The sequence below is a fragment of the Telopea speciosissima genome, chromosome 7 (assembly GCF_018873765.1).
Source record: "Telopea speciosissima isolate NSW1024214 ecotype Mountain lineage chromosome 7, Tspe_v1, whole genome shotgun sequence".
In the NCBI taxonomy this organism is placed as follows: Eukaryota; Viridiplantae; Streptophyta; class Magnoliopsida; order Proteales; family Proteaceae; genus Telopea; species Telopea speciosissima.
Genome location: NC_057922.1, coordinates 54,758,510 through 54,830,598, shown reverse-complemented (window position 1 = coordinate 54,830,598; position 72,089 = coordinate 54,758,510). Strand labels below are relative to the sequence as shown.

At 40.3% G+C, this 72,089-nt stretch overlaps 2 protein-coding genes across 2 annotated transcripts; one reads left to right on the top strand and one right to left on the bottom strand.

The window, feature by feature from the left end:
* Positions 1-17,802: 17,802 nt before the first annotated feature.
* LOC122668702 (uncharacterized mitochondrial protein AtMg00860-like) lies at positions 17,803-18,360 on the bottom strand. The gene has a single exon (XM_043865237.1). It carries the CDS (start codon positions 18,358-18,360, stop codon positions 17,803-17,805), a length of 558 nt encoding a protein of 185 aa, XP_043721172.1.
* Positions 18,361-37,592: 19,232 nt separating this feature from the next.
* Positions 37,593-65,073, top strand: LOC122668701 (cation/H(+) antiporter 15-like). Its single transcript, XM_043865236.1, has 6 exons — positions 37,593-37,688; positions 48,132-49,133; positions 51,926-52,229; positions 52,371-53,240; positions 56,736-56,817; positions 64,623-65,073. The coding sequence occupies exons 1-6, from the start codon at positions 37,593-37,595 to the stop codon at positions 65,071-65,073; spliced, it is 2,805 nt and encodes a 934-aa protein (XP_043721171.1).
* Positions 65,074-72,089: the final 7,016 nt, after the last annotated feature.

The following is a 72,089-nucleotide window of genomic DNA, read 5'->3' as shown; positions in this document are numbered from 1 at the left end:
ACTAGACTAGCTTCGTAAGTAGACAACCAATCCATGCCTAAGATCACGTCGAAGTCTCTCATGTTCAACTCAATCAGACGAGCAACAGGTTCCTTACCATCAATCCATACAGGGCAAGGTTCATAAAGTGCATCAAGTTCTACGGCACTGCCCGTTGGTGTACTGACCATAAGATTCTGGGAAAGTCGTTTCGAGCTGACTCCTAGTCTTTTAGCAAACATAGGAGATACAAAAGAATGCGTTGCCCCTGAATCAAACAATACATAAGCAGGTTGTGAACATATAGAAAACATACCTGTGATCACAATAGGGTCAGCTTGGGCTTCATCATTAGTAAGTGCATAGACTTGCCCCTGAGGTCGGTTGCTGGTTGGAGGCAGAGCAGGACGACTAGCGGGTCGTGACTGAGGTGCTTTGGAAGGTGCTGCAGTTGAAGTACCTCCCCGCTTGGGGTATGGGCATTCTCTAGAAATATGACCACTGCCCAGACAGTTGAAACATTGGACTATCTGTGCCTCATAGTGAGGATTTGCAGGTAGCTTAGGAGCCTGAGCTGCACCTTGCCTATAGTACTGAGTCGGGGCTGAAGTGGAGTAAGATCCTCTATGAAACTTGCTAGGCCCCCTATAGTTTGAGGAAGTCATAGGCCTCTTGCTGGCCTGGATTGCTCTATAATTCTCTCTTTGTCTATCTTCTACCACCTTGGCAGCTTAAACCACCCGAGCGTACGAGGGATACTCATGCAATACCACAGACATACTAATACCGGGCCTTAAACCCTTCTCGAACAGTCGAGCCTTGACAGTGTTGGGCTTCATGTGAACGGGAGCAAAGTAGGAGAGCTCCTTGAACAATTGCTGGAATTCGAGGACCGACTTAGACCCCTGAATCAAACTTGTAAACTCAGCCTGCTTCTTGTCGCGAAAGCTCTTGGAGAAGTAATTTTCAAGGAAGGTCTCCTTGAACAGTTCCCAGGTGGGGTTGGGATGTAGTAGTCTAAAGTTTTCTTTCTCAGACCGCCACCAAGAGTCAGCCTCACCTTTGAGCTGATAGACCGCACATCTGATTTTGTCCTCATCAATGCACTGAAGCACCTCAAAAATCCTTTCCAAATCCCTTATCTAGTGAGCTGGATACATGGAATCATCCGCCATTTTGTTGAAGGTAGGAGGGCGATGTTTCATAAATTTCTCGGATAGTCTTGAGGAATCCGCCCAAGCTGGTACCGCCACTTGGGGTGCAGCTGGTGCAGGAGGTGGTAATGGTGCCATAGGGTTTCCGGCAGCAGCAGTGGCCGAGGGTAGTGTTCCCGATGCAGCGGCAGCTGCAAGTGCTGGAGGTGGTACATGTACAGGAGGGGACACTTGCTGCCTTTCCCTATCCGCAACCAGGACTTGAAGTTGGGCATTCATATTGTGCATAATGTCACTTGTCTCTTGTTGCATGGCTCGCATAAGGTTCCCCAATAGCGCGGCCACATCCGCACTGTTTTGAATTGGCAGAGGATCTGGTAAATTAGTACCCGAGCCTTCCGCGGCCTCGTCAAGGGAAATGAACGATTCTCAGTTGAGCGGTTATCTTCCATGTTGCGTACCTTCAAGATTGACAATTTATCAAACACAACATCAAGATTTAAAGGAAAGACAAGGAGAAATCAATCCAAAGTCTTTCTCAAAGATGTGTAAGATAGTCAATAAACATGGGGAATTACACACAGAGGAGGGTGGAAAACAGTGGAAAAAGACTGGTTGCAAAACCGGTCCAAAAGCACCTTTTTAGCCCGAGTGGACTCTGGACTGGACTCTGGTCTAGGTCCACTCCGGGACCAGCGAGAAACAGCAAGTAAGCGGACTCACAAGGCGGACTCAGGCTGGGTCCACCCCTGGGTCCAGCGAGAAACAGCAGGTGTGTGGACTCGCAGGGCGGACTCAGGCTAGGTCCACTCCTGGGTCCAGTGCGAACCAGCAGGTATGTGGACTCACAGGGTGGACTCAGGTTGGGTCCACTCCTGGGTCTAGCGAAAAAAAACAACTTAAAACTAAAAGACTGTGGGTCTTAAAACCCACTCGCCTCTTCACCTTCTCCATCTTTGCGCGAAGAAGAGGACCAAGCCTCTGCTCCCTTGCTTCCACTCCTTTTCCTTGGCGATTTTGGGTGCTCAATCTTGCGGATTTCATCCCCAAATAAAGCCCAGGTAAGGTTCTTCCTCTCCAAACTCGTTTTCTTCAAATTTTCCCTTCAAACTCAACCCTAGGTTGCTCTGTTTCGTTTTTTCCTTGAAGAAACTAGAAATAGGGGTTCCTAAGGTATGAAACCTTACTTCAATCGCACAAAACAAGTGTGCAAACCACTCAACTTGTTCCCATTACCCCCCATTCTAACTTTTTGGGTGAAAAACGAATTGTTCCTTACCCCCAAATCAATTTTCTTGCTGTAATTTTAGGGAAATCGTGAAGGGGTTTGCCCAACACATTAGAACCTCCAACTTGCCCCTAAATAGGTGTTTAAAAACACTACCCAAGTCATGGGATTCCACATCCCAAAGATTGTTTGGCTAAGAACAGATTTTCCCTCTTTTCCCTTTACATTTGTGTTGAAATTTCTTTGGGTTGAAATTACCTTTACTGTCAAGCCTTGGATAAGAATAATTTTTCCATGTTTCATACTATTTAAAATGCTATTCTCTTGGACTGAATGGAATGACATCGTCCTCATACATCCATATGCAGTCATGCTAAAAATCATGGTGTCTTGTTGATATTGGTGCATATAGAACAATGTAGGAAGGGAAAAAAAATTGTTGTTCTAGTTATGCAATGCCTATCAATACTTTCCCACATTTATGTATAACCAATTGCTTCTCTCTTTTTTTTTTTTTAGAATTAATTTTTTTCTTTAATTGCTAAGAGTTCCCACAACTGGAGATAGGGTTGAACCCCTATCATGCTGTATTTTATAAAGAACAAGGGAGGGATCATTGAGTCTCAACTCAAAAAGGTTATTCACCTTAAGCTTATACTTTTATAAACCCCCCCTAATAACTTCCCATTTAGAACCTGTGTTGTATTTCTTTTTGGTTAGGTTTCTTACAAGGATTACATCCTATTCCTTCCCATATTGTTCCCCTCTTATTTACTTCCTTCTCTCATTTGTTTTTGTAGGTACCCTTACAATGGTGGGAAACACGCATCGGGCAGGAAAAGTTCCTATGGCCTACGATGCCAATCGCTTCAAATCAGTTGAGGCGCATGACATATATCGGGAGCATTTTGCAAAGAGGTCCATAGTCGAAGGTCGGGACTTCATAGTGGATGACCTCACCACTTTCAAAGTTGGTCCCCGCTTTAAGGCCTTGGGATGGACATCTATGTTGACACCTCCCCAACATCACTAGCCAGAGCTTGTGAGGCAGTTCTACTCCAACCTCAGCTCTATTTGCAACGGGCCTACCTCCTTCACCACCACCGAGTTGGCAAGAATACTAGGGATACCTGCCAAAGGGGAGAGAAAGTTTTATGTCTCGTTGACAGGTGGGCATGGTTCCCTTGACCCAGAGCACGTCAAGGAGATCTACAAGACTCTCACAAAAGGAAAATCCACCAAGAAGACAAGCGAGACCAAGTACGGGTGATCACAGTGGGTCCTAAGCCGCATAGTCCAAGCCAATCTGATACCTAAGGGAGGGCATCCCACTCAGCCATCTTTTGGGGTCTCTTATGTGGCTTATGCCGTCTACAAGGGCATTCCCTTTTGTCTCCCTTTTGCCATCATTTGCAACATGGGCCATGTGCGTGCCAAACCCGAGGTCAACTTGAGCTTGCCATATGGGAGGCTACTTACCACCATTTTCCTGCATTTTGGCGTAGACTTAACTGGGGAGGTGGCGAAGGAACCAATTGAGGTACCTTTTGGTTCTCATGCCCTTGGGAGGATGAAGATCCGGACTGACATCCCAACTGATGAGGAGACACCAGATACAACAAAGGATCTTGAGGAGGATCCCCCACATCAGCAAGGTACCGACTTTGCATCATCATCTTCTGCACCGTTTGTTGGTTCCGACACGGACAGGATCATTGCTGCCATAGCACAGTTGGGCACAAACATGGCCCAATGCTTCACTAAGATTAGGGGAGAATTGAATAAACACCATGCACGCTTCGACATCCTAGAAGAGAAAGTGAAGGACTTGGACACCTACGTCCATGAACATCTTTATGAAGAAGACAGTGAAGAAGACAATATGGAGAGCTAGGCTCAAGATCTGAGGATACAGTAGTTATGACTTGACTGTTTTCTGTTTCTTCCCTTTTCTTTTTCTTTTTTTTTTTTTTTTTTTGGAACAGTTCACATAGACTTTAACCATGGTTGTAATTGGTGGTCTAGCATCAGTAGTAACTCCAGCACAGCTGATCCTAATTGTAATTTTGTTTTGGATTCCCACCAGGGTGAATGTACAGTCAGCTGAAGTAATGAAATAAATCTATCTTTCCCTCATTGTCGCCTTATCTTGTCTTTTATCAACCTTACCGGCTTCCACACCTAGCTAGTCTTCTCCTTAAGTCTTTACACAACATTTTATTCTCTTGGAAGCTTTTATATCATTATCTCTATTTGTGTGGAGTAAATCAGGTTTCCGCAAGACAGTGACTCAATGCAGAGCATTGCGCTCTGATACCACGCTTTCATGCCCCCCATCCCAAAAGGGAAAAAAAATATAATAAAAGGGGGTATGACTAGGATGACATGTGTCACCCCTCACTGCCAGGATTTCGATTTGCAGTGTATTGAGTCACAGTTAGGACTAATATAATCATCACAAATATACTAGTAAACGAAAACAGAGAAATATTACATTTCCAAGGTAAAACAGAGCTGCGGAAGCGTTTAAGTAATAGTTACATAATGTTCATCTGCCTAGTGTTAGGTTATACAGTAATCCAGTAATACTTCAAATGACCATTACATAACTATCAAAATATAGTCTGTACAATGCATGGTGTAAGACCCAAAAGAAACAGAAGTAAGTCTCGAAATCAGAATGCCCCATAGGCATAGTCATCACATGGACACCCATCGCCGTGTTCCTCTGTCAACGGCTCTGGGTCCTCCACACCCATAGAATCATACTCAGACGAGTGAACGTCTAGGTTTGCCACAAATCCATCATCTGCAGCCATATCTGAAAGGTGTACACAAAGGGGGTAAGTTCCACTGAGCCCAGTGAGGGGATGGGGAGCATGCAAGCAATAACATATAGTCCATGATGCATGAATTATTATCCAATTATCCACCTAGCAAGCACATCTACGTCACTAGGTACTTGCTACTGCAACAACTCGGGTAACATCGCGGATCACTTATCTTATCACCGAGATGAGACCTCAATTGTTACAAGGGAGCTCGCGCTGGTAGAAGCCACTCGCCACCCAGAGGCAAACCCCGATAACCAATGGTCATCCCTGACCTGGCCTCGAATCACTCCTTAGGCACACAGGGAGCCTTGATTACCCAACACCTAAACCTCTGTTGGTAAGGGTCGTAGCAAGGGGATCAAATACCCTAACCGCAATAATACTATATGAGGCTATCGTATCGAGAGCTATTCCGGGCACATTGACGTCCCATACCATCTAGTACCCGGGTACCAGCACGACACGGCACATGAATAGCAAGGATTAACAATTCAAGGGGATCTGATGCCAGCATACCCGACACCGTATCCCAACCAAGCATTTTAAATAGATCTACATAAACCACATCACCAACATATCCACAATCATAGTTATAAATATGCAATTTATGAAAGATGCATGATAATTGGCATTCAAATCATACACAATGTATATAAACACTCCCAAAATCAAGTCAAATCCCAACCCCACTCACCTATTCATTCACGATCCGTTACTAAGGTTTGTTGTCGTTCAACGTAATGTAAGTCCCACCGTACGAGTAATATTGCCTAGAGAAGCGTAACAAAGTGAGTTAGGTGAGGTAAGAGGGGTCTCGAAGTCTAGGCTTTAAGTAAAACAATAGAGTTTAGGTGGACTCTTGAGTGGAGGCACAGTGCCTGGGTCCACCCTGGGTAAAATACTCTAAAACCCAAGACTGGACTCTTGGGTGGATCCTGGCCTGAGTCCATCTGCAGGCAAAGAAGGGGTGGACTCTGGTTGTGGTTTCTGGTCTGAGTCCACCACAGGGTCTAGCTACAGGCAGAGAAGGGGTGGACTCTTATGGTGGTTTCTGGTTTGAGTCCACCATAGGGTCCACCACCCTGCTGAAACTGAAATTCATCACATGCAAGCTCCCGAACTCGATTTCTCTTGGGTTTCAACCCACAAGGACTAGGGGAAAAAGTCTATAAGCCACCTAGGGTCATAATACCCTACCCTGATCATAGGGTTGTTGGGTTCAAAGGGTAATTTCATCAAAACGTCAAATCTAGGGTTTCTCCACCAAGAACCCTAGATCCAGAAATTAAGATCCAGAAAAGGGAAGAGAAAAGACTCAAGGCTAGCTTCAAGCCTCCAAGTAGGGAGGATACTAACCCAAAAGCATCCTTAGGTTCCAAATGGAACCTTAGGTTAAAAAACCCCCAACTCAAATGGTTTCATCTCCAAACCCAAAAAGAATTAAAGAAGAGAGGAAGAGAGAGAGAGATATAATCAAGGACCTACCTTGTCCAGCAATAACTCCTAGGGTAGAGTGGTTGCACAAACCCTAGAATCTTCGATGCCTTCCTTCTCTTTCCTTCTTCTTCTCCTTCTCTTTTCCTCTATTTTCCTTTCTCTCCTCACCTCCACGGTTTTGCTAGGTTAGATGAGTTATGACCACTTAATGGTCATAACCCCAAGTGTAGTGGCTAGTTAGTGGGTGCTTAGTGACCTTGTGAGTGGATATTTAGATTAACAATAGTGGCTTAGTGAGTGGATAGTTAGGTTAATCCACATACTCCAAAACCCTCAATTAGCACCAAGTGTTCCTGCAAGTTCTGCTTTCTGCAATGGCTGCAGTATACTGTACATAATCCCCCCCTCACGTGTAATACACATGGACATAACAGAGATGATGTAAGTGATAGGGCAAAAACATAATATTCCAGAATTTTCCAAAAGGTGTCAAGGGTAATGGAAAGAGAAGAAATGGCAATTTAGAGAATACCATAAACTTCTAAGGTGGTTATGGGTATATGCCAAAGGTATGGTTTGGGAGGTGGTGAAGTGAAAAGAAGCAGTGGGATAATGAACCATGGACAAAGCAACACAGTAATTTACATCCTTCTTTCAATCGATCAAACTAATTCCAAAACACCAATCTCCAACGATCAGATCTGAATTATAAAAAAAACAGGTCTAATTTGTAGAAGGAGAAGGTACCATTCTGCAAAAACTTGATCGATTTCACACAAGGAAGTACTAGTGTGCAAAATTCCAAACTATAAACTCCCACATGCTAAATAGAACTGACAAAGATATTTGGACAGCAATGGATGTAAGAATCTTCAACAAAAAACTTGGATCAGATATGAGTTTGGGAACAATGCTAGGATCAAGCTCTCAAAGTGAGCCGGATATGAACCAGAAAAGCTTCACATAACTGAATAGGTTCGTAGTTGCAACTAATAACCTCGGAACACACTGTTGTAATCCCAAATAAGCTGATCTCCAGGGTAGTAGATTCGGGTCTTCAATAATGAAAGAAATTCGATCTCCAATAGTAGGATACTCAGTCTCAATAATAGGGCAACAGTAGTCCACATAAAGGCAGCAGTAACATGTCAACCAGTCATGCTCAATAGAACCAGCAAATATAGTAGTAAAGCTCAATAGAACCAGCAAATATAAGATAAAGAACCCGATAGATCCATAGGTAGTTGAAGCAGCCAGCCACATAGGAACAACTAAAAAAATAGGTTGATAATTGGAGAAACCGAACCATAAGAATGAACCTGAATGTTTTCCAAAAAGAACTGATGAAAGATGTTGAAATATGGGTTGAAAACTCCTCTGATGGTTATAAAACTCTCCTAAAAAAATCAGCAAGAGAGGACTGCCCTAACCCTTATATCGATTATAGTCAGGGTTTTGTAAAAAACCCTGAAAGTGAAGATCGATTGTAGGGAAGGGGGCTTCAACAAAAGTGATGATGACTTGTCAAAGGTGATGTTTTTTGGTAATAGATGCTGACCACAACTGCGGGAATGGATCTCCAGTTCGAATAACCAATCTCCTTGGTGATTGAGACTTGATCTTCAAGTGGGAGAAACACCAAAAATTGTAGAAAAAATAGGGCAGCAGCTATCTTGTGTAATATAACTTCTTCAAGCCATGAATAGTTGAAGTAGAATGTCCCTCTTGATGGTAGAAACACCTCCAAAAAACTCCAACAGCAGCAATCAACCCTAACCCTAAAATCGATATGTATCAGGGTTTTGTAAAACCCTGAAAAGGAGGATCGATTGGGGTTAGGGATCTTCAAACACTTGGAAAGAGGTTAATACTGAGGTCAAGTGGTCCTTGTAGTTGGAGTAATCATCCCTCAAAAAATCAGCAAAAACTGAAACCTGTAACCCTAATTTCTATTTGAGTCAGGGTTTTAACAGGTATCCAAAAATAGCAGGCTGTGAAGGTTTTGCTGTAAAAACAAATCCAGTCATCAGAAAGTGTCCAAACTTAGGTCGATTAAGGCTTGTAGTAGTAGGGAATCACCTTCAAAACATCAGCTGCATCTGAAAAAGGAAACCCTAAAATCAATTGGAGTCTTTCAAAACTCTGACAAGGTGAGATCGATTTGGGTATGGAGGCTGGAAAAGTTTATAAAAGATGAAGAGGAAAAAGAAAGTGAAGGAAGACTAAGGAATATGGTAGAAGAGTGCTGGAAAAAGATGCACAGGAGGCTCCAACAATGGAGGATCAGTCTACATTATGTAGAAATCAGGTCTCCAAAAAATTCTGGACAGCTCCTATATCACAGGTATGGCTCCAGCAGATTTCGAACAGAATTGTTTTAGTAAAAAAAGGTAGAAAGGGAGGGGGGCAGCAACTAAATCATTGATATGCTGTGTTTACCTCATTAGTGCTGCCCCTTTACAAGGTTGAGAGGAAGAAGAACAGAAGAAGGAGAAGCCGAGAAAGGGAGAAGAAGGGAGAAGTCGATTGAAGAGATGGATTAGGGTTTTCTTTCTCTTTTTCTAACCTAGATCAGTCTAGCTTTGATACCATGTTGGTTGAACCGTGGGTCAGAGAGAGGGAATAAAATAATGGAATGACTTGTATTAATGATAGAAAGGCCCCTCTATTTATAATAGAGGGGAAGTTACAAATAGTCTAAGCTAGGCGATGTGGGACTAAAACCCACAGCCGACTTACACTTAATAACATAAAAACTGCCCCAAAAGGTCTAGAATACCCCCACGGTATTCTGGAGTACATATTCCAACACTTCAACAACTGCATTGGAGCTATAGATGGTTCGCATATCCCTGCATGGGTATCAGTTGACTAACATCAAAGATTTCGTGATAGGAAGGGGAATATATCACAGAATATCTTAGCTGCCTGTGACTTCGACATGAGGTATATATATATACTTTTAGGATGGGAAGGTTCTGCATCAGATTCTCGAATACTAGATGATGCCATCCATAAGGAAGGAGAAGAAAAGATAGTTGTACCTCGAGGTAAGTACTATCTTGTTGATGCTGGGTTTGCTAACCAAGTGGGCTTCTTAAGACCATACCGCAATGTTCGTTATCATTTGAAAGAGTGGCGTAACTCCGAACATGCACCAGCTAATGCGAAGGAATTATTTAACTTGAGGCATTCTAAATTGAGAAATGTAATTGAATGTTCATTCTCTCTATTGAAGTCCAGATTCAAGATACTGAAAAATCAACCAGAATACCCTTTCAAGACCCAATCCTAGATTGTGATAGCATGTGTTTTGCTACACAATCATATTCTCACTAAAAATACTGTTGAAGAAGAGGAGTGGCTTGCACAAGAAGAACTGGAAAATTCAGCCTATAATGAGAATGGGAATCCTGAACAAATGGCAATTGATGATGAGGTTGATGAAGATTACAATAATGTTGACATGAATCAATTCCGAGACGAGATGGTAGGTAAAATGTGGGATGAGTGGGTCGAAGGTTACAGTGAGGAGGAAGAAGATGAAGAAGAAGAAGAATCCGATTAGATTTTATTTATGTGCTTTGTAAACATTTGGGTTGTTATGTAATTTGATGGTACAATGGGTTTGTTGAAACAATTGGTTTGTTATGTAATTTAATGGTACAATGGGTTTGATATGTAATTTTATGGTACAATGGGCATGTGGTTCTTATGTCATTACATTGTATGTGGTACCTTGTTTCGTTTGTGGTATGTGCTTCTCATTTATGGTACAATTTTATGTATGTGGGCATGTGGTTCTCGTGACCAGTATTATGTGTAGTTCTTTTGTTATTTACTTTTATTTATGGCCAAACTAAATCATACATGTTTGGCTGGAATAGGACTGGGTGGAATGGTAAGTACAGCTTTCTAACAGATGTTAGTAGAAGGCTGGCTGGTGAATTGTTGTAAAATTAAGAATTTGTTTTCAAAATAACTTGTTACTTTGTGATCAAAATTCAAAGATGTTTTTGAGATGAAATCTTGTTCATCTCAGTTGGTCAATTTAATTTCTCTAATGTTTATTGATTTTTGTGATCATTTTCATTATGAAGTTATGATATTATGCTATGGTTTTATCAATGGTTAAACTTGAAGATCTGAAAATACCAGATCTTGACAGTAGGTTAGATAATTATCAGTTCTCTTCGAGGTTTTGAGTAGCAGTGGTGGAGAAAATACTCTCCAGGATGAGAAACAGCAGCTCTGCAGGTCTCTCTCACTGCCTCTGCTTAAAGTTTAGATGAGGGAGAACACTTCAGCAGCTGTACTTTATTTTTATTTTTTAATTTTGAATTTTCTTGGTTTGGTGTCCATCTTTGATCATGCTTTGCCCTCATTATGTTGAATTCCTTTTTTCTGAGTCAGTAACAAAATCTCCATTTTGGGACCATTTGTTTCCATGTATGGATGGAAAAGGAAATCTTCTGTTGTTTGCTTTGATGTAAAAATTGGTGAAAGGTTGCTTCTGGGTGTGTCTAGATCATAGAACTTAACTGGTTTACAAGCTTAGTTGTGCTACATGGAATGAGAGAGAAATAGAACATTTTATGTATCCATTTAATACCCCAAAATCTGGCAGGGATCTAATGGATGGATTTCCCTTAGTGGCAGATCTTGACTCTGCCAAAATAAGCCCTAAAATAGGGTTGCTGCCAGGTATGTGATGAAGGGGATCTACTGTAAGTTAATCTTCAATGATAAAACACTTAAGCAGGAACTTGAACTGGATCAAAAGTAAACCCTGTACACTAGGTAAAGGTCTTGGACTGGATCAAAAGAACACCAAATAAACTAACTGAAATGAACTTTAATCATTAAGCCAATAGTCTTGGCAGTTTTATCATAGCACAGATTAGTATTTACAAGTTTCTTTGATTTTGCTATGCTACAGTTCTGGAATTTCTCAGTTTCTTGTTAATTTCTGTTTGATTTTAATTCTGACCACAGAATTTACAATCAGATATTAATCTGGACCTACCTGTGGTATTGACATCTGAGTCTCAGTTCAGAATACAGAATCCTATCATTACTAGGATTTCTGATTTATCATTTGTCAAGGTTGTTACCTAATAACCGATTTCTGTTTTGATCTGTGTTTCAGTCCCTAAGAACAGGATCTTGTTCCATTCTTAGATTTGGTTTTCCAATCTGTCATTGCTTAACCTGATTATATTTGTTTACTGTTTGAATCTTTTGAATTATTTGCTGATATCGGTTCTTAGTTTGGGAAATCCTAATTTCAAGTAGGACTCTTCTGAAACTTGAGATCAGATCCTTTGATGAAGTTCAAACTTGAGAAATAGAACATTCTATGTATCCATTGCATGTGTTTATGTTGAAGAAGTTGAAATCTTGAACATACCTGTTTCAGAAATGAAAGAAGATTAAATTGACAAAAATACAGGGAGCCAGGCACAACCCATTTCACCTTTTCTTCTTCAAAACTTCTTCTGCACCTTTCATCAAATAGGTAAAACCTATCCCAACTCACCACCCCCAGCCAGGGGTAGAAAGAGAGAGAGGGTAAGGGATGAAGTGATGGTGGAGGATTTATAGAGCTCCAAAGGAGGATTTCTTTATGGAGCCCAACAGGAGGATTTCTTTCTTTATTGTTCTGTTACCTTTGTTGTTCTGTTTGAAAATCCCTTTGTTGTTCTGTTTGAAAATCCTCTTCTTTTTCTTTTCATTCTCTTTTCCTTCTTGCAGCTCCTCTTCTACTTCCTTTTATGCTGTCCCATTTATTTGGTTTATAGAATGGTTATTCCTGCTCACGTATAAAATATTAAAATCTGTACCTGTTCAAGTGTTAATGTACAAGTATATACAAGTATAAACATGTTGAGATAACTTCTTTACTTTCTGAGTGATTGTTTCCATTAGCATTTAAGCAGTGGGGCTTTAATCATTAATTTAATGAGTGGTGGCTCAGTTTAAAGCTTCAAATAAAAACCCCACAGAGACGCAGTACCTTCCTTTCCTTCTCTTGCTTCTTAGGTATCTTCCTTCTCATGAGGATCACCATCATCATATCCCTTTTTAAATTTCTCTGAACTGATAAACCAACTCGGAAAGCTTAGTTAGATCTGAAAAAAGAAATAGAGAATTTCAACCCTCAGAAAAAAAAAAAAAAAGGGGTTCTATTCTCAGATCTAGTTTTGCAGGGTTTGGTTGACTAGTGGAGGGCTGTATGGCTGTGAATTTTAAGAATAATTGGTTGAATGGGTTATTTGGTAGATGGAGTCTAGTATTCTTCTCTTGCTTCTTATTAATGTTCATGTATAAAATATTAAAATCTGTACCTGTTCAAGTGTTAATGTACAAGTATAAACTTGTTGAGATACAAACTATGCTACTCCTAGTATGTACTTCTTATTAGTTATTTCTCTCTGTGGTGACTTTAGATCAAATTGCTGTACTGTTTTTTAATCCAATTTCATTTGTAGACTTCCATGCAAGGAATAATGTCTCCATCACTTCCTTTTATGCTGTCCCATTTACTTCTTATTAGTTATTTCATTTGTAGATTTCCTAGGTATGGGTCTGAATGTCTCCATCACTTCCTTTTGTGCTGTCCCATTTACTTCTTATTAGTTTTCACTAGGCCATTATCATCTTATATATATTTTGGTTTCCAGATTGATGGACTCCGAAACCCCCTCTCAGTCTAAGACAAGAGACATTGCAACATGGCCTAGTGAAATTTCACACTTTTTCCTAGAGTGTCTCTTACAGCAACATAGACATGGGAGAAGTGGAGACAATGGTCTCAAGAGAGAGTAATGGCAAGCAATCTCACTTAAGATAAAAGATCGCTATAAAGCAACCTATGAATGGGAGCAATGCAAAAACCACTACAGGATATGGAAAGCTAGACTGAAAGCATTGTCTGACTTACAAAACAATTTTGGATTAGGTTGGAATGCGATAGAGATGAGATTTGATGCACCACAACATGTTTGGGCTAAGTTTAAGGTACAATTGTCTTATTTCATATGAATAATCCAATAATTTAATTTAGAAAATACCATTTTAGTCATTCTTGTTTCTCTTGTTCTTGGTTATAGAAAAAGGAGCAAAAATATTGGAGAGAGCATCAAGTACTTCCCATTTACTTAGAAGTTGCAGTGTGGTTAGGCAACGAAATTGCAAATGGGAATGCTTCAACAACCCCAACACAGGCTGCTGCTGCAGTTGTTGGACTCGATAACTTAGTCCTTAGTGATGATGGGAAGAGTCAAAATGAAGAAACTACAACTCACACTCCTGTTGGAAGTTCCAGTCGTAGACGTGGTAGACCTCAATCAACTAGCACAAGTAGGCCACAAAAGAAAAAAAAGCAAGGGGCTGATAAAATTGCAAGTCCTTTAAAAGCTATCACTACAGCCATCACGAATATGGTGGAGAATGAGTCACAGATAGCTTTTGGAGACAAAGTTTGTGTTGCAATTGATGCAATCCCAAGCATTGACTTCCACAAACAAGCCCTTATCAAGTCTTTTTTTCTGGAAAGGAAAAACTTAGCCATCGTCATCTTACGAGCAAAGGAGGAAGATAGGCTGAAATTGTTGGACTTGTATATGTCAGCAACTGGGGAAACCAATTAAGGTTGATGTTGTGGTTGGGTTCTATGGTTTTATGTGGTGGGGTTCTATGATTTTTATTTTGGACGTGTTGAACAATGTTTGGGTTTTTTTTATGGCTTGCTTAGTTTGCAAGAACATTTCATGGTTTCAAAACTTGTTGCTTGTGTGTAATATTTTAGTTTATTTTTGAGACATCTTTTGTAATGTTTTTGTAGATTAGTATTTGATTGATCTACAAGAGAACATTGACATATTAGTAATGGTTGCTTCTAATGCTTTTGGTTAATATTTGTTTGTTATACTGTTAGTAATGGTTTAGTAATGGTTACATCTACATTGACAAATTCTTATTATGTGTTCATTTTTGGATTTGGATAGATGGATAACAATGTGGCTAGGTGTGAAATTTGTGGTGCTAAATGCATCATAATGACATCAACTACTAAGCGTAATCCAGGAAGAATGTTCTACAAGTGTCAACTAAACAATGATTTTTTTTTGTGGAAGGATCACTTTAGAATGTGTGATTGTGGAGAAGGACAATGCAAAGTGCGAAGATGTACTAGTGGACCAGCAATAGGGAGTGATTTTTGGCGTTGTCCCCATTCCACCTCAGTATGAATCAACATTCATTTTTTTTTTCCTTTTTTAGATTATTTTTCTTTTGATAAAGAATTTCCTTTAAAATCATTTTTTAATCAATAATTGGAATTTTGTTTATTTTCAGGTACACAATTGTGGTTGTGGGATGTTTAAAATAATAGAAAAGGGAGAACCTTCGTCTCCTAACAACAAATGTAGAAATACCAAAAAAATTCAAACCACAATCACACAATCACCACTTGCGGACACAAAATACATACAAGGTTACCTCAGGGGAACAATCAATGCTTCTCAAGGTCAAGCAAGGATGTTGGAGCAACATACAAGGGAGTTGGAGGACGTCCTTGATGCTGTCAAAAAACTTGACCTTAACAAGTGATGATGTCTAGGAGGGAATAGGATGTCATAATAGTATAACAACTTTTTGAATCTATATTTAATTCATGACAATGACAACTGTTAGATAAGAACTCTATTAACTCCTATTTTAATTCAAGTTTAAACATTAGTTGTATGCAAAATTCTTCATAATTGTTTCATTTTTTAGCCATAGAGTAGCCAATGTGATGATAGGATCTATCTGAACCAAATAGTTTTTCATACAGATTCAATCTGAATCCAACTGACAAAATCAGGGAAACCAAACAGTTTTTCAAATTGGGCTCTTGGATCCACTTGGGCCCGTGGCCCAAACTTAATTCTAAAGAAGAGTCCTAGAGCCCAATTAGTATTTATATATATAATAATGATCATGCATAAGTGTGAATTATTCAGATAGTGGCTTACTCCCATTCGTCATGAAGTGGGAATGGGTAATAACAGTGCGGGCCCTGCGGATTCTCGAAATGAGGGAATTCCTAGAATACACCATCATAGACGATTTTCCCCCTTTCTTTATCTATGAATCTATCCTCGACAACTTTCCTTGTGTCACGATCTTGTGAGATGGCTTGAGTATCATGGCCCACAACTCACGAGCGTAATACGCTCCCCCTCCTACACACGAGGTTCAACCGGACTGTATTGTTAGACCGGGTTTTAAACCGGGTTATTGGGCTCGGGTTTAACATTCCCCACACTTTATAAGAATTTCATCCTCGAAATTACGACATACCTATCATGTAGAAAAGATGGGGATGTGTTGCTCGAATTTCACTCTCGCGCTCCCAAGATGCCTCTTCATCAGAGTGGTTTCTCCATCATACCTTAAGAGACGACACGATTGCGGAGATTGTGCTCATTCCTCTCAAGAATCTTCACAGGCTCCTCGACATAAGTCATATCTTCCGCAAGTTCAGTTGGCTCTTGAGCCAAAACATGACTGGAATTGGCAATGTACTTTCTCAACATCGAGACGTGGAATACATCATGGATACCAGCTAATGAGGGGGGTAATGCCAGTCTGTACGCTACCGGTCCAATCCTCGCCAGGATTTCATACGGTCCAATGTACCTAGGACTCAACTTTCCTTTCTTACCAAACCGCAACACGCCTTTCGTTGGTGATACTCGAAGAAACACTTTGTCACCCACGGTAAACTCGAGGTCTTTTCGTTTCAAATTAGCATAGCTTTTCTACCTTGATTGGGCCGCCTCTATTCGGTCTCTAATCAAGTCTATCTTTTCACATGTGGCCTGTATCAATTCGGGCCCTAATATCCTTTGCTCACAACCTCGTCCCAGTACAATGGTGTCCTACACTTTCTGCCATACTGTGCTTCGAACGGTGCCATACCAATAGTAGCCTAGTAACTGTTGTTGTAAGCAAATTTAATGAGTGAAATATGCTCGTCCCAGCTGCCTTTCAAATCAATGGCACATGCCCTGAGTATGTCTTCTAGTATCTGTATGGTCCTCTCTGACTGACCATCGGTCTATGGGTGGAAGGACGTACTAAAGTTCAACAGTGTACCCATAGCCTTCTGGAAACCACCCCAAAATCTGGATGTGAACCTGTGATCATGATCGGAAATAATGCTTACTGGAACCCCATGCAAGCGAACAACATTATCCATGCACAGCTTTGCCAGCTTGTCCATTGGATAGGTTACCTTAATCGGAATGAAGTGTGTGGTCTTGGTGAGCCGATCAACAATCACCCATATGGCATCAACACCCCTAGGTATTCGGGGCAATCCGGTGACAACGTCCATGGTGATAAGCTCCCACTTCCATTCTAGAATAGAAAGTGACTGCAGCAACCCGTAAGGCCGGTGTCTCTCCGCTTTGACCTGTTGACAAGTAAAACACTTCTCTACAAATGTTGCCACATCAGCCTTCATCCCGATCCACCAATAATGCATCTTTAAGTCTTTGTACATCTTGGTGCTATTGGGGTGTACTGAGTACGGTGAACAATGAGCCTCTGTCATTATATCTTTTCTCAATTGATCATTGTTGGGTACACAGTCTACTTCTGAATCGGAGGGTACCATCCTCAGTCAATGTGAAGTCTGAATCTTGCTGCCTCTCTTCTCGAATACCATCTATCAATTTTTGTAACTCTGCATCAGTAGGTTGGGTTGCTTTGATCTTCTCTACCAATGAGGGTTGTACTGTTAGGGCGGCAAGTAACATAGTAGCATCATCAATCAACACTTCCAACTCCATCCTTCTGGCTTCCTCTATAAGCCGCTCATTGGCTGTCAAGGCTGCCAAGGAAAGGGTTTGTGATTTTCTACTAAGTGCATCTGCTACCATATTAGTTTTGCCTGGATGGTATTGAATGGTGCAATCATAGTCTTTCATCAGCCCCAATCATCTTCTTTGCCTCATATTCCACTTCTGAGTAAAGAAGTACTTCAAGCTCTTGTGATCGCTGAAGATTTCGCTTTTCTCTCCATACAAGTAATGACGCCAAATCTTGAGTGCAAAAACTACCGCCGCCAACTCAAGATCGTGAGTGGGGTAGTTCTTCTCGTTAGTCTTTCAAATGCCTAGAAACATTCTACTACCTTGCCATTTTGCATCAAAACACAACCAAGCCCTGATCTAGAGGCATCACTGTACACTGTCATACCACCAGTACCCGATGGGAGTGTCAAAACTGGGGCAGTGACCAGTTTGTGTTTCAGCTCTTGAAAGCTCCTTTTACACTCTCTTGACCATTCAAACTTCACTCCCTTCCAAGTCAACTTAGTCATTGGTGCTGATATGCAAGAAAAGTTCTTAGTGAACCTTCGGTAATACCCTGCAAGCCCTAGGAAACTCCAAATTTCGCCAACATTCTTTGGTGGTTCCCATTCTAGTACAGCCTTCACCTTACCAGGGTCCACTTCAATTCCTTTCTTTGAAACTATATGTCCCAGAAATGCTACCTGTGGAAGCCAAAACTCGCACTTACTAAATTTGGCATAAAACTTCTTTTCTCCCAATCTTTGCAGTACCATTCTCAGGTGTTGGGAGTGTTCCTCTGTATTCTTGGAATAAATCAAGATGTCATCAATGAAGACAATGACAAACTTGTCCAATACATCTTGAAATACTCGGTTCATCAATTCCATAATGCAGCTGGGGCATTGGTTAACCCAAACGACATCACCAAGAACTCGTAATGTCCACATTGAGATCTGAACGCTGTCTTGCTGATGTCCTTCTCCCTGATCTTGAGTTGGTGGTAACCAGATCTCAAATCAATCTTGGAAAACACCTTTGCACCTTGCAACTGGTCAAACAAGTCATCTATCCTTGGTAGTGGGTACCGATTCTTGATGGTTAGTTTATTAAGCTCTCGGTAATCAATGCACATTTGCATACTACCATCCTTCTTAACAAAGAGGACCAGTGCCCCCCAAGGGGACACGTTGGGTTGGATAAAACCCTTCTTCAACAAATCTTGTAACTGGGCTTGTAGTTCTTTCAACTCTGTGGGGGCCATTCTATATGGGGCTTTTGAGACTGATGCTGCCCCTGGGATTAGATCTATCACAAACTCTGTTTCCCGATCGAGAGGTAACTCTGTTAAGTCCTCTAGGAACACAGCCGGATACTCCTTCACTACAGCAATATCAGTCAAGGGTTTAATCTTGGCTTCCGTGTCCATAACCGAGGCAAGGTAACCTTGACAGCCCATCAATCTTCTTGCTTGGTGAGCGGAGATAATCAACTTCTTATGTCTCTTCTGGTCTCCCACAAAAGTAAATTTCCTCCCTCCCTTAGGCTTGAAGACAATCTGCCTCTTGGCACATACTACATTGGCTTGGTAATCCGCTAGCCAATCCATTCTGAGAATAACATCGAAGTCGGTCATGTCGAGTTCCATGAGGCGGGCTGTCGTCTTCCGACCACATACTTCCACCGTATAGGGCTCATAAACCATGTCCAGTTTCACTACACTGCCTGTAGGTGTACTAACTGCTAGTCCCTGAGTTAGGTTCTTTGGGTAAATGTGCATCTCCTTCACAAAAGCAGGGGACACGAACGAATGGGATGCCCCCGAGTCAAACAATACATGTGCAGGTGAATTAGAGATTGTTAAGGTCCCTGACACATGATACAAATAAATCTCGTGGTATGCATGCATGGATAAATGAAAGGACAAGTAAAAACTATTATTGATGAGGTAGCTGTCATACCAGTCACCACTCCTGGTGCGCTCTCCTCCTCTTCCTTGGTGACAGCATACACCTGCCCGGGCAACCTGTTACCTATGTAAGGCTGAATGGCAAGGCTGATAAGATGGGGCATAGGTGGTCGAGATGGAGGATGTGATGACTCCGGCTTCTTGCCCGGGCAAGATTTGGAAAAGTGCCCGTACTAGTTGCAGTTGTAACAATGGGCTCCGGGTACGGATGGTTGAGATGCAGCTGACGACTGTGCAGGCTTGGTGGGCTGAGGTGCCTTAGGCCTCCTATACTGAAATGGTGCAGGGTTGACATAATAAGGCCGAGGATATTGGCTAGGCCCCTGAGTGCTCTGTGAAGATGCAGGCCGCTTTCCGGTACTGGACTGCGGATGAGAAGTTTCATTCTGTTGGTCCTCGACGGACTTTGCCATTTAAACCACTTTGGCGTACCGTTGAAGGTGATGAGTCAACGCTATGGCCCCAACAGTGTTTCTCAGGCCTCTCTCAAATCTGCTCACCTTTCCATGGTCATCTCTAAGATAAGGAGGTGCGAAGTGGTGTAACTCCTCATATTTCTGTTGGTACTCTAGTACCAACTTTGACCCCTGAACGAGTGACACAAACTCTGCTTCCTTCTTTTCCCGGAAGTTCCTGGGGAAATAGTTCTCATAGAAGGCGGTCTTGAATTGGTCGCAAGTGAGGTTGGGATGAAGAACCATGAGATTGGGCTGAGTACTCTTCCACCAAGCCTCGGCATCGCCCTCTAGTTGAAAACCGACACAAGTTATCCTTTGTTTGTTCGTGCAACCCAGGAAATCAAAAATCTTTTCCACTTGTTGGACCCACTTAGTGGGGAGGAGCAAATCACCAGTGAGTCCGGCGAAGTGCGAGGTTTGAGCTTTTAAAATCGCTCAACATTTGGAATTATCGGGTTCATAAATGGTAGAGCCTGCTGCCCAACAGGAGGTGGGTAGTACACCAAGGGAGGTGGTATAGCGACCCCTGCATGGACTATTGGTGATGGAGAAGCAGCTCTGACTTGAGGCGCTTGACCGACAGTGGCAGCCTAAAACTGGGTCCCAATTTGGGCCAAGAGATGCTCTTGACGCTGCTCCGATTGTATCATCATGGTCTCTATATATTGCCTTTGTTCCTCCTGAAAGCCTCTAAGAATGTCACCCACGAGTGTGGTGACCTCATGAACTGACACCCCCGGCCGTGGAGGAGGAGGAATGGAAGTGCCTGAAGTTCCGGTGGCCTGGCCGACAGCTTGAGGTAGAGGAGGGGGTGGATCGGCCGGGTCGTGGTTTGCAACTATCTCATTATTTGGCGCAGCAGGATCCCCGGCTTGTTGTTGCCGAGTTTGAACCATCTCGAATCCCTAAGACGTGAAAATAAAATTTGACATTATTAGAACAATACATGTAATCAATTGAAACTGGCACATTACTCGTATTCAATTGTGCATGAGTAAAACACTAGGGCATGCATACATGTCATGGTACAAGGTGGATGGGTCCCACAAGTTATAACTAAGGGAAATAAAAGTCTACTATATTTATTTTATTCTTACTTTATGTTATTATTATTATACTTATATATTTTATTTTATTTTATAAACGCACACTTTTCTTATTTTTTTTTTTTACCCCGACCGGCAGAAACCTCATAGCCAGGACCGGCAGGATGGTTCCCAGGTGGTTTTGCCGGTCACATGTGCCGATCATTCTCGGGAATTTTCACTGGCAAAAAAAAAAATCTCAGGGACCAACAGTTGCTTCTGCCTGTCCTGCTAGGTCTGGCGGGTTTTTGATTAAAACCCATACGGGTTCTATTTCCGTCATTTCAAAAACATCCTTATCTGAGAGAGCTCTTCACCCACGACTAGAGGAGGTTCTACCTTGCCATTCTAAGCAACTCCAAGGCCCTGGCAACGCTGCTCCATCGTCCAAACTCATATTCATGTAGGTTTTTGCCGAAACCCACAACTCTCATGTTTTTTAGTTGCTCGGGTTGCACGAGAACCTGGGTTCCTCTCCTTCCCCCTTGTATCTATGGGCTGTGATTATTTATAGGCCCCTAATCTCTTTGGTTTTGTACTTGTTTTAATTCTCTGCCCACGATTCACACATCACAACCCACAAAGCAAGCATCTCATCACTAAAATCCCTAGATTTCAGCTTGGTGTTCTTGAGTTAAATGGTAGTTCCCTGTCCTCCACTCCATACACATTGCAACATATCACTTACAAATCCCTAATTTCATTTATTACTCATTGTTTCCTACAGTGGCATAAGAAAATTTAAAATTTGGTTTTGTTCCCATCTAGATCTTTAACCTAGGGTTTTTAGAATGGGGCTTTTCGATGGTTCGTTGAGAATGCTTGGTGGACAGCTATTAATCTCAAGATTTCTCACAGATTATACTTCATAGTCATTGTGTGTTGTGTTTATTGTAATTCTTGTGCAAGGTCTCTTCCCTTTTGATCTCAAAAACACTAACCATGGATTATGTATGTGGGGTGTTTGTGTAATTGCCTATATGAGTTTTTCCCTTGCATAGGCTAACTCTAGCAAGCTTGGTTACTGTACCCAATTTGATTTACATATATGCCTTAGTAGAACCTTAGGTGGGTTGATGATTGTCCAATACTTCACTTTAAGTACAACCCAATTGGAACAAATGTAAGTTTTCTATTTAATTAGCCTCGATTTATGCTGTCCCATGGTTAAATCAGATAAGGTTTTCTTAGCATTTGTTCTAATGCCTACACATATATGCATACATATTTTATTTTGTTTGTGCAGTTCATGTCCCTTGTTGTACGTAGCTTAATGGGCTTGTAGTTTAGGATTCTAGGGGTTAACTCTATTGTATTTCAATAATCTTAAGCAAAATTTACTGTTATTACATTGTTATTTCCATTTGTTTAATCCCCCTATACTTGTCCTAATTTTTTTTTTTATTCATGCTTCCCGTTTACGATGTGCAGGTCATTACCATGCTGCCAAGAGCAACAAGGAATAGAGCTCAAGGCCAAGGCAAAGGTCAAGGGGAAGATCAAGGTGGGGACAGAGGTAGGGGTAGGGGTAGGCAGCCTCCAAATTTCAATCATGTTATGTTCCGTACAGCAAAACACGCAGCCCATCGGGCCCTCCTCGCGGAAAAGCCAATCCTTCAGGAGAGGAAAACTGATGAGGATGAGCTTTGTTCCTTCAAGATCGCGCAAAGGTTTGCAATCTAGGGTTGGACCAGCATGCTCCACCCTCATGAAGCGGTGTACCCACATTTGGTTAGACAATTTTATAGCAACCTCATTGCCGAGGAGCATGGTAGAAGAGGACTTCGGATATCCAGTCGGGTCAAGGGTCAAGATTTCTCTTTTGATGCGGTGGAGTTGGCAGCCATCATTGTTATTCCCAATGAGGGGGAGATCCGGTACTTTTTCGGTAAAACCAACCCGCTAAAGTACATGATTGCAAAAGAGAATTCGGAAGCGCTTGAGGAGAGATGGTACCAGCCAAGCTTTGTTAATTTCAAAGTTTCACCCCACTTTCAAAGTATTGGCTTGACTGGCGTAGAAGAATCTTATTCCTATAGCTGGTCATCTATATTAGGCCTCCTTGATACATTCTTACATTGCTCTATGCCTATATGAGGAGCGGCCACTCAACCTCTCAACATCATTATACGCAACATGGCCCAAAAAGGTTACAAGTCCAAAGAGAGTGATTTGCCTTATGGAAAGCTATTGACATGAGTCTTCCTACATATTGGCATTGAATTCGACGAGGAGGATGTGTCTGAGATGGGAGACTCGTTGTTTGATCTTACTTCCATCTGGAAGATGCGCATACGGGGAAATGAAGGTAACGGGGATAAGCCAGACCTCACAGTTAGACGAATCGGGAGGAACTATGGCAACGATGAGAGTGAGGAGGAAGTGAGGAGGAGGTGGGTGAAGAGGGTAACGAGGAGGAAGGACTACCGGTTGGGAATGTTGAGCAGTCTCAGGGGAGTCAGCACACTCGAGAGCCTTCTCCCCTAGCTAGGCGCCATGGCGGACGTTCTCGACGTGCCGGTGGGTACGATGCCGAGGCCTCATCTTCAGGAGCAGTAGAGCCTAGTTTGGGATTCATTGCAGCTCAGTTTACCACATTGACTGAGGTTGCGCAGAGCAACACCGCCGACATCAGAGAGCTGCAGAGCCTATACAGGGCCATCCATGATAGGGTAGTTCGTGTGGAATGTTGTTCGGGGCGCCCTGATTCCCCTGGCACACCTCTACCTCCAGCAGAGTAGTGATGACATGTTAAGAGTAGTTCCCCATTTTGTTGCCTATATGGCTTTTGCATCGGGAACACCGTACTTACGACTTTTTTGTAACCCCAAGGGTTCAGTATGTAATTCCCCTTTTGGCATGTTTTAGTTTAATCATGTACTGTGGGAACTCCCTGTTGGTTTATTATGTCTATATAGCAACTTTGAACACAAATTAAATTTTCGTTCTCTAATTTGTGTTTCTACATCTTGTGTGTTAAAGGGAGCTTTATGTTGAATCCCTAGTATAGAGTAAATCAGGTCGTGTACACCTTGAGTTAGTCTTGAGGTAGAACATCACGCTCTGATACCAAGGTGTTACACCCCCATCCTTGAACCACGGAAAATACAATCGGAGCATACAAATACGCTCCCCAACCACCAGAATCACTGATGCAGGATCAAAGACTAACTCATTCACAACGACAAATATAATGGATAAAAAGGAAAGTATTACTATAAATGCCATCAGAGTTGGCAAAACTACTTTGTAACATATAGTTAATAGAGTTTAATGACATCAATACGACCTTTCCCATTAGGACCTATGAATTATACCAGTGGTTCATACAATACATCTCTCATGACAGGAAAGCAAAATAATACACTAAAAACCAAAAAGTAAAAGTGTCCAAGTGTATCAAAAGATGGCAACACGACCATAATAATTGTTCCCTCGGGGAACACACCTTGCAAAAGCACTTTGGTCCATGCTCCATAATGTTCGGAGTCTACCAATCTTCATATCCAACAGCGGGAGCCTCGTACTCCGCGTCAACCTGCTCGAATGTACTTGCATCATGTAAAAATATGTTTCCTCAAGGAGTGAGCTCCACTGAGCCCAATGAGTGGCTAAGCCACACCAGCAAGCACAAATAGTAATGAATGAGGTTGACCGCAAACCGCACATGATGGACGGATACCAAGGTGTCCCATACTACCGAGGTAGACCGTACATCACTTACAATTTGCAATCATGCTACATGAATGTATGATGATGTATACTTTCATTGTTATCCACCTAACAACACAACTGAGTCAGGTATAGTACTATAGCAACACCTTAGGTAGCATCCCCGACATCGGTACCATAAATGGATGGTATACTGGCGATGATAAATCCGGGTTACGCTGGAAGCCTACTGTACCGGTCTCCACCAAGAGATGTACACAAATCCCCGAGTCAAACCCCGTTCTAGCATTCGGCCCGAATGACGGTCGGTGCCCAAACTTCCAGGTGAGTTGTACCTCGAATAACGGTCGAGACTCAGGATTTTACCGACACCTAAACCTCTGTCGGTAAGGGTCATAGTATTGGGTATACATTTATCCTAATTCATCTATTGTATGAGTAAGGTACGCACATGCATAAGCCAGAGGCCAAGTCCATAGATACCGAAATACGGTCGATCGGCTATCCTCTCTCCCCTCTAGCCTATACATACACATACAAGTACTGGATGTGATTACCAAAAGCGATTGGTCGGTCGGTCACCACCCCGTTTCCACCTAATGCAGTGGACAACTCTAATGCAATTATAAGTACGGCAATCCCAAGCCTAGCACCCACAGGCACTTGGATCCCGTTTCCAAAACCTAACTCTACATGCCATGAGTTCAATCCACAGTATGGGAGTCCCAGGCCTAGCGCCAACCAGCACCCGCATCCCATAACAAAATCTGATACCATCCGCATCACAGTGCCATAAGTAATAGTAATATTGCAAGACAAGAATGTAAAGTCCTATCAACATCTATATACGTATATCATCCTATACCTTAACGACAATCATATAATATAGCAAACATGCATAAATGGCATTCACAAGACATGACACACAAACAAACCATAAATTAAGACGATTGCTTAACTCACTCACCTTGGTTTTCGAACTAACTTTCAATATCAAGTTCTTCGAATTGGTATTCAATACCAAGTACTCCATCCCACACATTAGTACGCCCTCGAGCTGGGTGAGTCAACCTAAAGAGGGTGTACAATGTGTGGTGAGGTTAGTGTTTTAGGGTCAGAGAGGTGGGCCCCAAAAGAGGTCATATAGGGCTGACACAGTGCCACCGGCATGAGTTCCTGCCTGTCACTCCTGCCTGTCCTTGACAGTAGCTGACAGGCAGATGTGTTTGTTACCGACAGGCAGATGCATCTACCTGTCACTCGTGCCTGTCCTGCTGTAAACACCAATCCGAGATTGGTTTGGATTTCCAAGGTCTTGGGCCAAAGTGGGGTATATCTAGGGTTCTTTAGGGACTTTTTGGTCATGAGCATTACCCCATAAGAGAGGTTAGGGCTCCAACCCATGATGGGTCATGATTCAACGGTTCTTCTATGGCTTTGGCATCAAGGTCTTGAAGAGCCCAATAAGAAGACCATTAGAGTTGTGGGAAGACAACCTAGGGCTCTCAATGTGTTCCAACTCAAGATTCATGAGTATCATTCCCCTTTTGGTAGAGAGGCCCCCAAACCGCAAGTTCCAAATCTAGGGTTTATCCATCCTTGTTGTCATAAATCCCCTATCTATTAATGGTTCCACTCTAAGGTTGGTGAGACCATTAATGGTAGGAGATTCATAACAAAAACCCACATTAAATGGGTGAACAAGAGAGAGGAAGTGATAGGATTGAGAGAGAGAGAGAGAATGCTCACCAAGGATGGATGATGTTAGCTTGAGCTCCACCACCTCCTCCTCCCTAATCTACTTCTTCACTTTCTCTTTCCTCCTCCTCCTCTCTTGCTCTCACTATTTCTCTATTCTATTTCTTTCCTTTGTGTTTGCAAATGAGAGGGAGAGAGAGGGTATTAGGTTAAGTTGCTTTAGTCCTTAAGGCTTGTTTGGGTAGATCTAAGTCTCTAGGTCCATTAGATAGGACATGTTTGGATGGTACAAGCCCAAGGTTTAGTTTAAGTCATTGAACCCTTGGATCCACTTGGGCCCATGGCCCAAAGTTAATTCTAAAGAAGAGTCCTAGTGCCCAATTAGTATTTATATATATAATACTAATCGTGCATAGGCGTGAATTATTCGGATAGTGACTTACCCATTCATCATGAAGTGGGCATGGGCAATAACGGTGAGGGCCCTGCAAATTCTCGAAATGAGGGAATTCCAAGAATACACCATCATAAACGAATTTCTCCCTTTCTCTGTCGATGAATCTATCCTCGACGACTTTCCTTGTGTCACGATCGACAATCTTATGAGATGGCTTGAGTATCATGGCCCACAACTCACGAGTGTAAGACGCTCCCCCTCTTACACATGAGGTTCAACCAGACCGAATTGTTAGACCAAGTTTTAAACCGGGTTATTGGGCACGGGTTTAACACTATGTGATATTAATATTTACATAGAGTTTGTTGTTTTGACTTTACACTCCATATATACAGGTATCTAAGATATCCCAAAAGATTATATACATCAGGTTCTATAAACACAAAAAGAAGTAACAAAGGATCCAGCCTAATCCATTAGGCCCGCCTACGAAAAGGCACACAGATCACAGACGCAAGACCCGTCATGCTCCTCGGGTTCTTGTTATGCGAACTCATCACCACCATCGTCCACGTACTCATATACAGGTAGTCCATCACCTGCACAATCATCTAAAATGGTTTTCCAAGAGTGTGAGCTCCACTGAGCCCAATGAGACGGGAAACACACAAACATTCAAATGATGCATGTAACATTTCATTAGTTAAATTATGCACCTAACAAACAAGCTAAATCACTAAGTTCAAGCTACAGTACTGACTCGGGAAGCATCTTGGGTCACTTCTTCTTTATCACTGCCATACTCCCCTAGCCAATACCATAAGGAACCCACTTCCACGCTTGGCACCCAGTACCAAACCTTCAGGTAGACCTCGATAATCATGCACATCCCAATCCTGGTATACTCCCCTACTCCAACCATCGAGTGCCTGATTATCCAACACCTGAACCCCCTTCTGGTAAGGGTTGTAGCTTGGGGTTTCCAACCTAACCATGCATTTCTAAATGATGACATGTTATATCCAAGAGTGCATCGTGTTCCATATACACGTCCACTCAAGGACACAAGGTTTCACATGCATACATCAATACATAATCCATTTCATAACAATTATCCACAATATATGAATCCACAATCAATCATTCTTAACAGAAATAATCCATAAGAAATTAGTAGCTATTATCATGTATTTTCAACAACATCAACACATGCATAGTACTAACAACTTCCTAAATAACATGCATGAAACTTAGAACTAGCAATAGGTTACAAGATCCTTAAACAAGAAATCAAAACCAATGTCATACATGGTGCATTCAAGAGAAGTACATACAGATAACATCATCACATGAAAACACAAGAATCAAACCAAAACCCCCAACTCACCTTAAGCCTTGAAATGAGCCAAGTAAGGAAGAAAGCTTTCCCAACACAAAGAGGAGAAAACAAGGTACTAGAAAGGCCCTAGAATAAATTACAGAGGGTTAGAAAAAGGTATACAGGGCATGCATTCAAACCCAGCCCAAACTGGGCCAAAAATAGTACTCAGCAGGGATCCGGATCTTCTGGCCCTGCCAAGTCTAGTCAACCGGCCCTAACACTCCGGGTCCTTGATAGAACCCAGAATTGCAGGATTTTGGCTGAGTTTGGTCTCCAAACTCAATGTAATCTGCCCAAGGGTTTGGGGAAGATGATGTACACATGTTTTAGGTTAATTAGGTCCAATTGCATGTATATCAAAGGATTACACATGCAATGGCATACCAAAATAGAAATTGTAAGAATAGGAGAGGAATTGGGCAATTGAGTTAGAAGAACTCAAGAATAATCGTGAACAGAGCCTTATTGATGTTTAAATCAGAATTAAAGGAAATTGAAAGGGTTTAGAGTTTACCTAATGAAGGATGAACTCAATTGAAGAGGGAATTGGTAGCAATTGAAGAGGAAATTGGTAGCATGCACTAAATCAAAGGGGGTCTCCAAGCAAATTCACTCCAAGGTCCTTCTTCCAAAACCGATTTCAGTCCAAGCTTTTGATAAATGAATTCTCAAAACAATGTATTACTTATATATCATAGCCCTTAGGGCTTGTTTGGTTAAGGGCATTTAAAGAATGGGTTTTTGGAAAGTGATTTTGGCTTATAAGTGGATTCCGATGCCGAAATCGAAATGTTAGGTCTCGGGTGTAATTGGGATTGTACCGATATATGACACAGGGTCTTTAATGAATTTAGAACGTGCAGGGCCCGCGGGGTAAAACTAAATATTGGGCTGGCACGGCCAGTCTATAGTGGCAATCCGATAAACACGGCTGATCGGCTCAGATTACGAATGATAAGAATTTGGCTTTAATAACTAGAGAAGATTTGTACCTAATGGTCAGAATTTGAATTAGGCTCGATTTAGAGGCGGATTTCACAAATATGCTTGATGAACATGGAAGACTATAGTGCCCTTAGTTGTCAGGATACTAATTCTCTAACTTGTGCCGAATCTGAGAAAAATAAGCTGTTTAATTCTTCAATGGCCACATCCTCGAAAATGGCTACCAAGGTTACTCCTTCATCTCACATTGTAGAAGTACATCATGTGCAAGATGCGACTTCCATTTCAATAATAGCTCAAGTAAAAAGTTTTTAAAATCAAGAGAATGACAGTGTCACACGATTCACACCTAATGCAACACAGAAAGATTGAAAAAGTCTTTCCACCTCTTACTGCAGATACGATGAAACAAGTGCTCCATCAAGTACCATGCCTCTAAAAGACTGTTTAGATCTGAATAAATGGCTTCCTACTGAAGTAATTTACCAAACCATTTGGTGAACTTCATCATTCTCCTCTTGCTATGCTATAGTGTGTTGTATTAATGCATAAAATCTATGGGAAAATAAGATCGAGGCAGGTCATGATTCAATATATTTTCCTTCCCACATGTGCACATTGTAATTAACATCGTGCATTTCTAGGTAAACTGTCTTCAGGTCGATGTTGTCCTGCAAAACAAGAATCTTGTTTATTGTGTGTCTTCAAGGTATTGCTTATAAAGGAAAATGGAGTTCATTTTTAAGTTGCAGTTTTGTTATCTGACCATCATTTTTACTATAATGTATAACTGGCTAGTTCTCAACTTTACCACTGCTGTTACTTCTGTTTTTTTCCCTCTCTTTTTCAGTCAGAACTTTTTTTGTTAAATCCTTTCTTTCACTCAGCACAAATTGTTTTCGATTATATTTTAGTGGCTTGTGACTACAGGAAAAGGTGATAAAAGTGAAGGAGAACAGCTATTACAGAAATATGTAGTGAGATTTTCAAGATACTTCACATGTGAATTGCAGGAATATGTAATTCACTGATAAAATGCTGCAAATCTTTAGAACCACAATGTCATGATATCTGGTGTCTGATTAGTTTATTTTGTATAATGGTCAGTTGAACTAGTTATCCTTTTCCATGTTTCCAAACACTTTATGAGTCATGGAAAGGGTTATGGTTTTGTTGGGTAAGCCACATATACATTGTATAAAGTGGCAGTCTCAGTAATTTAGGAAGTTGTTAAGCATAAATATTCTGCAATAGAATTAGAAACAAGATACAAGTAAGCCAACAAAGGGCATGGTCTTAGGAGGAGGAAATAAAAACATACATACATGCTTGAATAGAATTCGCGGACTTGTATACTGGCATAAGAGAAGGATTGATGTAACCCCAAAGAAGGATTCCAAGTTCATCTCTGTATGCACTGTTTTGCTTTCAGCTAGACTTTTTTTTTTAATCTGATCATCAGATGCCACTTATCATTTTCAAATTGTTGATGTAGAACTCAGCACCAAATTTGAAGATGTTGGAAGTGGAAGCTAAAGGAAGCCATGCCGTTTGTGGGGGTCTGTTAATTTGATGATAACACAAGGAGTACTCTTAAGTTATGCACATAAAGCAATACTTTCTTATTGAGTATGAATATCTTTGAAGTGTAAAAAACTTCAATATGAGCAAATTATGTCTTAATATCAAAATTATTTCTTTTTAAATTAATTTCTACAAGATATTCAGTTTGTAGATTCCAAAAATAAAGTACATAACTGTTCTTCAACCCCCCCCCCCTCCCCCAACAAAAAATATCGAACTGATAATGAACTACTTTGAAACAGCATACAAAGATGAGACTGTCAATCAATATAATGTGACCAATCTGAAGGAAAATTACTGAACATCAACTAGTTAGTAGAATCTAACACAATCTAATATGGCAGACGGATATATTATAAGACCAACTCGCAATACCTACTTTTTAGGTTAAACCACCCAAAACACTCGCAACACACACCCGGATGAACCTGGACTAAAATGATTACTGGCATGAGAGACATTCTTGATTTATGTTAGAAGATAATCCAATTTATACATGCTACTAATCCTTCCAAGAGTGACTTAAAATGACATGTCAAATGGCAACTTGATACAAGTCCAGTGCCAACCTTTCTAATATTTTTGGAAGGAAAGGATTAGATTGTATATTATGACAAAAGAGAGAATTGCGGCCACATAGAACTCTGACCGGAGAAATCCATGTTTAGAAACAGTGCCAAACTATACTTTTAGGCTCCTAAATGGAGATGCCCAAACAATCTACTAAATTATTTGGGATGAAGGAAAGGATTAAATTGTATTTTATGACAAAAGAGAGAGAAGGAGAGAAAGAGATTACAGCCAAATAGAACTCCAACCAGAGAAATCCCTGGTTAGAAACAGTGACAAACTATACTTTAGACTCCTAAATGGAGATGCCCAAACAATCTAGGTAGGCTACCCCCTCCCCCTTCCTTTGGAATCAAATCAATGTAGGAAACCAAAATAATTTAGGCAGATAGATGCATTGTCTGGCATTCCAGAACCAATAGATTTGTCCAATTGACAAACCAATTGAATCAACTCCACTAGACAAAATTTTCAGGAAAATATAACTGATGGAAAGATCAAACCCCGAAAAATAATTGATTCATAATCACATATCCAAGATTTTTAGAACAAATAATAGATGCAAGAAACAAACCCAAACGTTTCACCATGCAAGCCAGCTTAGCAAACCCTTAATAGTTAATAGGTACAACCAGGCTAGAATTTTCAGCCCATAAGCATATATCCTAAATGAGACTAATCCAAAAGCAACTTCAGATCTCTAATTTAATAGTTTAACAAAAGTATTAACTATTAGGATCTGCACAACTCTACAGGCCTGCACCCAAAAAAAAAGGGGCAAAAATTAACTCATGTTTGCCCTTTTTTTCCTATAGTATACCTTGGTTCAAAATTCATGCTTCCCATGCTTTTTCCTCTTCAGTTGGACAGAATCTCATAGTCTTGCAAATCCACTATTAGAAACAGAGAAAGCTATCTTTCTAACACCAATAACAAAATGAAATTCTAAAAACTTCTCCTTCACACTCCATTTTGAACTGCTTATAGAATGCTTAGTTCCAGCAACATCTTTGCTTCTCAGGCTTTTTCCTCAGTTAGATAGAATCTCATAAAGCTGTCTTTGTAACACCGATGACACCTAAATTCAACAAATTTCTCACTTGCTAGTCAGTCATCTCCTGTCTTTCAGATCCCAGTCGCCCGCTCATTTATTTTCCACTTTCAAGCTTCTTCTGCTCCATTCCAGCAACAGGAAGATCCTTCTTTCTTCAACTATGGGAAATTTTAAAGCCCTAGATTACCTACCTCTATTCATACTAATGTTCTTCTACCTTGAGGAAGCCTCAGAGAGAATACAAGATATAACAACCCCAAATCCAAGTCAAGAAATTCTTTTCCCTTTCTCTTATGTTCTTCTACCTTGAGGAAGCCTCAGAGAGAATACAAGATATAACAACCCCAAATCCAAGTCAAGAAATTCTTTTCCCTTTCTCTTATCTCTCAGGTTTTTCGCCATTCTACTTTTAAGGAAGGAGATCAAAAATTCATTTCAACTCTTTGATAGTATACCTATTGTATTCGTCTCCACATTATTATTGAGTGAATTACCTAAAAGCTTGCCACCGGCCCAGCTCCACCTGAGGTCATATATACCCTGGACTGGCCATTACACACTTCTGTCAGGCTTGGGGTTGGTCCGGTGAACCAATCCCAGTGCCCCCCAAGATTCATTCAGTGACTTACTGGTGCTTTATGACCTTAGAGATTATATCAGCTTTAGCTTGACTTGGTAACTGTCGCGAGGCTATTTCCTTCACTCTGCAGCAGTGCAGTGCAAGGGTAGGGTCATATCTTCGTTGTCACAAACCTATCTTTCTCCTTTTTGCCCCCCTTCCCTGTGCAATGCAAAGGAAGGGCTACACCTTGCTTTTTGTCCATCTTTATTCAATACCACTAAAAGGTTATGCACAAAACCAAGAGAAAAACATTGCTCTGGCCATTGCATTTTTGGGACTCAAATCCCACTCTCAACCCAATGCAGCATGTCTGCAGTGTGTCTGTCCTTAAGTAGCTACAGCCCAACAACAGTACAATAGTAGCAATAGAAAGAGAAGCCTTACCTTACCCACTGCTAAGGAGAATAGATATCTGATGGGAATCTCAAACCATAATTTGTGTCATCCAAACTATGAATTAACAGGGTACAAGTGACCCGTGCATAGACTATTTGCGCTTCCAACTTCCCATAAGAGCAGAGAGGGAAAAGGAAAAGCAACTCAAATACTTTTCATTTGTTTATCAAACAAACTAATTATCCTAATCCAACTCTATATAAAATTTTTTTGCAACTCCTGAAAAAAGTTGACTCCTTTCCTAGACAAATAAACATAATAACTCAAAATGAACTCTTTATCAAAAGTTCCAGATATAGAAATTCTGGCACAGACTGACATCCTGTTGCTAAATTGGCCATAACTTCCCCCAATTAAGCCCGGAAATGGAAGATTATAGTCTTCTTATAAAGGTAATCGAATAAGCTCTCAAATGGCACCAATATTGCACAAAATAAACAAGTTTTGACCTTGCATAAATTGTCTGCAAGAAAAGTTATGGAAATACCCATAAAACAACATAAACCCCCCTCCCCACTAAAAAAAACCGCACACCAGTCTTCTTGAGTTAATATGGACTTCCAAAAGTAGAAATTCCCTTAACTGAAGCTAAATTTAGTTCAGGTTCAACTCCGTCCAAGACTAACTGCTTGCCATCTATGCGGTTCTACATCACCTATGTCAACTACAGCATCTGGCACACCAAACCTTCACCAACCTCGCAGTTGGTTACCCTAAAAGCACAGTTTTTTTCATGGACCACACCACCAATGACCAAACTACATTGCTGGCTCCGCAAGTTCAACATGCACAGCTGATGCTACACAAGAGCCAGTTGCAAGGGTTGACAGTAATCCACTAAGATTTTTTTCTTGTGTAACAGAAGGCTTTTTTTCTTTTTCAGGAACACAATAACTCACTTGGTGTCTTACCACATTCTAAAAGACGCAATTTTGTCCATGTATACCAACTCTGAGAATTCAGTGAGGTAGAAGGGAAAACAAGTATCAAAGAGAACAAAACTTAAAAAAAAAAAAAAAAAAAAGAATCTGATGCACGCTTTGGTTGTCAACTACTGCATGTGCAATGAGATAAAGCATTGTGTTAGTAATGTTGAAGTTCTGCATCAATGACTAGAAACTAAATAGGAACACCAGTACAGTAGTAGTGTTTTCACAGAAAAGTGCATGTGCATGCCTAAAAGCTTTCAGGTCAAGGGTAAAAAGGAATACCAAGACCTTCACTGATGAGTGATGATTCTTTGGTGGTTGGTGTGGTGTCAAGGCTAGTAAACTTATATTAATCTTCTTTTCTTACTATCAACTTGGAAGTTCATATATTTACTAATGGCAGCAAAACAACATAAAAGCCTGCAAACGGTGATCTTAAAGCATTCAAATTTAAGCTAACGGGTGCTGTTCAATATTGTATCTTTTCGGCGTCAAACCATGATAAATACAAGAGAGATTCAAATTAGTGCAGCTGGTCACTTCAACAGTTAGAAACAGTAGCATCTTTCTGTAATCATATCAGAAAAATTTAATACCACATGGAAGAGTCACACTATTTGCTTATACTCTAACTAGGATGAAAAAACTGTGAATTGGAAGATATCAAAACGAGCGAGTTAACATGGTACAACACAAGGAGGTTCTCCAATTGTTGCAATCAAGCAACCAATACATACAGCTAGGCCAACTTAATAATTGCGCTAAAATTTCATATTCTAGAATCTATCTAAAATGGAAAAATTAACCAGAATTTGTACAAAACCTTGTCATTCACTCTAAGTAACCTGAAAACAATGGTTTTCATTCTATCTTTAAAATGAATTGCCAACCAAACAGCAAAAAATGGCCTCATTTGATAAAGAATGCCAGGGGAAGAGGTGGGGAGGGATCAGAAAACCCCCAGAAGACTTCCTGTACTGCAATAGCTACTGACCCATTAACAGTAGTCGTTGGTGGTGGAGTAGGAGCAGTAGCTACTGCTGAACACCAAATCTTCAAGTGTTTCAGGTGCTTGTTGGATCCAATTGAGAGGACCCACATCCATTTCAAAGCAGTTGGTGCTTCCATCAGACGCATTCATCACTGTTAAACTCCCATTGATGATCTCTTCCTCACTGTGGGTAGGATACGAGTAGTATCTCAGAGGCAGGGGCATGATTTGATGATCAGAACACTGTACTTCCCCTATTTCAAACCCCTTCCTCTGCTTCCCGTTTAGAAGATCAATCTGAACATTCACTGCCAAAATCTTTGAATCAATCTCGTTCTTCAATTCCTGCAACTGTTCCATAGAAAACCCATCAAGGGAGTCTCCTCCCTGAAGCCAGATTTTGGGTTTCTTTGTAGCTTGGCCCTTCTCTATGCTCTGAGTCTCCTTTTGATCTTCCTTCAAACACATATTAGAAATGTGTTTCCTTCGTTTCCTATGATCCGTGCTAGTGTATCGTTGTATAAGACGCAAAATTTCATCCTGATTCTCTGGCCAAATATGGGAACATTGGTCATTCCCAGGTTGAGATTCAGGTACAATGACCATAAACCCCTCAATACCACAGAGGGTCGTGAGCTCACGCAGCTTCTTCTTCAAACCCTCTGTTCTCTTTAGAAAGGAAACTTTTTGCCGCTTCTCACAAGCTAAAACCAGATTCTCCTTCTTCTTAGAACCCTCTGCTGAGTGCTTCATCGTCACTCCTCTGTTTCTACCACATGAACAGAGAAATCGAAAACCAAACTCGAAAACCCACGAAGTATCCCAGCTGGAGATTGCAAACCCAGAAATTTGAAATAGGGGAAGTAAAGTGTTCTTACCTGCTCCTGTTGCCCTCTTCTTATTAGCTTTTGATCGAAGGATATGACCGTTGTAGATTCTCCAAGATAGATGCAATAATCAAAATTTCAAGATTGAGATCAGAAGACGCGTAAAATCGAAGGAATATGACCGTTATATTCTTGCCGCGTCAGCGCGGGTGCGGGAAAACAAGTTTGGGTTATGTTATTGACACTTGCAAATCCAAAAATTACAAAACCTACTCCTTTACGTTACACTTTCTTAAAATTGAAATTAATTAATTATTCTTCTAAAAAAAAAAAAAATAGACTCCATGTGGGATTTTTATCGTCTCAAGTATATTTTCCACAAGTATACGTCAAGTGCATAGTTTGATGAGCGACACGTGGTAAAAATGAATCGAAAGGTTGAAATTGAAAAACGAAATTCACTTCTCCTCAACATTAATACCCGATGGATAGTTTCTCTCTCCTCTTTGGATCTTTCCCTCACATCGATCGCCTCTCATTCTCTTGTCGGAGAAATCGTCGGAGACGACAATCAGAAGACGTCTCTATCTGCAGATTACTAAAACCTTGTGAAGATTGGCGTGGAGGAGAACCAGCTGAACACAGATCTGCTTTTACTAAAGAAAGAATAAAGATCACTAAAGAAGAGGCGATCAACGTGTTTCTACAAAAAGTATTTCTGCAATTGTTTTCCTCTCTCCCCAAGAGCGTTTTCCTCTCTCCCCAAGAGCGTTTATGCTCCAAGGTCATAAAAACAAAGAAGTTCACGATACTATGAAAATGAAGAACCATTCTGAAATTAAAGAAAAAATATAAAAAAATTGCGATTTGCACTCACAAAACAGAGGATTATTAGATAAACGGGAAATCATAAGGCAAACCCACGAAGATCCTTTTATTTGATGATGCCGACGAAGACAAAGCCATACAATAACAAAGATATGGGAATGGGAATGGGAATGGCTTTGCAAGCATTGCTTCTTGCCCATTTCCCTAACAGAAGCAAAAGACCCAAATTGAAATGACATACATCGCTACCGCACTCTGCATTACTAACATCAATTTCTTAAGAACAAATCTAAATGGGTACTTCAGCCCAACGCCTTTCCCCTTTATTCAAACACTGGAACCACCGATTTGGAATTTGCAATTAGATTGCTAGAACAAGACCCGGAACGTCTTAGGAAGCTTGCACTTAAACGACGAAGACGACGATGCTGAAGAAGGAGAAGCAGATGATAGTGACGATTGGTTTGAGTTTTCAATGAATCGAGTAACAGTGAGGGATGAATTGAAGTACTCTTTGACTTGGGTGATTATCCCATCGGTAGTTACCGTCCAAGAGTGAACCCACGAAACTGAATGATTCTGATCGGTGCCTTCACCGAGGACCGTAGAGACAATAACAGTGAAGGTAAGAGGAGCGAAAATGAAAGCTGGTCTGAAGAAGCTTCAGTGAGTAATCGCATCATATGCTGGTGAGAAGGAGGATAGAGATGGCTTCTGGTTGCCGTCTCCGGCGGCTTCTCCAGAAAGCGAATGAGAGGCATGCGAGGGAAAGATCCAAAGAGGAGAGAGAGACTATCCATCGGGTATTAGGGTTGAGGTTCACTTTTGCCACGTGTCGTTCATCAGGCTATGCACTTGACGTGCACTTGTGAAAAGTGTACTTGAGACGATAAAAATTTCTATTTGTGTTGTTCATATAAAACCCTGACTCATGGTGGGTGGAGCGATTTGGATATTGGATTTGACCAGATTGTTAAAAAATGGAATCGGTATCCTAATCCATCAGAGCCGATTCTGATCCAGATCAGATTGGAATCGAGCCGATCCAGTTGTTTCTAAGCTATTTGGATGTGAAAATTGGATTAGCTTTGGAATCGGGATTTGGCTTAAGAATCAGTCCGATTCAAGTTGAAAAATGAAGAAATGACTAGGAATAGGGCTAAGCCGGTTCCGATTCAAGCATTAATGATTAGGATCGGTGGAAATTGGGATCTGTGTCAGTCGATTCCAATATGAATTGATCTATTCACCGATCCAATTCCCGATTCTTGAAACCATGGGTTTGACCCAACTTTCTTGCCATCCCTAGTTGGCTAGTTGGATGCATCTCATGGATTTAGGAATCATCTACTAATCTATATCATTATTAGTGTCGGTGGTAACCGATACTACCACCAACAAACAATATTGGTTTGGATACCGTGCCCTAAAACCCTAACGCCCTAAGGCTATGGGAATGAGCACGGACTATTGTGCTATTACTTGTACCTCTTATTAATATAGACATCGCAGGATTTATTTCCATGATACTATTGTTTGAGTGTTTCTCAAAAAACATAATACAATTGTTTTAGTGTCATTTAGAATGACATCAAATGATATTTCTTGTTAAGTGGATAACATTAGAGCTTTTTGTAATTGGATTTTAAAAAGGGCCATTACTCAGTGTTGGTCACGCTTACACTAAAAACTTCATAATATGGACTGCTCTTCTTGTCAGCTTCCTGAATTTCCAAGATATTATTGACATGGTCATTCATGTTCGAAAGCTTTATTTCATGCCTCACCTTTAACTAACCAAATAAATAAGGCGGGTAATCTGGATTGCATCCCTCAAACTTACACAAAATTGCTAATCTCAGAGATGATGCAAGTCTCATGAGTATTGAGCATTACAAGCCAATCATCAATTTTATAAAAAAAAATATATATATATATTTATATATTTTTATTATTATTTTTTGCCATTCCCTTATTTTCAAGTGTTCCCAAATGCTAAATGATTCCATTTGTTATCTTGGCAGTGGTTTGTGAATGCGTTATTCACATGTTTATGTGAGTTTATCTAATGGGATTTTCTTTCAGACATTCCTAAGGTGTCAATTAATTTGTAATTTTATTTTTGTCTTCTTAGTATAATACTTTTTTTTCCAATGGGGATAAATACTGTCGTTTCGCACAAGTACACGAAAAATATGCAAAACAATCATAGTTTTGATAATGACATAATAATAATAAATTACTTTCAAATTATTTTTGAAAACTCTTTTATTCGTAACTTAAAGAACATGTGAGAATAAGACAAAGAGAAATTAAAAGGTGTCAAGTTCTAAATACACCTATAGAGGTGTCATTTAAAAGGTCCATTATCTAAATCCTACTTATAATATCAAACCCAATTGCCACATTGTAGAAAAGTAATTAGGAAACTCTGCGACAAAATTGGGCTATAGGGTACATGGATATCACGCGTAAAATGACACCATTTTGTGCACCTTATCAATGAGCTCGACTATGTCATTTGCTTAGAAACCCTCTCCCTAACTGTTATTATTATTTTTTTTTTATGGTAAGAAGAACCCTAACAGTTATGATAAACTAAGGAAAATAAAGCTTACACCACCCTTATATAGATTCTTTTATACCCTTTTCACATAATAAACAATAGGACCCACAATGATACTGTTTTGACTATTCTAACCATGAGAGGCCGCACGTTGGAATCTGCATTCTGGCATTGTATGCTTCTTTTTTCACTAGCTATTAATAGGTTGCATGATTGATGTTAATTGCTAAAACTTCAAGACCCATGACTTGCTACTCTTCCCCAAAGAAGGTTGAATTTGGCCTTCTATAGATGGGGTATAGTTCTCACTAATAACCTAACTAATAGGAAAATTAATGACAATACCATCATTGTGCAAGAACTATTTCACTGGGTTTTTTCTCTCACGTTGTATCATAGTTAGTTAAAACAGGAACAACAAAAAAACTTTGTTTGGGATGGCACATTTAAAGAAATTAAACAAGACGGTCAAATATTTCAAAAACGGCTTATAAACGAAAACAGATGGCATGTGTTTTAAACTTTTATAATTTTCAAGTAGGGGCCCAAAAAAGGGAAATATATTCACAGAAATTGAAAAATTATTACATAAATATATGCATCAATACTATTTATTAAGCTAAAAGACCAATGTAATTAATCCGTAGGATTTTATACCAAGTTTGGCTGACATATATGCATAAAGCCAACATGAAAACTTATTGGACATATGGACTTTGGAAAATTTTCTCCTCCAGTTCCCTGTCCGACCCAGATCCCTAGTGCCTCTAATAAGGAGGGGGGGTTGGACCCCACGCGGGCAGAGTGTTCGGGTAGGTGTAGGGTGGTCATTGTGCCCCCCCCCCCTTTTTTAGGGGCACTGAGGAACTGGAGGGGATAAAGATCCTATGGACTTCTGGCCCATCGAAGATGTGGAGAAAATGACGATTAGTGCTCCAAGGGTGACCTCACACCATATAATGGACTTAGGATGTTACACCTGAAAAGTAAATGTACAAAACCACGACCACTGAAAACTTGACCAACTAATGGTTACTAGCTGTTGGCCTTCGAACATGTCCATTTACTTAAACGAAGAAAGTGATTGGCCAGTGGGAATATGGGATATTGGGCTTAGATTGTTGTAATCTCTTATCTGGCATGGTATCTTGAGTAAGGGTGTCAAAATTAAATCGAAACTGTTTACAAAAATTGTGAAACTGTTTAATAAATGGTTCAGTTTTGGTTTTAAAATTGAGACCATTTAGTTAAACAGTTTAAATTGAATTGTTTAAACTAAAAAAGATATTAGTACTATGTAATGGCAATAATTAAGTATTAATGGTAATAATAATGGTACAATTAAACAATTATTTAAAGAAAACATATAAGAATTCAATTCTTAGTTCCATTTCTTTTTTTCTTTTTTTTTTTTTGGTAAGAGAAATTTTATTAAGGATAACGTGAGAAACTCATGGCTGAGATGAACAAATATCTCGTAACCATGGATCGGAAATAGGCCAAACCATCGTATACGTCATTATAGGGCCCTTCTTGCTAGGGAGTTAGTCAAGCTATTAATCTCCCTAGGAACATAAGTGAAAATACAACTAGCAAAATAGTTTGACAGATGCTTGATATCCTCCAAAATAGATAGCAAATATGGAGGGGAAGTAGCAACTCCGTTTTACAGGTAAGAAACCATATCTTTGCAATTTGACTCAAGAAACACCTTCTCAAATCTTCAAATAGTGCATGTAAAAGAGAACCATGAATGGCCATGGCCTCACCTACTGCCACAATAGAGAACTTCTCCGAAATTGAAAAAGCAAGGAGATGAGTATCTTTAAAATCCCGACAAATCAATCCCAAATCGCCGGTTGATGTATTTGGGATCAGACTTGCATCACAATTTATCTTTATTGTACCTTGTTCCGAAGCAATCCATCTAGTAATACTCAATGGATGGGAAGGCTGAGAAGAATGTTGTAAAGTCGGTGGTGAGAAGGAATCCATAAACTCCATGAATGCTTTGTTTGAGGTATCAATAACTTCTCCAGGTAACCAACTTTTGCAACAAAAAACCTGATCAATATTTCTTGCCTTCCACAACGTCCAACAAATGAAAGAGGCATGGCAAGAGAAATCCCGTCGAATCCTCTTATCATGAGAAACAGGAACTCCAACCACTACTCCACCGCCATAGAGTTGGTTCATCATCTGTTGGTAGAGACAACCCTAAGGAGCACCCAAACCATGTTGCACAAGCAAAACCACAGCCCAATAGTATATGAGAGATCTTTTCATGCTTCCTACAACGCATATAACCCCGATCTACATTAACATTCCGTTTACAAAGGGTATCAACAGTTGCCACTCCATCAATGAATTAAAAGACATGTAATAGAAAGTGGTTGTTTGAATTATAAAAAGTTTTAAAACCTTATTAAACCAATTAAATTGAAACCATTTATTCAACATGTGATACCGTTTATTAACCGGTTCGATTTAAGTTTCACATCAAAAAATTTGCACCGTTTCGTTTAACACCCTTGAGTATTTAAATGGAACAAACAGGAAGAATAAAAGGCATGTCGGTTGGTCTTTTTCAAAGCCTCAACTCTAAAGTCTAAAGTAAAAAATTAAAAATTAAAAAAATAAAAATAAAATAAAAAAAAGAGAAATGTTCTCTATGTAGATGTAAGGGCCACACCCAGACACATGGGGGCAGAAATGACCGCCCCCAATGCACCTGGGCACAGACTGTCATTGGCTGCTGTGTGTGGCGTGGCCGCTGCGTTCCATGCAAAGAACACTTTCACTTGTGCTCTTTGTCCTCTCCAATCTTCTCTAGATAATGATATAACAAACATCATTTTATTTTCTTTGCTAGAAGACAGCAAACTTTTGATCTTTCATGCATGAACATACAGAATAAACAAAACAGAGAAAAAAAAAAATTAACAAAAAGAATAGCTTTTATTTTTTTATTAAAGAATGAAATTAAGTTAAACTGTTGCATGATCTGTTTGTTAACAATAATAATAGGCCATGGTAGCATGATCTGCTAGGTAATCCCTCAGTTCAGACACATTAATTTACCTCTAAGAGAAGTGCTGGCTTCTTACATGATCAGTAGAAGAGAGGTGTCCTTTAAATGTGTTGGTTTCTGGAATTAATATTTGAGGTCTAAGGAGGGGGTCTTACATGAGAAAGAAGAGAGCCAAATACAGGCAAGGATAAGTTGCCAACGAATTGCGATCATGCAACGACACTGCCACACCCATCATCTATTAATTAATTGGATGAATACAGACGGCGGCAAATCATCCTTGGCTGCACTCCACTCTCCACCTCTTCATATGCAAGGCCTTTGGACCCATGATCACCATTGACCACAACTATTACTGAAGACCCCCTACCACCCCAAGTCTCTAATGATCCATCTTATTTCAGTGTTTCATATCATGATTGATGCATCATATATGTATATAAAGGCAATTAAGAAGGTCAGTAAGTCATGCCTTGGACGATAAATGCATGAGGGATGCTCATATTCTTAGCATTAGTATGATAAACTGAATTGGGTTCCATCACAAGTTCCAAATGAAGCAACTGACTTTCATGTCATCCAAAGGAAATGACTTTCTTTTCTTTGAACCACAAAATCAGCCAGAGTGAGAATAGATATGGGCATGGAGATTAGATGCTATTAGGGATGTAAATGGATAATTGAAATTCGAATCCGAATCCGTATCCGTATCCGTTTAGAGGCATCCGTATTCAATTAGTGTTAAATCCGTGCCCAAAACCCGGTTTGAAACGCGATCTGACCACCGGTCTGGTTTAAACCTTTTGTGTAGAACCAAGAGTGGAGTACGCTCGTGAACTGTGGGTCATAATACTCAAGCCATCACACGAGATTATCGACCGCGAAACAGGGGAAGTCCTCGAGGAAAGATCCACCGTCGAGAAAGGGGGAAAATCGTCCACGAAAGCATATTCTTGGAATTCCCTTATGATAGGGATCCGCGGGGCCGCACTTGAATCGCCCTTATCCACTTGGCGATGATTGGGAGTAAGTCACTATCCGAATAATTCAGCCTATGCATGACCATTAATAAGCATAAGAACTAGAATGGGCTTGGGCTTATGAGCTTAGTCTCTTTCTAATTGTAACTAGAACTTAGGACATGGGCCTGGGCCATGGGCCCAAGTGGATCCAATGGCCCAATGACTTAAACTAGACCTTGGGCTTATACCTAACCAAACAAGCTCCTAAACAAATGGACCTAAGGACTTGAGACTAACCAAACAAGACCTAATGCCTAGATGGGTTATTAAAGACCCAAAACTACTATTCACCTCACATTTCAATCCTAAATCGTGGAGAGGAGAGGAGAAAAAGAAAGAAGAAGAAAGAGAAGAAGAAAGAAGAAGAAGAAAGAAGGAGAAAGAAGAAGAGGAAGAAGGAAGGAGAAGGGGGAAGTATGGTGGAGCACAAGCTATCATCATCAACCATTGGTGAGTCTCTTTCTCTCTCTCTCTCTCTCTCTCTCTCTCCATCTCTCTTTCCCTAATTCTATTACCTAGGGTTTGAATTGGTTGAGCACACCTTGAGTGCTCCATCTACTCAATTAGAAGAGCCATTAATGGCAAATCCTTGATGTTTAACTATGAAGCACCTAACCCTACCTTAAACCCATTCACCCTTCTCCATTTATGAACCCTAAGTTGGGGATTTACCTCCATTTATGGGTTTTACCAACCCTCATGGAAGACCGTAGATGTGTGGGTTTGAGGGATGTTAAATAACATTGATTAAAGACCCTTTCAAAACCCCAATACCCAAACCCATGAGTTTTCTTTTCATATGTATTTTAATGGAGGAAAACCTAATCGATCATGGGGTTTACAAATCCATGTTGGGTGTGTGTTATGGCACCTTGGTTGGAGTTGTTCTCATGGCCAAAGAGACCCCTAAAAAACCCCAAAGAATACCCCATTTTAGCCCAAGACTTTGGGGCTGCAAAACCATTCTCGGAATGGCATGAAAACTAGATCTGCCGGTGGGAAGTCCGAGAGGGACAGCACATGGACAGCACATGCAAGTGCCAGTCCCGAGAAAGATCTGCGGTGGGAGGTCCGAGAGGGACAGGCACATGGACGGCACATGCAAGTGCGTCCCCGAGAACCTAGATCTGCCGGTGGGAAAGTCCGAGAGGGACAGGCACATGGACAGCACATGGACAGCACATGATATAGCCTTGCGTATGTGCCGGTCCCCTATTTTAGCCTTGTTTGATAACTTATGGGGCCCAACTCTTCTAGCCCTAAGGCACTAATCTCTCCCCACGTTGTACACTCTCTTTAGGTTGGCCTGACCCGGCTCGGGCGTATTAGTACGTGGCGTGTACTTGGCATCGAACGCCGATTTGAAGAGCTCCGATCGACGATTGACTCGAGAATCGGTGAGTGAGTTAAGCAAACGCCTTAATTTATGGAATGTTTGTGTGTCGTGTCTTGCGAATGTCATTCATGCATGTGTACTATAATATATAATTATTAGTAAGATATAGGACGATATAAATGTTTAGATGTTGATAGGACTTTACATTCTTGTCTTGCGATATTATTTATTTTACGCACTATGGTGCGAATGGTGTTGGATTTAGTTATGGGACTCGGGTGCCGGTTGGTGCTGGACCCGAGGATTCCATAATATGGACTCACTCATGGCATGTAGATCTAGGGCTTCGAAAGCGGGATCCAAGTGCCGGTGGGTGCTGGGCTTGAGATTGCCGTACTTGAAATTGCATTAGAGTTGTCCATTGCATTAGGTGGAAACGGGATGGTGACCGACCGACCGCCTTCGGTATTCACATCTCGTACTTGTATACGCACGTATGGGCTAGAGGGGCGAGAGGATAGCCGTGACCGTATTTCGGTATCTATGGACTCGGCCTCGGCCTATGCACATGCGTACCTCACTCATACAATAGGTGAATACTGGCTAGGATAAATGTTTACCCAAGACTATGACCCTACCGACAGGGGTTAGGTGTCGGTCAAATCCGTGGGTTCCGACCGTTATTCGGGTATACCCACCCGGAAGTTCGGCGCCAACCGTATTTTTGGGCCGAACGCCAGGACGGGATTTGACTCGGGGTTTGCGTATATCTCTTGGTGGAGACCGACAAGAGGCTTCCAGCGCGACTGGGTTTGTCATCGCCGGTATACCATCCGCTTATGGTACCGATGTCGGGATGCTACCTAAGGTGTTGCTATAGTACTATACCCGACTTAGTTGTGTGTTAGGTGGATAACAATAAAACTATACATCATCATTCATTCATGTAGCATGATTGTAATTGTATGTGATGTACGGTCTACCTTGGTGGTATGGGACACCTTGGTATCCGTCCATCATGTATGGTTTGCAATCAACCCCATTCATTATTATTATTGTGTATGCTTGTGTGGCTTAGCCACTCATTGGGCTCGCTTGGAGCTCACTCCTCGAGGAAACATATTTTTTTAGTTGATGCAGGTACATTCGAGCATGACGGCACGGAGTTCAAGACTCGATGAAGGTCATGAAGAGTGGTGGACTTGAAGTATGAGGATCATGGACCGGAGTGCTATCAGTGAGATGTGTTCCACGAGGGAACAGTGATTCTTGGTGGTGGCCATCTTTTGTTACACTTTGATAAACTATTTTCTGATTCAAAGGTGTATTCTTTTATTCCTTTCTTGATAAGTGTATTTATTATACGTGATAATACATAGATCCCGATTAGAACCCATTGATATGAAGGGGTAAATTTGAATAGACAATATTTTATATGCTATCACCTAGCTTCTAACTCGATGTTATTAATATTAATCCTTTCCTTTTACCTATTATTTGTCGTTGTGAATGAGTTAGTCTTGGGTCGCATCGTTGATTCGGTGGTTAGAGAGCGTATTGGTATGCTCCAGCTTGCATTCCCCGTGGTTCAGGGATGGGGGTGTGACAATTAGAGATATGCGGAAAAAAAAATAAAATCTAAACACTCCGTTAAAAATCCGTTTGAAAAAAAAATCCAAATGCTGAATAATAAAAAAATTAAGTAAATAATGATCTTGAGGGTTTTTGAAGATTCAACAAATTCTAGAATATGAGGAAAAGAGAATCATTATCGATCTAAGAGATATGAATTGAGAGTGAATTGTATCCGTTAGGGGGAGGAAGGTCCGGGTTACACAAGGCACAGATGTAAACGGATCGTCGAAAATCCGAATTCGATCTGCGTTCGAATCCATCTAAATCCGTTTAGAGTTATCCGTATTCGGCTAGGAAATATCTGAATCTGATCACATCCGATCCGTATCTGAGCAGGATCCAATGCGTTTGCATCCCTAGATGCTATAGGTTTATGGGTTTTAAGGGCCCATAAAATTTGGGCTTTCTTTAAGCTAGGGAGCATCCATGATGGGAATGGGAAGGGTTGTTCATTGGGTTGAAATTTGGACATTTCAAAATTGGCTATCCAATTTGAATTGTACCCGTGTCGCCATTTTGAGGAGATAATTGAGGGAGCCACATTAGTGGTAATTTGTGGTCAAAAAGTACAAGTTTCCCACTTTTTTTACCTTTTTCACTTTTCTCCGTCAAACAAACAAGGCCGGAGGAAAATTGAGGAGATGAGAAATTGAGACAATAAAAATCAGTAACTCGTGAAACAAAATTTGGAAATTTAATTTAATAATTAAAGAAAAAAATCATAAAGGAGAAAACATAAGAGCAAGTATTCAGTTTTGTGGTGTAGATGGCAGGTAACCAGTGTACAAGGAGAAACAACTCCCTCCTCGTATGAGGAGCTGAGCCGGACTCACTCAATGAATCATATGTTCAGGTGAATGTATGTGCAGAGGATTTGGGATCATGATCCTCTGTGACCGCTGCCCGTGCAGCCGGCATGCAGCCTCACACAAGTAGGGGCAAAAATGACCGCCCAACCCCACCCGGGAAGGGTGCTCGGACAGTGGGTAGGGGGGTCATTTCGCTCTGTCAGTGTGAGGACACTCCAGCTGCACGGGCAGGCGGCAGCAGAGGATCCAAATCGGAGGATCAGAAGTCATACGAATTGCTCCTTAACTTATTTATAGAAATCTCCCTCTCATATTCAGTTTTTTTTTTTGTGGTCTAAGTTAGTTGAAGGAAACGACCAATACCTTTAACGGTTACAGTTGGAGTCAAGGATATTGCAAGACCTCTTATTTCGCTGGTCCTTCACTCTCTCTCTCTCTCTGTTCCCACACAAAATCTCACCCTTAAGTTTCCTCTTCCTTTCTCCTACCTCTCTCTCTCTCTCTCTCTATCTCTGCTTGTTCTTTCTCCAAACTTGCTTTGGCCATGCCATTACCAAATCATTCACTAATATGCACCTCCTTACGTTCCATCAACTCCAAAGGTGTTTTTAATGGAGATAACCCTTTGTATTTCGCAGCTCCTCTTTTCATCCTTCAAGTCACTGTAATTTGCATCACCACTAGAATCATATCTCTCCTTCTCCAGCCTTTCGGCCAACCTCTCATCATCTCTCAGATCATTGTATGTAATCTCTCTTTCTCTCTCTCTCTGTTTCTCTGTTTCTCTCCCCTCTCTGTTTTGCCTGAAAATTAATTGCCCATTTTTCAATCATTCTCTGTTTTGCAGGCAGGTATAATAATAGGCCCTACAGGTCTGTGTCGCGATAAGAATGTAGCAGCAATGCTATTCCCTGAAGAAGCTAAATTGGTATTTGATACAATAGCATGGTTTGGTGTAATGATATACATTTTTCTTTTTAGTGTAAAGATGGATTTGATTATAGTTAAACAAGCAGGAAGGAAAGCCATAGTTATAGGCTTCTCAACCGTTCTTCTTCCAGTGGCTTTATGCTTAATAATCTCCTTCGTTTTAAGACAATATGTCCCTTCAGATTCACATTTGTTTTATTCACTACCTTACATTGCCATATCACAATGTATCGTACCATTCGTTGTTGTAACTTGTCTTCTCACTGAACTCAAAACCCTAAATACTGATCTTGGTCGCCTTGCAGTATCTTCATCAGTTTATGCTGATTTAGCTGGTATCTCAGTTACATTGTTTGCTTATAATCTTGGAATTTCTCGAGCTGGTTCTTCTTTGATACCGTTATGGGCTGTATTCTCAGCATTAGCATTGGTTGCCTTTATTTTCTTGGTTCTAAGGCCATTGATGAATTGGGTAAATAATCAGATTTCTGATGCAAAACCAGTGAAAGATTCACATTTTTGTGCTGTATTGTTGTTGACGTTTATAACTGGATTTATAAGTCTGCTGACCGGCCAAAATGTTATGTTGGGTCCATTGATTTTTGGATTGGTGGTACCAAAAGGTCCACCATTGGGTTCAGCATTAGATCAGAAACTTGATACAATGGTTTCTGCTGTGTTTCTTCCATCTTTCTTCCTTATGTGTGGTTTACACGCAGACTTGTCTATAATAAGGCCAATGGTGGCAGGGGTTGTGGGGATTGTTGCATTGCTTGGTTTTTTGTCAAGGATGACTGCGGTATTCTTTTCATCTCTCTACTACAATATACCAATTCGAGATGGTGTGGTGGTGGGACTCATGCTCAACAATAGAGGCATAGCAGAACTCATCACTTTTAAGATATTGAATAACGCAAAGGTAAGTATGTATATTCCCTTATGCTCATCATCTCGATCTGTTTCTTATTTGGATTTCTTGAAAAAAAAATAAAAATGAAACTAGCTAATTAATTCTATGGGAAAGAGATCTCTACTTGGTCATATGGTCTCTACACAAGCGTCTGGCTCAATGGGTGAGCACGCCTAGGTATCTACCTAGGGGCAGAGGCGTCATCTCACGATGCGCGATCTCTGAGAGGGCGTAGGAAACATCACCAAGTGGAGATCTTTTTCTCTAATTCTGAGAAAGAATACTACACTACCTGGTTGCGTGCGATGCGCAGGTCCTTCACCCAAACACTGGGCTGGGTTGTGTGAAATGACCCCCATGTTCCCAGGGAAAGGCAAAAATTCCTAAGGGCATGGCCAGCGATCATTTCACATGGCCTTGTGTCTGGGTGTAGGGGCTGCGCAATGCACGACGCGACCAAGTAGCGTTCTCTTTCCCATAATTCTAATAGGGTAGTAATGTAAAAATATTGTTGGATTCAAAGGATCGACTAAATCCACCCCATGATTAGTGGCATTTTTTGTGGACGAAATTTTTTCTGGTACCCAGGTTGCAGGAACATTCCTGTTATCCGGGCTCGTAGCTAAAGTAATAGAATAATTCATTTTCCCTTTGGTTTCACAATACCCTCCTAGGTTTAAGTATTTTCCTAAATACGTTTCTAGATTCCATTTCTTTGGTTGCAAGCAGCTTAGGTAGTAGCAAATCTTTTTCCATTTACTGGTGCCAAGGTTAGGCTGGGCTTGGACTTGGGTTTAGGTTGGCTCCTAGGGTTGGGCTAGGGTTTAGGGCAACGCTGGCCCATCCCGGCCCATTGATACCCTTACCCTCATTGTGCCACATGGACAGTTTATGTATATATTTTTACCATTGAAAAGAGAGGCTATAATCTAGATTAGGCATGTATCAAATTTAGATAGATTGGGAAAATTACCTAGATCTACTAGATTAATATATGCCCATGCATGCCTCACTCTCCCAGGGTCTTTGATTCATTTGTCAAAGCTCTGATTTGTTACTTGAGTGTGCACAGAACCTAAAGTTCATGCTCACATATCAAGTATATCCTTTGGACCCTAACTAATTAATTTTGCAAATTTTTTACCCCTTTAAGAGAAAACATATAAAAGTGGTATCCTTTTTTTTTTTATTTTTTATGAGAAAGAGCACATATTAAAGTTCAACAAAACCCGGAAGTTTTTACAGTTGGGTGGGGGTTGTACCATCTAAAAGTAAGGGTTGAGAAGTTCTGTGTAAGATCAGCAAAATCCAAAAAACTCGGTAAAATGTTCCACGGTATTGAGGGAGAGGTTTGATTAGTAAAAAGGTCAAAAAGTTTCTTGTTGCAGCACCATATCTCTTTTAAGTTGATATGTTTTGCAACCGCAGTCTTCCATCCTTGTAGAATGCCACAAAGCTCTGTCTCCATGTCATCCGTAGATGTTGTTCGACCGGTTCTGGTTACTATTCTTTGCCCATTAATGAACATGTAGAAAGTCCACTTGGCTATTCCAAGTTCGGGATCAAAAACTCCTGCAACCAGCAAACCAGGGTCCATTGTGGAGTTAGTGATAGATGCAACATTAATGGGACAATGTATAGGTGGGCTAGGTGTGTGATGTGCTGTTATTATGGGTGGATCAGTAGAAAGTGGGGTCAAATTAAGGTCAGAAATCCATCGATTAACATAATGTATGACCATTAGAGGGTTAGCCTTAATACCATCGTTGATGACTTTGTTACGTACAAACCAAACAGGATAACAAGTTATAATAAAAATAGAAAAAAACCAACATAAAGACTGTTTGTTCATGGCCCTGGAGCCAAGTAGGGATGCACACAAGCAGGTGAGCGAGGGAGCAGACAAGTGCTCAATTCTCAATCCAACGGGCCAGAAGCCCAGATTCGCTTAATCCAATCACAACATATAAAAAGATGCCAAAGTGATTCGTTGTGAAAGCCACAGAATACACATGAAGGTTCGACATGTATCCATTTCGAAAGCGAATCTCTGACAGGGAGTCCTGCATTTAAGACACGGCAAAAGAATATTTTAAATCGCGGATGTAAGTTAAGTTTTCAAAAAAAATCCCACCATTGGCTAATCAAAGGATTAGGCAATATAGAAGGTTTGGGTGTTTTGTAGCTAATTTGGTAGAGAATTTTCCATTTTTAGATAAGGAGCATGTCTAGGTATCATCAAAATGGGAATATACACTTTTTCACACACACACTTAAAAGTGGTATCCTTTAATTCTAATTTTTCTACTACCTTCTTTGTGTATGGGGCAGCTATGATACCATGTACAGTTTCCCTCTCAAAAGTTCGAACTGATAGGTGGAGGGGCTCCTTGTTGTATAAATTAGGACTAAATTAGTAGCCGATGTGGGACTAAATTCTCAACACTGCTAAAAGAAATCTCTCATTGTGGACCAAACACAATTGTCTCCTTCTTCCAATTGACAAATGATGATATAGCAAACAAATTTATACTTGCCCTATATGGCAAAAAGAATTTTGCGTGGTCTTATGGCTCCTACGCCAAAATCCCTTCTGTATTGATGCCCTTGCACTTGCTCTCATTGACCCCTGTGCTAGTGCAAGGACTATACACGACCAAGTAGCGATCTCTTTCTCTATATATAAATGATCCGAAATAAGGATTTAAATTGGCAAGCAGTTTGCTCTTCTCTTTGATATTAACATTTAATGATGCTTATTGTTTTTTTTTTTGTTTTTTTTTTGTGTGGTGCCAATACAGATATTTGATGATGAAGAGTATGCAACTGCTCTCCTTACAATTCTACTGATAACAGGAATCACAACACCAATTTTGAGATTCCTTCATGATCCTTCACAAAGTTATACACCAACAAATAGAAGAACCATACAAGACATGAAACTCAATTCTGATCTTAGAATGTTGGTTTGCATTCGAAAACAAGAGAATGTACCTACCATGATCAACCTTATAGAAGTTTCACATGCTAACAGAGAGAATCCTATCTCTATAATAGTTCTCAGACTAGTAGAACTAGTGGGTCGTGCTTCTCCTATACTAGTAGGTCACAATGAAGAAGAAGCACAACCCTCACATAATAATGGCAGCAGCAGCAGCAACAACAACAACAACAACAACAACAACAACAACCACACAACCAATAATATTAATATTACTAATTCATGCATCTTCTCCTCTAGATCAGATCAAATGATATTCAATGCTTTTAAGCAATACAAGTTATTGAATGAAGATTCCATAAACATTCAACAATTCACTGCCATATCTCATGTTGCTACAATGCATGATGATGTATGTCAAGTTGCATGTGATAAGAGAGCAACTATCATAATAGTTCCATTTCATAAAGAATGGGCTATAGATGGTAGTATTAACTCTGTGAATTGTGGTCTTAGGGCTATGAACAGAAACATTCTAAAGAGGGCACCTTGTTCTGTTGGTATATTAGTTGATCGCGGAATAATAATACAAGCTGGTCATTTTTCTGTTGTTACAAGTAGGGCTTCCATCTACAGAGTTGTTGTTCTTTTAATTGGTGGACCTGATGATGATGAAGCTTTTGCCTATGGTTCGCGTATAGCCCTTCATCGACATGTTAAAGTCACAGTCATTTTCTTGAATGATATTAATATGATCAGTAAGAAGAAGATGGAAAGATATCAACATATCAATGAGATGAATAAACAGATGGAATATAGAGAGGAAGAGGTTACAGATGGGGAGAAATTAGCAGTTCTGATTAGAGATATTCTAGAGGAAGGGAATGATCTTACAATTGTAGGGAGAAGACAAGGGAGGAATTCACCAGTTTTCTTAGGGCTTACTGAATGGAATGAATGCCCAGAACTTGGACTAATAGGAGATATGTTGGCCTCACCAGATTTTGGTACTACATCTTCTATTTTAGTGTTGCAACAACAAAGACAACTATGTAATCAAAGCAGAACTAGTAGAAGAGGAGGAGGAAGCTTTGATCTACTAAATTATGGTTTGAAATCTCATATGAGAGACTTATCAATTCATGATGTACCAATGGATGAGAATGATGAAACAAGTAGAATGACAATGGACAGAATGTGTTAAAAAGAGATATAAACACAACTAGGAGCTAGCTAGCTTGTCTATTAATAATAGACTATTTCTTCAATGGTTCCTTCTCATTTTCCTTTACAATTTCTTTTTTTTTTTTAACATAAAATTTTCAATCTTTTGGGACCCCTTCTAATCCCACAATCAATTTTGTGTTACACCTTGATGTAATGTTCTTACTTCATATCATCATATTTTTCCATAGTTGCACCTCAATCGAACTCTTTCTTTCAAATTAATCAGTTTTTGTTAATTTAATTTTACATGTTGATTGTTGACTATAAATTCCCAAGAGTTGCAATGCTCCCAAAAAACCCTATAGCATCTAGGGATGCAAACAGATTGGATCCTGCTCGGATACAGATCGGATGTGATCAGATTCGGATATTCTCTAGCCAAATACAGATACCTCTAAACGGATTTGGATGGATTCGAATGCAGATCGAATTCGGATTTTCGACGATCCATTTACATCTCTGCCTTGTGTAACCCAGACCTTCCTCCCTCTAGCGGATACAATTCACTCTCAATTCATATCTCTTAGATAATGATTCTCTTTTCCTCATATTCTAGAATTTGTTGAATCTTCAAAAACCCTCAAAATCATTATTTACTTAATTTTTTTATTATTCAGCATTTGGATTTTTTTTTCAAATGGATTTTTAACGGAGTGTTTGGATTTTTTTTTTTTTCCAGATATCTCTAAATGAATACGGATGCCTCTAAACGGATACGAATGCGGATTCGGATTCGGATTCGAATTTCAGTTATCCATTTACATCCCTAATAGCATCTAATCTCCATGCCCATATCTATTCTCACTCTGAATGATTTTGTGGTTCAAAGAAAAGAAAGTCATTTCCTTTGGCTGACATGAAAGTCAGTTGCTTCAATTGGAACTTGTGATGGAACCCAATTCAGTTTATCATACTAATGCTAAGAATATGAGCATCCCTCATGCATTTATCGTCCAAGGAATGACTTACTAACCTTATTAATTGCCTTTATATACATGATGATGATATGAAACACTGAAATGAGATGGATCAATAGAGACTTGGGGTTAGGGATGTAAATGGATAACAAATCCGAATCCGAATGCATCCGTGTTCGCTTAGGGGCATCCGTATTCGTTTAGAGATATCCGGAAATAATCCGAATACTCCGATTAAAATCCTCCGAAAAAAATCCGAATACTTAATAATAAAAATTAAGTAAATAATGATTTTGAGGGTTTTTGAAGATTCAATAGATTCTAGAATATGATGAAAAGAGAATCATGATCTAAGAGATATGGATTGAGAGTGAATTGTATCCACTAGGGGAGGAAGGTCGGGTTACACAAGGCAGAGATGTAAACGGATGGTCAAAAATCCGAATCCGATCCGCATCCGAATCCGTTTAGAGGTATCCGACCGGCCAGGAATATCCGGCTCCGATCACATCCGATCCGAATCCGATCCGTTTACCATCCCTACTCGGGGTGGGATGGGTCTTCAATAATAGTTGTGGTCAATGGTGATCATGGGTCCAAAGGCCTTGCATATGAAGAGGTGGAGAGTGGAGTGCAGCCAAGGATGATTTGCCGCCGTCTGTATTCATCCAATTAATTAATAGATGATGGGTGTGGGCACTCTCGTTGCATGATCGCAATTCGTTGGCAAGTTATCCTTGGCTGTATTTGGCTCTCTTCTCTTTCATGTAAGACCCCTAGACATGAATTATTAAGGGTAATTTACATATATCATCCTGAGGTTTGACGAAAGGATAATTTTATCCTTTAGTTTTGAAAATTTCTGCGTACCCCCTGAGGTTTGCAAACAGTAACAAATAAACCCATTCCATTAGTTCATGACTAACAGTGTTAAAAATAAGAGATGAACTGGCAAAATTACCCTTGCAAAAAAAAAAAAAAAAAAAACCTGCAAGTCATCTTCCCCAATCGATTTGGGGAAGATGAGTTGCAGGTTTCAAAACCCTTTCTGCATTCTACAGCTCCACCTCCTTCATTCCTCTCTATCTTTGCTGTGGAACCAAATAGTTTCAGGGGCCTGAGAGAAGAGATACTAGATCAAGAACAAATTAGCAATGACGAGGCAATCAGTCTTGCAAACTAATGAATTGAAAAACTTTGTTACGGAAAAGCACAAGATGAAGTATCAAAATCCAAAGACCCCTTGATGCATCGATGTGATTCAAGAAGCCAAAAGAATGTGCCAAAGAAGCTAAAATACGGAGGGGGTGAAGAAAGACAAAATGACCAACCACCATACTTTATCGAGAAGATACCCATCTGCCATTTTTCTACTCCTGATGAACTCTCTATTGAGAAACTGAGTAGGCAATTTCTTCTCCAGTGATTTCGAAGTACACATGATACCTGGACTTGTTTTTTCTAGTGATCCTTCCAACCCACCATCCATCTTTGTTGTAGGCATCCACTCTGTCGAACAGACCAAACTTAGAAACTTGAATTGCAGGAGGATAAGGCCTTACTTCATCAGCACGGACGATCTCTCTCAACAATCGATTCCCGTCTTGGGCTAGAAGATTCTTATATTCTACCAGGAAATGAGTCTTTTCGACTGGAAAGATAATCTCTGCAGAGTAGTAAGAACCCACGAACCCCTCTTCTTTGCTGCAGATTTCAACCAGGCCACCAATTCGGAATGCCATTGTTGTTTCTTTGATCTTTCTTCGAATTTCGATCCCTACAGAAGAGAAGCAGGAAGCAGGAGAAAGGCCATAGAGTGAATTCTTCAGGAATCTGAGCAGGTTTCTGGGGAGTCTTCTTTGCAGAGAGAGAGTGTGTGATTCCTGCCGTGTCCTTCTGCAAAGAAGGGTACCCTGATTTGGGATTTTTTTCCCAATTTGAAACCCTAAATTTCTTAAGGGTTGAAGGGGTTTGAAACCTGCAACTCATCTTCCATGAGTTGCAGGTTTTTTGTTTTTTTTACAAGGGTAATTTTGTCAGTTCACCTCTTATTTTTAACATTGTTAGTCATGAACTGACGGAATGGGCTTATTTGTTACTGTTTGTAAACCTCAAGGGGGTACACAGAATTTTTCAAAACTGGGGGATAAAATTATCCTTTCGTCAAACCTCAGGGGTGTTATGTGTAAATTACCCAATTATTAATTCCAGATACGAACACATTTAAAGGACACCTCTCTTCTACTGATCATGTAAGAGGCTAGCACTTCTCTTAGAGGAAAATTAATGTATCTGAACTGAGGGATTACCTAGCAGATCCTGCTACCATGGGCTATTATTATTATTAACAAACAGATCTTGGAACAGTTTAAATTAATTTCATCCTTACAAAAAAAGAAGAAGCTATTCTATTTGTTAATTTTTTTCTCTCTTAATTTTGTTTATTTTGTATGTTCATGCATGAAAGATCAAGTGTGGCAAGTTGACTATGCTTCTGTGATGTTTGTTTGTTATGTCGATCTCCAGAGCATGTTGGAGATGACAAAGAGCACAAGTGGAAGAATTATGGAAAGATTTCAAGGAAAGACAATGATTTCGATTTTGAAAAGTAAATGTAAATACTCGATCTGCAGCCTTTGGTATACATTCTTGGAATGCATTATAAGTCGATTTGAATTCTCAGATGATAAAAATATTTGTTTTTATCGTTCAAGAATGCAAAATCAACCTAGAATGCATTCTAACAATGCATACCAAACACAGCCTTAGATTCCGTAGACAACCCAAGGATTTAATGGGGGTGGGAAGGATTGATGTTTTATAAATCCATGTGAATGAGAGAAATAACCGTCAACAAGGATAATGGCGTAGTTCTTTAGGCTGAAAGCCACATATATAGTTGAGGTGGGAAGGATTGAATTATTTTTTTTCTCTCTTTGCTTTGCTTTGAATTAGAAATACTATACCAAATTATGACAAAAAATTGTGAGTAATGAGTAGATAGTTAAGAATAGACTGAAAGTCCCCTACATGAATGGCCGATAAAACACTCGGCGTTTGCATTCTTATATGGGACAGATTGTAGAAATTATTTGAAGAGGAGTCTAGTACCAACACTCGTCAGTCAACTAGTAATGTTCCAATATCATCAGATGTGTTTTCTAGTGGTCAGTCAGACTAAGGGTGATGAACCTACACCGGATCCGAACCCTCTACTTCCAAAATTCCTACTTCCATCCTACTTCTAGTAGCTCACAGTGAGCCACCTGGCCTGACCGGCATCCAACGGATGATATTGAATAAATTCAAAATATTTTGAAAAACACATGACACCTTTTTGAACCACCTATGAACCCCAAAACAAACCCACCTACCGGTTCAAACTCACCCAAACCAAACCATTAACACTCAAACCAAACTAAAAATCCCCAAATCTGAGAACCCTGCAACCTGTCCATTCTTCTTCAGAAAACTTAGAAGAGTTCCATTGCAAACCTTTAAACGGATTTGGATTGATTCGAAAGCAAATCGAATTCGAATTTTCGACGATCCGTTTACATCTCTACCTTGTGTAACCCGGACCTTCCTCCCCCTAGTGGATACAATTCACTCTCAATCCATATCTCTTAGATAATGATTCTCTTTTCCTCATATTCTAGAACCTGTTGAATCTTCAAAAACCCTCAAGATCATTATTTACTTAATTTTTTTATTATTAAGTAATCAGATTTTTTTCCGGATGGATTTTTATCCATGTATTCAATTTTTTTCCGAATATTTCTAAACGAATACGGATGTCCCTAAAAGGATACGGATGTGGATCAGATTCAGATTTTCGGTTATCCATTTACATTCATACCATTGAGTTTGTTATGAGATAGATCCAAGTCAACCAGATTTTCAATATCTCCAATTTTTTAAGGCACTGGTCCAGATAATTGATTGTCAAACAAAAAGAGTTTCTCCAGTCTACTTAAATTAGCTAAAGAATGAGGGATTGGACCACTGAGTTTGTTGTGAGAAAGCTCCAAGTCAACCAGATTTTCCATATTTCCAATTTTTTATGGCTCTGGACTAGATAATTGATTCTCATACATACAGAGATTCTCCAGTTTATTTAGATTAGTCAAAGAATGAGAGTCGTTGAGGTTGTTGTGCTCTAGTTCCAAGTCAACTAGACTTTCCATATCTGCAATTTCTGAGGGTATTGAACCATTGAATTCATTGTCACTGAGGTATAGATATTCAAGGCTGCTTAAATTAGCAAGGATAGAGGGGATTGTACCAATGAATTTATTCCAACCTATTGATAATTTAACATAAGGATGTCAACTGATATTCAGAAATCCGTATTCGATCTGTGTTTGTATCCGTTTAGGAGAATTCAAAAACTAATCGGATACGAATATGATAATCCCCCTATCCAACTGATTATTATCCGATTCATTTAGCAATCCGATGGTAATAAAATGTCTGAAATATATCTTTGTGTCCGTCTATTGTTTTCTTATTTTTATAATTTTATAAGTTAAGATAATGTGATTCTTTTTCTATATTTTCTATTGGTTTATATATATTATTTTATACACAGTGATACATGGAATCACATATCTATTAAAATAAATTCAAGATAAAATCAAAAGTAAAAAGTGTAAGAAAATCAAAGACTAAGAAGAGTAGAAGAAAGGGTAGTTGTTGAACTCTCAAGTCTCAACCCTAACCCTCATCAACAAAATGGTAAAGATGTGAATATATAGTAGAAAATTTGTATCCGATCTGCATTCATATCTATTTAGGACAAAAAATCACTATCCGAAAATTATCCGAATCCGTCCGAAAACTAATAAGATATTATCCGAATCCGTCCGAATATAATCGGATATGAATATGATAATGCCACTATCCGACCGAATTCTATTTGTTTACATCTTTAATTTAACTAGATTCTTCATACTCCCTATTTCTAAAGAAGCCTACCACTGATTTCATTGGTATGGAAGCGTAACAAGTGAAGGTTGGTTAATTTACTTAAGGGAGGCAGAACACTGAAAATATTATTATTGGAGTGATCGAGGTTAGTGCGTTTGAAGAGACTACCAATATGCCCAAGGGGTGAGCTGAACAACTAGCTTCTAGAGCTGCAGAGTATAGTGGACTTGAGAGGGGGTCCAAGTTTTTTTTTTTTTTGGATAAGTAAATTATATTAAAAAAATGAAAAATGAAAAAATAAATATACAAAAAAAATAGGAAGCCACCTGAACCCCTTTAAAATAGGCTTAAAGAGGTAAATGGGAGGCCCCTAACTAAAACGGGACAGGCCCTGCATCAACCAAAGTGCCAAAAACAAGGAAGTTACAACCAATAGTAGATACAGAAATCAGCATCCCCCTTAACCAATTTACAAAGATCCTCCGGGAAGTCAACCGGTTGTAGAATAGTCTCCACATCACCCGTACGTAAGGAAGCAATGTAATCTACTGGTTGATTCACCTCCCTCCACACATGCTTATATTCCACCGATCGAAGAAAGAGAGGCACTCAAATGGTGGATTTTGCTCTTCAACCATTGTAATGCCCAAGGATCTTTAATCTTTCCATTTAGTAAGTCCATAGCCAATTTGGAATTTGACCGAATGGACACGTCATAGAAACCTTTTTTAATACATAAAGTCATACCCCGGAAGATAGCGAACAACTCCATAGAAAGTACAGATCTATCTACACTCACACCTGCAAAAGCAATAATGAGGAGACCCATAGCATCACGAATCAGCCCTCCATAAGTCGCATTTTCTTAAGATAGAGAACCATCACAATGCAAAGCAAACATACATTGAAGAGGTCAAAACCATGAACATGCCTTCGGAACAGTAGAAATCCAATGCTCATTAATTCCCCAACTATCAACAAGAAACTGATTTCTAGGGGTGTAAGTCCCAGTAAGAGAAATGGAGGCACACCTAGAAAACACATATTCTTTAATTGCAGCAACAACTTGGGGTCTTGTTCTTGTCTTATTACGAAACAATCTAAAATTCTTCTCTTGCCACACATGCTGAAGAAACTTATGGTGCTGAATTTGACTAGTTCTGAACTAGCTTTAGCTATGGGATTAGAATTTAATTCCTTGGGACTGCATTCTTCGTTACCTCTAATTAATTAATAAGAGGAATTAAAACATTTATCTGATTGTTTTCTTTTTCTTTTTTTTTTTAAAGCTCCCTACATCAAAGTTTGATACTCTCTGCATACTAAATTTTGCTAATATGCTGCTAGTCTATTGGCCATCATGTTGTGTCCTACATGCTAACATGTTTGGAATTTCTTATTTGTGGGTTTGTGGGATTTCAGGAAATGGAAGTTAATGATAATAGATTGGAATATATGTATGTCTTTCTTTTTTTTTGGAAATGGGAGCTTTATAAATAATTACTTTTTAGGGGGGGGGATAGGGAGGGGGGAAGGTACGAGCCAGGAGACTCGAACTCGAGACCTCCTGGTGAGCATGGGCATGAAGCGCACCACAGCTCACCAACTGCACTAGGCAGCTGTTGGTAGCATAGGACTCCTTGTTTTATGACCTTCTCTAGGTTAAGGTAAATGACACTCTTAAGAATGATTTCACATTTCTAATTCGAATTATTAATCAAGTATATTTTCCACACTCAAATGTATGCTTCCATGTCTCTGCTTCATAATTATGATATTTTCAGGGCATTTTTAATTTTCAAGAATTTGGTCCATATTAACAAAGAATCAGAGAAACTTTTTAGTTATTGTTGTCGTTGAATTCTACACCAACGCGGAGACCTGCACACAGTAGACCAATATTAGCATGAACAACAAAGAGGACTAGAGCAGACTCCGGGGAGGACTCTCTGATGTTTAAGTCAGAACTTAGAGCAACAACTGGGATGTTGAAAGAACAATAACTTGAAGAAATTTGTGCGTGAAATTGAATATCCTATACCTGGTGTTTTAGCTCCCTACTTATATAAGATAGACGGTGGAAAAGTTTGATTCCTAGTAGAAGATCCCTGAAAAGAAGGTGAACCTGATATAAGTCCTGAATGGAAGCGGATATGCGAGGAGAATCTTGGTAGGAAAGGTTTCCATGTAGATGGTTTCCTTGTATTGTGGAGAGTCCAGTTCCAATAGGTATATTCCAGTTATGGGAAGTTCAGATCTCAGTCTCCTCTGCTACGTGTCACCTATGCATTAGTGGACGATTTTTATGCGTATCAGATGCCCCCCACTTCCTTGGGTATGAATAGGGCCGAGAGAGAGTAAATAATTCTTCTAACTATAGGAGCTCGGCCATGGGTTTTATCACCTCGGCCAATGCCACTATGTCGTCAGGTTCTTTCCAAAGGAGGTCTTTCCGTGTTGGGCACCATGGCAATGTGCCCAACCTTTTCCCATTATGAAATGGAGAAATGTTTCTTGTAGGGAGGAGTATTCCACCCACACCTAGACACAAAGGGAGGGGCAAAATGACCACCCCACCAAACCATGAAAGGGGGAAATGATTGCTAGGCTGCCTGATGCTCCCGTGTGCACTTCCATTAGCCCCGTATGCACAAGAGCCACACTCCCCCATAGGAAACCCTTCCCCTTATGAAATATAATAAGTCTACCTGACTTTTTTATTTTTTTTGGAGAGGGTTGGACACGCCACTAGTTTGCTTGAGTTAGTAGCCATTGGGCTGGGGATGGGGAGGGTAGAGAGGTAATTTCCATACGGGGTGAAAGAGAGACATACCGGCATGACTAGGTTTTACCATGGAACAAAAACTCGACTGAAACCTGTCGAAACCACCGAGTTAACTCGGTTTCCCAGGTTTTCGAGACTAGTTAAAAGGGGATTTTATAAAATCCTTGGATTCGACTGGGTTTCCCTGGTTTCGACCATATTTCGGTGGTTTTGACACATATGCCCATCGAAACTAGGGGAAACCTGGCTCGAAACTAGGAGAGGTATTTATGCAAAAACCAGGACACACTTAGTTATGCCTAATATCATTTAAGCTTAAGATATTATTCATAAATAAGCAAATACCCCCTATTTGAATCCAATAAAAATAGTTAAAAAAATCAAATTCCAAAAGGAAAAAAAGTCAACCCCCCAGTTCAAGAACAAAAATTAGTTTTTTTACGGTAGGTGCAATTTTCAACTTTCTAGTGCTAAGGGTTTTCTCAAATCTAAAAATTTCATAAATCTTAATATGGTAAAACATTGCTAAAAACCAAAAGCGCGATAAAATATTCATTTGTTTTGATGTCCAAAAACATATTTTCATTCAGAGCGATTTTGACAGCATTCGCGCACACCAAATTAAGTTTGACCGGTACATAACTCCTTCAATTGCTTAAATTTATTGGAAAGCTATCAAAACATAGCTTTCTAACAAATTCAAGATTGCTTAAATCTCATTTATATTGAAGGAGTTATGTTCCGATCAAACCTTATTTGATATCATGTCCAAGAACAATATACAGTATCAAACTTGGATCAAAACCACAAGTAATATTTTTAGTGTTCTCTATGTGAATCTAATGCATGGATTGAGTTTTAAATGTAAAAAATAGGCAGCACAACAAGAATCAGGGCAAAAAAAACAACTCACCAAGGTTCGAGTTAGCCTAGAGAAAGTCCCAAGTTTTGACGGAGATATGGTCGAAACCGAGACGAACTCGTTTTCTGGCTGGTCGAAACCTAGTCGAAACTTGAGTTTTAAAACCTTGGGTTTTACACTATTTTTTTTTTTTGGGAAAATTACATTTACCATACGTCTACCACCCCTATAAATTCATCTATTTTAAAAACCTCCCCTGTATTTTGGAAAAACCTAACAACCGTACCCTTATCGTTAGATTAGAACAGTCAAGTAGTGATGTGGGTTAGTAATATTAATACCCAAACTAACCCTGGGTCCTTGTGATATGACCCTTTTACCCTTTCTCCTCCTCCTTTGGTCCACTGCCACCATCGGCGCTGAGACAAACAACTTTTTTTTTTTTTTTGGTAAGAGCCAAGACCAAAAGCAATTATTTTCTAGGGCTCATGTTCTCTGTGCTGCAGTGCAGGCAGCGCCCAGACACATGGGCCTGGCACTTAGGGGGTAGGGTGGTCATTGTGCCCATGCCCATGTGTCCCGACGCAGCCTACACCCCCGGCACAGAGAACATTCTCCCTATTTTCTATATCTATTCTAATGCATTGGTGGCTCCCAACTCTTGCAGGGGCGAGTAGAGGTAGGGAGGAGCGTGTAACAGGGGTGGATTTTGGATCCCGCAGGAAGAGATTGGGGTGGGGCTGGCAGCGGTGTAACTGTTGGATCACCGGAGAAGGTGGTTGTCGTCGTAGAAGGTCTGGATCCGGGGTTAGTTTATTAATAGAGAATAGGGAAGGGTAAAACTGACTTTTCAAATTAATAGGGAATATGGAAGGGCAATACTATCTTTTCAATTTAAAACTAACAAAGTTAGCACTAAGGGGTATGGACATAATTAATTAATTTACAGGGGTGGTAGACGTAAAAGATTCAAACTACAGGGGTGGAAAACATAATTTTCCCTTTTTTTTCTTTTCTTTTTTTTTACTCTCAAGCAGTCTAGCCTATACGGTTCTACACCGGCGGCGGAAAAGATAATTTTTTTTAAAAATCAAGACAAGGAAACCTTTCAGTTTTCTTTGTTCTCTGCTAAATTCCATCCCCTTCTATTAATTTCAAACTTTTGCCGCCGGTGGACTGTTCGTTAGTTCTGCAGTCTGAATCAGGTATCTCCACTCGAGTGTTTCTCCTGATTTCTCTGTTTTTAAATTGTGTAGGAAGGAAGTCGATGTGATATGCTTCGTTTCCTTAACCTCACTCTAATGAAACTCTATTGCTGATTTGTGAGTTTTAAGTCTTTGGATTTCATCTGTGTTTAGCCGAGTGAGTACAAGGCTTTTATGTTGATTTTTCGAATAGAGCCTCTCCTGATTAGCTTGGAAACCCTAGGGCTTGCATTTGCCTCTACTGTGTTCCTTTTCTCATTGGATTTCACCTTTGTCTGGCATTCCATTTCTCATTGAGGAAAAAGAAATTGATGTAGCATGAGCTTTCCATGTCATTGTAGGTCTAACTATTCTATAGTTAGAGCTTCTGTACTCGATCATCATCCCAAAACTCCCAGAAGATTCTCTCACTCATGTTTGAGGGACAAAAGTCTTGAGTCAGATGGGTTTAATCGATCCAGGGTTTCTGAACTCGTGAGAAAACAACATTGGCGTGACTTGAGAAGCCTAGTTAGAGAAACAAATCCCAACAGATTTCTGCAACTTTTGTTTGAATCAGAAGCAGAACCAGAGATTGTCCTTAGGTACTTTCGGTGGTCAGAGATAGAATTTTGACTCTCGTACTGTTGTAGAGTACTGCACTTGCTGGCAAATGCAAAGAAATATGGGGAAATCAGGTCATTACTTGATTCTTTTGTTAAGAGTGAGAGGCACTTCAACGTTTCTTTCTTCCATATGATTGCAGTATTGAGTAATGGCTTCCGTTCCAATTCGATGATCATTGTTGATATGTTGATATTGGCTTATGTGAGGAATTCAAGGTCGAATTCTGCCTTAGAAGCTTTTCAACGTGCAGGGGATTATGGTTTTAGGTTATCTATTCTTTCGTGTAATCCTTTGTTGAATGCTTTGGTCAAGGAACGTAAGGTTGCAACTGTGGAGACTCTGTTTAAGGAGATGATCAGACGAAGGATTACTCCTAATTCTATTACTTTTAATACTGTGATCAATGGTCTTTGTAAGATTGGAAAGTTGCAGAAGGCAAAGGACCTGGTCGAGGACATGAAATCCTGGGGATGTTAGTTAGAATATAGGTTTAGGAAATAAGAAGAGAGAAGGAAGAGGTTGGAGGAAAAAGAAGATAGCAAGAGAGAAGAGAGAAGAGAGAAGAGAGAAGAGTGTATTGGGCTGTAACAATTGTAAATGGAGAGACTTCTCCATTCACCATATATTCATTTAATCATCACTAATAGGAATTACATCCACCTCCCTAGGGAGGTATAAGGGAAATAAAGAAGAAATAGAAGAATTACATAATAAGGCAACTAGTGATAGACTAGTTCCTAAACTACCCCTATTACGTGACTTCTAACACTCCCCCTCAAGCTGGAGAATATATATCATGTATTCCCAGCTTGCTTAGGAAGGAACTAAATTGAGGAGAGCCAAGAGCTTTGGTGAAGATATCTGCCAACTGATCCTCAGTCTTCACAAAAGGAGTACAAATACAGCCAAAGTCTATCTTCTCCTTGATGAAATGCCTATCAACCTCAATGTGCTTAGTCCAGTCATGTTGCACAGGGTTGTGGGCAATACTGATGGCAGCCTTGTTGTCACAGTACAGTCTCATGGGCCCTTCAGTATCAAATCCCAGTTCTTGAACAAGTCTTTTCAGCCAAATGAGCTCACACACTCCATGTGCCATAGCTCTAAATTCTGCCTCGGTACTAGATCTGGCCACAACATGCTGTTTCTTGCTCCTCCATGTGACTAAGTTACCTCCCACAAAGGTACAATAGCCAGAGGTAGATCTCCTGTCTGTAATGGAACCAGCCCAATCGGCATCTGTGAAGCCTTCCACTCTCAAGTGGTTGTGCCTTGCATACAACAATCCTTTCCCTAGAGAGGACTTCAAATACCTTAGAATGCGATACACAACATCCAAATGGTCACTCTTGGGAGCATGCATGAATTGACTGACAACTCCCACTGCATCAACAAGAGAGGGACCACAATCCTCTCCTAGTCATAGAGAGATAGATAAGTCATAGAGAGATAGATAAGTTTCCCCACTAGCCTTTGATACTTCCCTGCATCAACAAGAGAGGGACCACAATCCTCTCCTAGTTTGTGATTCTGCTCAATAGGAGAGCTAGCTGGTTTGCAGCCTAACATCCCTATCTCTGTCAACAGGTCAAGAATAAACCTCCTCTGACATATGTTGATCCCTTTCTTGGTCCTTGATACTTCTATTTCTAAGAAGTACTTCAAGGGACCCAAATCTTTGATCTTAAATTGTTGTGCCAGGTAGCTCTTCAATTTACCTATCTCAGCTGTATCATCTCCTGTGACCACGATATCATCAACATAGACAATGAGAGCTGTGATAGTACCATTACTCCGCTTGATAAAGAGAGTATGATCAGCTTGGCTCTGGGAATATCCATTCTTCAGAATGGCCTATCGAAAGCGCTCAAACCATGCCTTTGGTGACTGTTTGAGACCATATAAAGCCTTCTTAAGGAGACACACTTTCCCTTCAGCTGAGGGCATCTTGAAGCCTGGTGGAGTTTGCATGTACACTTCCTCTTCCAAATCACCATGAAGGAAGGCATTCTTCACATCCAATTGATATAAGGGCCAATCTTTGTTGGCAGCTAAGGATAAAAGAACTCTTGTTGAATTATGCTTGGCCACAGGGGCAAATGTCTCCTGATAGTCAATTCCATAGACTTGACTGTACCCCTTGACCACCAACCTTGCTTTGTAGCTCTCAATACTGCCATCAGATTTATACTTGATTGTGTAGACCCATCTGCATCCAATTGGGACACGTCCCTTGGGAAGGTCAACAAGTTGCCAAGTACCATTCTTCTCAAGTGCCATCATCTCCTCAGACATGGCTAGTCTCCACTTTGGGTCAGACATAGCATCAATGATTCTTGGGAATGAAAGCAATCGAAAGAGCAGAAATAAAGGCAAGTCCTGTAGGAGAACTTGCATCATAGGAAACAAACTGGGATATAGGATTAGTACAAGTTCTTTTTCCTTTCCTAATACCAATAGGAAGGTCCAAATCAGATGGAGGAGAAGGAATGCCACCTGATTGAGAAGGATGAATCTCAGGATGTGGATCTGGATCTGAAGAGGACTCTTGGTAGGTCTTCTTTCTTGTGTTATGTAAGCTTTCACCTTTTTTGTATGTAATGTGGTAATCCTTCTCCTTACCAAAACCACTTTCAACAACCAAATCTATATTCCCCCCTGGTTGATCATTAATCTCAACCACATCTACAGTCCTATGTTTTCCAATGTCAAGTAGAAAAGGAGATGTAGGTATAGGAGAAAGGAAGAAATCATTAGTAGCCTGTTCACTCCCATAATTCTCCCCCTGAAGAGGATGCTGAGAAAGAACAAAGAAAGGGACAGATTCAAGAAAGGAAACATCCTAGGAAATGAAACTTCGGTGGGAAGAAGGATGATAACACCTGTATCCCTTGGTAGTAGAAGAGTACCCAAGAAAGAGACACTTAAGAGCTTTGGGATCAAGTTTAGTGCGAGCAGATTTGTTAACATGCACATAACAAACACAACCAAAGACTCTAGGAGGAAGAGAAAAAATAGAGGCCTTGGGAGATAAGATGCCCAAGGGAGATTTGTAGTTAAGAAGCTTGGTAGGCATACGATTGATGAGAAAGGAAGCTGTTAGAAGCCGTAGACCAGAAGGTCTGGGGGACATGCATGCCAAGCAAGAGACTACGGGTGACCTCTAGGAGATGGCGATTTTTCCTCTCAGTAACCCCATTTTGTTGGGGCGTGTCAACACACGCTAGCTGATGGATAATGCCATGAGTAGTAAAGAAGGCTTGAAGGCCACCAAACATATAGTCTCCCCCTTTATCAGAACGCACAATTTTGATGCGGGTTTCAAATTGGGTAAAAATCATTTGGTAAAAATTATGAAAGGCATCACAAACTTCACTCTTATGCTTCAGAAGAACAGTCCATGTGGCACATGAAAAATCATCAACAAATGACACAAAGTAACGATAGCCAAATAAATAAGTAGTAGGGGAAGGACCCCACACATCAGTATGCACAATATGAAAAGGAGCAACAATTCTATTACCATGATAAGGATATGAAGACCTACAATGTTTGGCATACATACAGGTTTCACATTGAAAAACATGAGAAGAGACAATAGATGAAAATAAGTGAGGCAACTATTTCCTCATTACAACAAAAGATGGATGGCCAAGACGGCGATGCCATAACATAACAGAATCCACAGAACTATTATCTTTTCGGCTACACACATAGGAATGAGCTGTGGGCAAAAACGGATCAAAAAAGTAGAGGCCTTTCTCCTCACATCCACTACCAATAATCCTCTTCGTCACCAAATCCTGAAAAAGACAGTGAGAAGGAAAAAATGTGACACAGCAGTTAAGAGATTTAGTCAGAAGACTCACAGATAGAAGATTCAGAATAAGGTTAGGGACATGAAGAACAGAAGAAAGTGAAATAGATGATGTTATAGGGATATTACCCTTACCAGATATGGAGGAAAGGGAGCCGTCAGCTACCCTAACCTTGTCCTTACCAGAGCAAATGGTATAGGAATCATAATAATGAGACGTACCAGTCATGTGATCCGTGGCACCCGAGTCAATGACCCAAGACTGGACGGCAGTGGAAGCTGAGGATGATGAGGATCCAGCCATACTAGATGTGCTCAACTGTGACACAACCCTGCGAACCGCTGCATCCATAAAGGTGGAGTCATCCTGTGGGGCATCAGCATCAGTCGCCGCTGCGGAATGAGCCCGAGCTCCCCCTCTACGGCTACCACGACCACGCATACCAAGAGGACGACCATGGAGAGACCAACACCTATCCTTGGTGTGTCCAATGCGACCACAATGATCACATTTAAATCTGTCTCGCCCAACTCCACTGGCACCAACTATCTCTATAGTACTAGCTTCCTCACGGTTAGGCCCTGGGCCTCTACCACCTCCACGGGTGTCTCGAACAGAACTAGAATTGAGGGCTGACCTCTCAGATGGTGCTGGTGGTGGTGCCATAGTAAGTCGCCTGGTCTCTTCACTCTGTAAGTAACTACAGACTTCACTAAGAGAGGGAAGGGGAGACCGGCCCAACAGCTGGAGTCTAACTGGCTCATAGTCAAAGTTCAAACCACCAAGCAAAGAGAAGACACGCTCTTTTTCAAGAGTCAGATACACCTTGGCTTCATCCTCTAGGTTGGTCAAATGAAGGTCTCTGTAATGATCATACTCTTCCACAAGACTAAGGAACACACTTTAGTACTCAGAAATAGTGTTGTCACCCTGTTTCAATGAGTGGATTCGTTGATGGAGCTGATAGACCTTGGCAGTGTCACCTACTCTGTCAAAGGCCACAGAGACACTGTCCCAAATAGCTTTGGCAGTTTCTTTCCTTATAAATCTTCTCCCAATCTCGGGCTTCATGGAGAAGATCAACCAGGTCATAACAGTAGAATTTTCAGTCTCCCATTTATCAAAGGCCGGTGAACCAGTCATGGGGGCCTTGATAGCACCTGTTATATATCCAAGCTTTCCCTTACTCCCGAGGGAAAGTCTCACAGAGTGTGACCAATCCAGGTAATTAGTACCATCAAGCTTCACAAAAGAAATCTGTTGATGAGTACTCTCATAAGCCAACTGAGGGGCAACAGTGGGAGGCTGAGAATCAGCAGTACCAAGCACAGATGTATCCGAACCAGCCATGATGGATACCAACAATAAACAATATCACCAAAGGCAAGTGGGGAGTACACACTCAAACCCAAACAAGCAAGAAGTCCTATAAGCGAGCCTAGGATAGCACCTGCCGAAGCAGTCCTAGCGACAAATGTCTAAGATGACTTAAATCAAACACTTCACGGCGAGTATAATAGCAGCCCAGAGGTCGTCCCTAAAAGGCCTCACAAAGGCTTGCAAGTAGTAATAAAAGCTTCAAACAAGTCATACAACTGCTCAAAGTCTATGCATATCCAATCCTCAACTAAGAGAGCATCAACCTTCAACTCGAAGCAAGAAAAAAATGAAGAAAATTACTCTCGGTGTTACCTGGGCAGAACAGAGGAACCATGAGATTGAGTTTTATCAAAGAGAAGCACTCATCCAGCCATAAGGAGCACAAACGACAGGAAAAAGGATCCTTCTACGATCCTAATAAGCTGCTCCAGTCCACCATCAAATCCATGCCGAAATGAGGGGGGGGGAATAGGTGAAGGTAGTGGAATAAAAAACTTATGCGGAAATAAAAATGTTATCAATAAGAGACAATTAAAATTGCAAAGATAACACAACAATTTATAGTGGTTCGGCCAATACTTGCCTACGTCCACTCCTCTCACCTTAGAGAGAATTCCACTAAAACAAATCTTGAGTATGAGCAAGAGACCTCGTACAAATCTTGATTGAGAGCAAGAGGACTCACCACCACTCTTGATTCCGAGCAAGAGGACTCAAACTACTCTTGATTCCGAGCAAGAGAACTCAAACAACCATATAAAATAAAATGGTACTAAAGAAGGAGTTACCTCAACTTTAGTACTACCTTTCAACTTGAAGCTTAATGCTAAGTGTGATGAAGGAGCTAGTGAGGGAATGTACTTGATCGAATGCTTGATGAAGAATGCACACTTCAATGCTTTGGATGATCAAGTAGTAATGCCTTTTGATGCCTTTGATTAGCTTTGATTAATTGTGTTTAGCTTAATTAAGCTTACCTATTTATAGGCAAAGGTGCTTAAAGCATCCAAGAATCATTGCTAATTTCGGATACAAATTTGTCTTGATCCGGTATGCCATTTCCCAATTCGGTATGCCGGATCAAGGAATCTATCCATTGACCAATGGCTAATTCATAATAGTCATATGCCAATTCGGTATGCTGGATTGTGATTCGGTATGCCGGATCATGATTCGGAGCATTCCGTTTGCTCTCTGTGAGCAAAACCTTGAGATTGTGTTTTGTAAGAAAAATGAAATTCAGCATGCCGGATCTGGATTTGGTATGCCAAATCAGCTATTTTGCTGAACAAGTGTAAGTCCTTGGTTGGACTGACTTGGGTCGATTCCATTGGATAAGTCCGGACCAATTTCTTTGGTTTTAGTCCATGTGGGAAGAGCCTAAAACAACCTCCTAGGGTCACACTACATGTATGTATGCGTGAGTATGTGCGATACATTGATTGTGACTTTAACACATGATTTAACAACATAGCACAATTCTAAGTCTTCAATCTTCTTTAAGTCTTGAACTTCACTACTTTATATGAATGTCTTCAAAGTGAGTTCCTCTAACTTATCTTGATCTTTGTCTTTAAAACTTATTCTTCATTCTTCATGATTCTTTGATGTCTTGAAAGATTGGACAAGGTTCAATTTGCTTTGAGCATCAATCTCTTGAATTCCCCCTCACTTGGTGCTATGCTCTTATCTAAACATCTTAAACAAGAGTTAGTATAATTCGGTTTATTTGTTATCATCAAAACATATATATCATCATGATAGATGATTGGTTATGTATGAGGATTTTTTCTCAACAATCTCCTCCTTTTTTATGATGACAAATATTGACCGAAAATAATGCAATATTCAAGAAAATGTATAACATTAATTGCATAATAAGTTCAAAGAGAAAACTACAACTTTTTCTCCCCATTTCTCTCCCCCTTTGGCATTATCAAAAAGCGGGGATAGAAAGGAAAAAAAAAACTTAATAAAATCTTGGTCCCCATTGTGTGTTGGGTCCATCAATGTTAATATCATACATTTCTCTTAGTTTCCAAACCTTTTGGTTACCATACCAATTTGGGTATAATTGGGGGTTCCAAGGTCTTTGGTATTGGGGTACCTTATGTGGTCTTTGAATTTTGGGAGGGTCTCTCCGATATTCACCATAATAACGTCTTCTAGGTTTGTAATACGCTTGATTCATATTCTTTGATCCCATGTACTGATTTCTCCATCGAGTATCATGACAATCCCAAATTGAATGTCCCTTTTTGTTGCAAACAATTTGAGGGCTATTTGGACTTTAAG

Coding starts and splice junctions, on each gene's coding strand:
- LOC122668702 (XM_043865237.1), bottom strand. CDS start 18,360: ATGAACCGAGTATTTCAAGATGTATTGGACAAGTTTGTCATTGTCTTC.
- LOC122668701 (XM_043865236.1), top strand. CDS start 37,593: ATGGCTTCTGGTTGCCGTCTCCGGCGGCTTCTCCAGAAAGCGAATGAG. Junction 37,689..48,131: donor AGAGAGAGACTATCCATCGG/GTATTAGGGTTG, acceptor TCTGTTTTGCAG/GCAGGTATAATAATAGGCCC. Junction 56,818..64,622: donor AATGATTTCGATTTTGAAAA/GTAAATGTAAAT, acceptor GTACTGTTGTAG/AGTACTGCACTTGCTGGCAA.